The sequence below is a fragment of the Engystomops pustulosus genome, unplaced genomic scaffold (assembly GCF_040894005.1).
Source record: "Engystomops pustulosus unplaced genomic scaffold, aEngPut4.maternal MAT_SCAFFOLD_169, whole genome shotgun sequence".
NCBI classification, from domain to species: Eukaryota; Metazoa; Chordata; class Amphibia; order Anura; family Leptodactylidae; genus Engystomops; species Engystomops pustulosus.
This window is the reverse complement of record NW_027285049.1, coordinates 1-51797: the sequence shown is the minus strand read 5'-3', so window position 1 is coordinate 51797 and position 51797 is coordinate 1. Positions and strand designations below refer to the sequence as shown.

General features: G+C 46.5%; 1 protein-coding gene across 1 annotated transcript; it reads right to left on the bottom strand.

The window, feature by feature from the left end:
• Positions 1-6354: 6354 nt before the first annotated feature.
• On the bottom strand, positions 6355-36249 carry LOC140108669 (sodium- and chloride-dependent betaine transporter-like). Its single transcript, XM_072131891.1, has 15 exons — positions 36138-36249; positions 24255-24469; positions 16816-16950; positions 13624-13764; positions 13452-13533; positions 13222-13354; positions 12822-12956; positions 12531-12634; positions 12266-12390; positions 11469-11581; positions 11238-11375; positions 11047-11149; positions 10874-10974; positions 10592-10762; positions 6355-10512 (listed from the first exon to the last, which is right to left on the bottom strand). The coding sequence occupies exons 2-15, from the start codon at positions 24463-24465 to the stop codon at positions 10372-10374; spliced, it is 1833 nt and encodes a 610-aa protein (XP_071987992.1). The 5' UTR covers positions 24466-24469; positions 36138-36249; the 3' UTR covers positions 6355-10371.
• Positions 36250-51797: the final 15548 nt, after the last annotated feature.

The following is a 51797-nucleotide window of genomic DNA, read 5'->3' as shown; positions in this document are numbered from 1 at the left end:
CTGATTACACATCTCTCCAGGGACAATACATAACACTGGCTGCAGAGAGCACAGAGCACAGCAGTGTGAGGTCTGATTACACATCTCTCCAGGGACAGTACATAACACTGGCTGCAGAGAGCACAGAGCACAGCAGTGTGAGGTCTGATTACACATCTCTCCAGGGACAATACATAACACTGGCTGCAGAGAGCACAGAGCACAGCAGTGTGAGGTCTGATTACACATCTCTCCAGGGACAATACAGAACACTGGCTGCAGAGAGCACAGAACACAGCAGTGTGAGGTCTGATTACACATCTCTCCGGGGACAATACATAACACTGGCTGCAGAGAGCACAGAGCACAGCAGTGTGAGGTCTGATTACAAATCTCTCCAGGGACAATACATAACACTGGCTGCAGAGAGCACAGAGCACAGCAGTGTGAGGTCTGATTACACATCCCTCCAGGGATAATACATAACACTGGCTGCAGAGAGCACAGAGCACAGCAGTGTGAGGTCTGATTACACATCTCTCCAGGGACAATACATAACACTGGCTGCAGAGAGCACAGAGCACAGCAGTGTGAGGTCTGACTACACATCTCTCCAGGGACAATACAGAACACTGGCTGCAGAGAGCACAGAGCACAGCAGTGTGAGGTCTGATTACACATCTCTCCGGGGACAATACATAACACTGGCTGCAGAGAGCACAGAGCACAGCAGTGTGAGGTCTGATTACACATCTCTCCAGGGACAATACATAACACTGGCTGCAGAGAGCACAGAGCACAGAAGTGTGAGGTCTGATTACACATCTCTCCAGGGACAGTACATAACACTGGCTGCAGAGAGCACAGAGCACAGCAGTGTGAGGTCTGATTACACATCTCTCCAGGGACAATACAGAACACTGGCTGCAGAGAGCACAGAACACAGCAGTGTGAGGTCTGATTACACATCTCTCCAGGGACAATACAGAACACTGGCTGCAGAGAGCACAGAGCACAGCAGTGTGAGGTCTGATTACACATCTCTCCAGGGACAGTACATAACACTGGCTGCAGAGAGCACAGAGCACAGCAGTGTGAGGTCTGATTACACATCTCTCCAGGGACAATACATAGCACTGGCTGCAGAGAGCACAGAGCACAGCAGTGTGAGGTCTGATTACACATCTCTCCAGGGACAGTACATAACACTGGCTGCAGAGAGCACAGAGCACAGCAGTGTGAGGTCTGATTACACATCTCTCCAGGGACAATACATAACACTGGCTGCAGAGAGCACAGAGCACAGCAGTGTGAGGTCTGATTACACATCTCTCCAGGGACAATACATAACACTGGCAGCAGAGAGCACAGAGCACAGCAGTGTGAGGTCTGATTACACATCTCTCCAGGGCCAATACATAACACAGGCTGCATAGAGCACAGAGCACAGCAGTGTGAGGTCTGAATACACATCTCTCCAGGGACAATACATAACACTGGCTGCAGAGAGCACAGGGCACAGCAGTGTGAGGTCTGATTAAACATCTCTCCAGGGACAATACATAACACTGGCTGCAGAGAGCACAGAGCACAGCAGTGTGAGGTCTGATTACACATCTCTCCAGGGACAATACATAACACTGTCTGCAGAGAGCACAGAGCACAGCAGTGTGAGGTCTGATTACACATCTCTCCAGGGATAATACATAACACTGGCTGCAGAGAGCACAGAGCACAGCAGTGTGAGGTCTCATTACACATCTCTCCAGGGACAATACAGAACACTGGCTGCAGAGAGCACAGAGCACAGCAGTGTGAGGTCTGATTACACATCTCTCCAGGGACAATATATAACACTGGCTGCAGAGAGCACAGAGCACAGCAGTGTGAGGTCTGATTATACATCTCTCCAGAGACAATACATAACAATGGCTGCAGAGAGCACAGAGCACAGCAGTGTGAGGTCTGATTACACATCTCTCCAGGGACAATACATAACAATGGCTGCAGAGAGCACAGAGCACAGCAGTGTGAGGTCTGATTACACATCTCTCCAGGGACAATACATAACACTGGCTGCAGAGAGCACAGAGCACAGCAGTGTGAGGTCTGATTACACATCTCTCCAGGGACAATACATAACACTGCCTGCACAGAGCACAGCAGTGTGAGGTCTGATTACACATCTCTCCAGGGACAATACATAACACTGACTGCAGAGAGCACAGAGCACAGCAGTGTGAGGTCTGATTATACATCTCTCCAGAGACAATACATAACAATGGCTGCAGAGAGCAAAGAGCACAGCAGTGTGAGGTGTGATTACACATCTCTCCAGGGACAATACATAACACTGGCTACAGAGAGCACAGAGCACAGCAGTGTGAGGTCTGATTACACATCTCTCCAGGGACAATACATAACACTGGCTGCAGAGAGCACAGAGCACAGCAGTGTGAGGTCTGATTACACATCTCTCCAGGGACAGTACATAACACTGGCTGCAGAGAGCACAGAGCACAGCAGTGTGAGGTCTGATTACACATCTCTCCAGGGACAGTACATAACACTGGCTGCAGAGAGCACAGAGCACAGCAGTGTGAGGTGTGATTACACATCTCTCCAGGGACAATACATAACACTGGCTGCAGTCTATATAGTGGCACCTACTGACAGGGTGCCTATAAAATTAGAATATAAGTTTTCTTGGAGTCCCCACTAGGGGGAGCTCTCTGTGTGGATATAGACGCTCTCTGTTGCTCTCTCCTCTGCTGGTGACAGTCTCCACTGCTGTCCTGGCATTGTGTTCCTGAAGCTGTGAGCAGCTTGTGATGATGAGGTCTATGGGGGGAGACAGTAGAGCCCGGGGTCGGTCCTGGGGGTCCGCACTCTAATAGGAGGGAGCACTGACGCTTCTTTACAAGTGAAAAATGTGTGAGAGTAGGGGGGGGCAGCGCTGCCAATGTGTGACGTGGGCAGAGCTATTTATACCCCGCTCTCAGCCAAATCACCAGCAGGAATGAGACCGTAGTGTTCAGCGTGGGGGAGGGGTACAGCCCCCCAAATCATAGCACCCCCCCCCCCCACACACACACACACACACCCCCCCCCCAGCGTTACAGTTTATCAGCGCATCACCAGACTTCACAAAGACACCAGGACCAATGTAGTCCTGCAACTTCAAGATCTCTGCTTGCTGAAGAAGTGTTACAATGTATCAGCAGCAGGGAAGCCGACATGTCCAGTGGAGTGGATGTAACTGCAACAAACCCTCAGCTGTGGCAGCAAAATTAGGTCAAGGCACAATTTCATTTGCAGCCAGTGTTATGTACAGTCCCTGGAGAGATGTGTAATCAGACCTCACACTGCTGTGCTCTGTGCTCTCTGCAGCCAGTGTTATGTATTGTCCCTGGAGAGATGTGTAATCAGACCTCACACTGCTGTGCTCTGTGCTCTCTGCAGCCAGTGTTATGTATTATCCCTGGAGAGATGTGTAATCAGACCTCACACTGCTGTGCTCTGTGCTCTCTGCAGCCAGTGTTATGTATTGTCCCTGGAGAGATGTGTAATCAGACCTCACACTGCTGTGCTCTGTGCTCTCTGCAGCCAGTGTTATGTATTATCCCTGGAGAGATGTGTAATCAGACCTCACACTGCTGTGCTCTGTGCTCTCTGCAGCCAGTGTTATGTACTGTCCCTGGAGAGATGTGTAATCAGACCTCACACTGCTGTGCTCTGTGCTCTCTTCAGCCAGTGTTATGTATTGTCCCTGGAGAGATGTGTAATCAGACCTCACACTGCTGTGCTCTGTGCTCTCTTCAGCCAGTGTTATGTATTGTCCCTGGAGAGATGTGTAATCAGACCTCACACTGCTGTTCTCTGTGCTCTCTGCAGCCAGTGTTATGTATTGTCCCTGGAGAGATGTGTAATCAGACCTCACACTGCTGTGCTCTGTGCTCTCTGCAGCCAGTGTTATGTACTGTCCCTGGAGAGATGTGTAATCAGACCTCACACTGCTGTGCTCTGTGCTCTCTTCAGCCAGTGTTATGTATTGTCCCTGGAGAGATGTGTAATCAGACCTCACACTGCTGTGCTCTGTGCTCTCTTCAGCCAGTGTTATGTATTGTCCCTGGAGAGATGTGTAATCAGACCTCACACTGCTGTGCTCTGTGCTCTCTGCAGCCAGTGTTATGTACTGTCCCTGGAGAGATGTGTAATCAGACCTCACACTGCTGTGCTCTGTGCTCTCTGCAGCCAGTGTTATGTACTGTCCCTGGAGAGATGTGTAATCAGACCTCACACTGCTGTGCTCTGTGCTCTCTGCATTGTATTGTGTACCTTTTCTCCCTTGTAAGACGCTTCTAACTGAACATAGCAGGGAGCACAGCAGTGTGAGGACATGCATTAGGTACAATCCCTGGATGTTAAATATTTCACAGTTCTGCTTCTACTAAGAACAATAACAAATGTTCACACCTAAGTTGTAAGACACAAATAACACCCATTACAGAGACATGCAGCTAATGTGCAATGTAACTTTTTGAAGCGGAGTGTCCTGCTGTTAGGGCATGCTGGGAGTTGTAGTCCTGCAGCAGATTGCTCACCCATACAATTCTCACAATAATTACCTTATATCACAATAAAGAATTTCCTATCTACAAATGAAGAACTGAGAATTCCTGCAGATGAAGTGACTTTAGTCCATTATTACTGTGCAACAGCGACATCTAGAGGCAAAAAGTGGTACTGCAAAAAAACCAAACAATGTTCCCAGGGTCTATAGAGGAATAACCTACTATGTCTCTCATCATTACGTGTAATCAGACCTCACACTGCTGTGCTCTCTGCAGCCAATGTTATGTATTGTCCCTGGAGAGATGTGTAATCAGATCTCACACTGCTGTGCTCTGTGCTCTCTGCAGCCAGTGTTATGTATTGTCCCTGGAGAGATGTGTAATCAGACCTCACACTGCTGTGCTCTGTGCTCTCTGCAGCCAGTGTTATGTATTGTCCCTGGAGAGATGTGTAATCAGACCACACACTGCTGTGCTCTGTGCTCTCTGCAGCCAGTGTTATGTATTGTCCCTGGAGAGATGTGTAATCAGACCTCACACTGCTGTGCTCTGTGCTCTCTGCAGCCAGTGTTATGTATTGTCCCTGGAGAGATGTATAATCAGACCTCACACTGCTGTGCTCTGTGCTCTCTGTAGCCAGTGTTATGTAATGTCCCTGGAGAGGTGTGTAATCAGACCTCACACTGCTGTGCTCTGTGCTCTCAGCAGCCAGTGTTATGTATTGTCCCTGGAGAGATGTGTAATCAGACCTCACACTGCTGTGCTCTGTGCTCTCTGCAGCCAGTGTTATGTACTGTCCCTGGAGAGATGTGTAATCAGACCTCACACTGCTGTGCTCTGTGCTCTCTGCAGCCAGTGTTATGTATTGTGCCTGGAGAGATGTGCAATCAGACCTCACACTGCTGTGCTCTGTGCTCTCTGCAGCCAGTGTTATGTATTGTCCCTGGAGAGATGTGTAATCAGACCTCACACTGCTGTGCTCTGTGCTCTCTGCAGCCAGTGTTATGTATTGTGCCTGGAGAGATGTGCAATCAGACCTCACACTGCTGTGCTCTGTGCTCTCTGCAGCCAGTGTTATGTATTGTCCCTGGAGAGATGTGTAATCAGACCACACACTGCTGTGCTCTGTGCTCTCTGCAGCCAGTGTTATGTATTGTCCCTGGAGAGATGTGCAATCAGACCTCACACTGCTGTGCTCTGTGCTCTCTGCAGCCAGTGTTATGTATTGTCCCTGGAGAGATGTGTAATCAGACCTCACACTGCTGTGCTCTGTGCTCTCTGCAGCCAGTGTTATGTATTGTCCCTGGAGAGATGTGTAATCACACCTCACACTGCTGTGCTCTGTGCTCCCTGCTGCCAGGGTTACCTGTTGTCCCTGGAGTGATGTTCAATCAGACCTCACACTGCTGTGCACTCTGCAGCCCATGTTAGATATTGTCCTGTGTGATATGTGTGATCAGACCTTTGTGTATGTTGTTAGTATCAGCAGGACTGTGAAATATCGATTTATATTCCAGGATTTTATTGGGAGGCTGTGTCCTCACACTGCTGTGCTCTGTGCAGCCTCTGTTAGCTATTGTCTCTAGTGATATGTGTAATCAGACCTTTGTGTGTGTTGTTAGTAAAAGCAGGACTGTGGAATATGGATTTATATTCCAGCATTGTACTGGGTTGTGTCCTCACACTGCTGTGCTCGTTACACCTGCTGACAGGTTCCCTTTAAGTGAACCACATTTACCCCCTTCAGCCTATAAGCAAAGGACCCGCCCACACAATAGCCGCATCCTTAGTAGACAATTGCTTATTTTTCGACAACAGTTTTTAATAAAGAAACTGATAGAAGACTATTTTATTTTACATCTGTCATCAGTCCCCGAGGGGAAGGAACAAGCGTTCTGCACTACATTTTCGATTTTAACAAAATCCCTACTTCTCTTCTGAGCCTCGACATGTAGTCAGACAACATATGTAATAATGAGCTGGAAGAAGTTTCTCTTCTGATCTCAGCTGTGACTTCCTGCTGGGAGAGGGGAAGAGGGAGCTGCCCTTCAGCTTCACCCCTCATGATATACATGACATATGTTTATATATGATGGTACTGGCTGTGACTTCCTGCTGGGAGAGGGGAAGATGGAGCTGCCCTTCAGCTTCACCCCTCATTATATACATGACAGCATATGTTTATATATGATGGTAATGGCTGTGACTTCCTGCTGGGAGAGGGGAAGAGGGAGCTGCCCTTCAGCTTCACCCCTCATTATATACATGACAGCATATGTTTATATATGATGGTAATGGCTGTGACTTCTTGCTGGGAGAGGGGAAGAGGGAGCTGCCCTTCAACTTTACCCCTGATGATATACACGACATATGTTAATATATGATGGTAATGGCTGTGACTTCCTGCTGTAATAGGTGAAGAGGGAGCTGCCTTATATTTTCTCCTTTGACCATGTACATGTCACTAGACATCATGTGTACGCATGTTGGAAAGTTATAGCGAGTTAGAGGATGTTTCCATATTGATCAGTGCTGTGAGTTACCGCTGCTAGAGGAGGAGCGGGAACTGCCCTGTAACTTCCCCACATGTTGTCTGACAGTATAGGTTTATGTGCTGTATGAAGGAAAGTTATAGGGAGTCGGAAGATGTTTCCCTACTGATCAGTGCTGCGACTTACTTCTGTGAGAGAGGAGGAGGGAGCTGCCTTATAGCTTCCCTTCTATGCATGTGCATGTTGTCAGACAGTATCTGTTTATGAATGGTAATAATTACTGTGACTTCCTGCTGCAGGAAGGGAAAAGGGAGCTGCCTTATACAAGTACATATGTTTTGTATGATGGGAAGTGCTGTGAATTCCTGCTGTTAATGGAGGAGAAAGAGCTATTCTAGAGCTTACCCTCCCATGTACATGTCTTCTGACAGCATGTTAGGGGAAGTTGGAGGGAGTTGCCCTACTGTGTACTCAGATAGAATATGTGTATTATGGAAAGTTGTATTGAGCTGGAGGATATTTCCATACCGATCAGTGCTGTGACTTCCTGCTGTGAGAGAGGAAGGAGGAGCTGTCCTATAACTTTGCCTCTGAGTGTGGACTCAGATAGAATATGTGGATTATGGAAAGTTATATTGAGCTGGAGGATATTTCCATGCTGATCAGTGCTGTGACTTCCTGCTGTGAGAGGGGGAGAGAGAGTCGTCCTATAACTTGTAACCAGATAGTGTAGTCATATAGCATATGTGTGTTATAGGAAGTTATATATTGGGCTGGAGGAAGTTTCCATACTGATCAGTGCTGTGATATCCAGCTGTGAGAGGGGAAGGAGGAGCTGTCCTATAACTTTGCTTCTGAGCATGTACTCAGATAGAATATGTGGGTTATGAGAAGTTATATTGAGATGGAGGGAGTTTCCATATTGATCAGTACTGTTACTTCCTACTGTGCTAGGGGGAGAGAGAGCCGCCTTGCCATTTAATATGTCTGGTTGTATCGTCTGCACCACAGTATGTGATCAATAAAGAAGACGGTGAGTCCCGCTTATTCTTCTTTTTCCTATTTTCATCATTCCTCCATTGAGCAGAGCTCCACCGTGACCAAAGTTTACCCGCACCAGGAAGCTTTTTGTTTTTCTTCGATTTGATTATAAGAGGGGAAAGAAGTAGCACTGACTATGGGCTTGTGTTGGTTCCTTTTCATTTTTCTATTGCTAAGTTTCCATACTGATCAGTGCTGTGACTTCCTGCTGTGGGAGGTGGAGAGGGAGCTGTACTATGACTTCCCTGTGTAAGTGGAATAAGATAGAATATGTGTATTATGAGAAGTTCTAATGAGCTGGAGGAAGTGTCTATAGTGATCAGAGCTGTTACTTCCTGCTGAGATGGGAGGAAAAAGAGCTTTCCTAAAACTTGTAGTCAGATAGTGTAATCAGATAGCATATGCATATTATATGAAGTTATATTGAGCTGGAGGATGTTTCCATACTGATCAGTGCTGTGACCTCCTGCTGTGAGAGGTGGAGCGAGAGCTTTCCTAAAACTTGTAGTCAGATGGTGTAATGAGATAGCATATGTGTATTATATGAAGTTATATTGCACTGGAGGGAGTTTCCATGCTGATCAGTGCTGTGACTTCCTGCTGTGGGAGGTGGAGAGGGAGCTGTACTATGACTTCCCTGTGTAAGTGGAATAAGATAGAATATGTGTATTATGAGAAGTTGTAATGAGCTGGAGGAAGTGTCTATAGTGATTAGAGCTGTGACTTCCTGCTGCGAGAGGAGGAACAAGAGCTTTCCTAAAACTTGTAGTCAGATAGTGTAGTCATATAGCATATGTGTGTTATAGGAAGTTATATATTGGGCTGGAGGAAGTTTCCATACTGATCAGTGCTGTAACATCCAGCTGTGAGAGGGGAAGGAGGAGCTGTCCTATAACTTTGCTTCTGAGCGTGTAATCAGATAGCATATGCATATTATATGAAGTTATATTGAGCTGGAGGATGTTTCCATACTGATCAGTGCTGTGACCTCCTGCTGTGAGAGGTGGAGCGAGAGCTTTCCTAAAACTTGTAGTCAGATGGTGTAATGAGATAGCATATGTGTATTATATGAAGTTATATTGCACTGGAGGGAGTTTCCATACTGATAAGTGCTGTGACTTTCTGCTGTGTGAGGGGGAACGAGAGCTGTCCTATAACTTGGTAGTCATATTGCATATGTGTATTATATAAAGTTAGATTGAGGTGGAGGATGTTTCCATACAGATCAGTGCTGTGAGAGGGGGAGCGAGAGTTGTCCTATAATAATGTAGTCATATTGCATAGTGTATTATATAAATTTATATTGAGCTGGAGGATGATTCTGTACAGATCAGTGCTGTGGGAGGTGGAAAGGGAGCTGTCCTATAACTTTGCTGCTGAGTGTATATGTATACTGAGATAATATATGTGTATTATGAGAAGTTATATTCAGCTGGTGGGAGTTTCCATACTAATCAGTGCTGTGACTTCCTGCTGTGATAGGGGAAGAGAGAGCTGCCTTATTTACAGAACAGCTCCATTGACACATAAAAAAGAAAAGCCTAATATCTTTGTGATTACAATACCTCTAATACACCTACGTGGCTGCACGATCCTCACAGCATCAGCCCATGCACGTGTTACCAGTGACCCAAGGTCCAGGGCTGGACCTGTTCTCTCCATGTACTGGACTCTGCATGCGCTGAGGGGTCATGAGCCGCATTAATCTCCGCTTGTACTTTTTTTTATCACACTAGCGCCATCTACCTACGGCGTCACACTTTAGAAAAATAGAAGGTTTCCACGGATAGAAGGAAACCATGAGACGTGGTATCTAAAGTCACTACGAGAGTCACTAGGGTGTGCTGAAGGCTACCAGAGCAGCACCTAGGAATGGACACCACCCCCGATGGCAGATATCTGTCATTGCAATCCTTCATTGGCCCCTAAAAAATATGTTTGGGAGGGGGGTGGCGGCTGGGGCGAGGGGAGGTTCTGATGAGACATTTGGGGGAAGGAGATACGTTATGAGAAAAACCTAACTTTTCGAGGGGGTGAATAGACCCTGGACCTCTGACTCCATCCAAATTGGACGGCTTTAGGTACAAAGTTACCTGAAGAGGTGTGGCTTAGGACTATGGGGTGGGGTTAAGTGATATTGCCCGGGGTAGGGAGGTCCATATTTAAATGTTGGGTCAACTTTGGGGAAATTTGGCTAATTTGGACTGCTTGCATCTCAGTCACCCTCGCGACTGGTGGAGAAGACTTCTTGGCTGGACAAGTCCCTGTAACAAGTTATAGCTGCATCAGAACCGCGTCTCCGGTGACATTAGACCATCCTCCCCTTTCAAAACCAACGCTCCACTTTTCCGGGTTTCGGCAAGTTCTGAGAGATATTTCTTGGGTTGCGGAAGGTCGGAGTGAGGGGTGATGAGCTGCTTCAGCCTCTGGAAGGTTAGAAGTATATTCCTGAGTATACATTATACCCCAGGAGGAACTTCCACCTACACATAACCCAACGGTTACCTGGGTGAAGGGACCTTTAGTCCTCAGCGTGATGTAGGCAGCGTACACCGGTATGCAGATCATGGAGGAGATGGCCATAAGCCAGCCAATGGCGTAGCCCCATGGTGGATACACATAGCGGTTATTGTACTTCAGGGGAGTGTACTTGATGAGGGAGAAGAGGAACGTCCCCTGAGGAAGAGAAACCCTATGAGAACATCTAAAGACCCACCTAGGACATGGGCTCCAGGAGTTCAGAAGATACCTCCATAACCACATCTACTAAAGGTCAATACGACTCACCATACACACCGCAGGGGTGGCTATCAACCAACAGAACTTTACGATTGGCCATGGTCGGTAGCCAATCATGTCCTCTATGTTATCATAGAAACGATCGGCACCTGAAGAGGAAGGAGAATGATGTGAGTCTTTGGTAATTTGAACGCCAAGTATTGGTCTCTATGTGGACTCACCATAGACCCAACCAACGCAGACCACCTCGAAAATGGCCACGCAAAGCAAACAGGTCCCACTGGCTGCATAATAGTCAAAAAGCTGGAAGACGTACATCCCACCCTACGGAGAGGAAGAATAGGTGGTGTCAAGTGGTCAACTGTACACAAATCTTCAGTAACGTTCTGCCTATATGTATGGTCCTACACACCTCAGTCAGGAGGATCAGACCCAACAGATAGCAGATGATGGCGATGACCAAGATGAGGAGTTCTCTGCGGTACTTCTTCCGAAACACCTCAGGGAACATGTCCACGATGGCAGTAACAAGACTCTCCACACAGACGAACTGGGCAGAACAAAGTTTAGAAAAGTTCTTCTAGTATCAAAAATGACGTCTACACATGAAACCTGCCCGTAGGATAATTGTTTCCATAAATACCTGGCTATCGAGTCCTAAGAAGATGAGCATGAGGAAGAAGAGACACGACCAAAGAGGAGACACCGGCATCATGGTCACTGCTTTTGGATAGGCAATGAATGCTAGACCAGGACCTGTGAGAAGAAGATTATTCAATAAGGTTCCGGATTAGATAGCTACATGTTCCTGCAAGACAACTTCAGTGTAATATCAAGGATATCTTAACAAGAGGTCTACAAATTAGAACTTACAAAAGATTCTTCCACAAGAGTCAAGGGTCAAGAGTCAAGAGTCAACTTCAGTCAAGGTTTTCCAACAAAAATTCTACAATCAATTGCCCTTTACAAGAGTATAATAAAAGTTCTCATTTAAGGTCTACAGTGAAGCTTCTTTTGGAAGAGCTCCACCCTCAAGCTTCTTCTAGAAGAGGCCTTTAACAAATGTTCTTCAGGAAGAGATCAACAATCAAGCTTTTTTTCCAGAAGAGGTCTAAAATCAAGGTTTTCCTGGAGGAGGTCTACAATCAAGCTTCTACTAGAAGATCTCTAAATTGAAGGTTCTTCTGGAGGTGGTCTACAAGCAAAGCTTCTTCTAGAAGAGACCTTTAATAAATGTTCTTCTGGAATCAAGCTTATTCCAAAAGGGTTCAAGTTCTTCTAGAAGACTTCTACATCGATCTTCTTTGAGATGAAGTCTAGAATCAAGGTTCTACTAGCAGGTTCTTCTACAGGAGGTTCAATCAAAGTTCTACTACCAAGAGGTTCAGATTTTAAATTCAGATTCTTCTGTAAGAATTCTCCAATCAAGCTTCGACTTACCAGATTCGGCCACTTGGGAAATATGGACACCCTGCTCTCGCGCCATGAATCCCAAAACGGAAAAGATGGCAAATCCAGCCACAAAGCTGGTTATACTATTCAGGAAACAGAGAGCGATGCAGTCCCTGAAGATGAAAAGGAAAGACAATGCCCGGTCAGATTTGGGAACTTAGTCAAGAGGCAAAGCGAGTGGGATGGTGGTTCAGCATACAAATGGCTTCCCCCTTAGTCGGGGCTGAGCCTGGGCCTGTGAATGTCTGAATACCTATAGCAGTTGTTGTTGTATCTATTGTAGCTTCCCAGCGCCGTCAGGCAACCTTGACAGATGGCGTAGGAGAAGAAAATTTGGGTCCCGGCATCCATCCAGACCTGCAGTGGAGAAAAAGCACAATTACCATAACGGTAACAGTAGATCTGGGCTTTGTGATACAGTCTTAGCCAGGTATCTAAGCTCTTCATGTGTGATACTGTCAGCTGAGCTGTGTATCTCATTCTGTCTTGTTAATACTCCCCACCAAATAATTGTGCATTCGTTATTTCCCATGACCCACCTCACCTGAGGGTCCTGGAGTCTTGTGATGTCAGGCTTCAGATAAAACATGATTCCCTCGTATGCTCCGGGTAGAGTGACCCCTCGGATCAGCAGGACAATGAGCATCACATAGGGAAATGTGGCTGTGAAGTACACCACCTGACACAAGGGGGCGGTATTAAGAACACACTGTTACATATCATTCGAAATAGGTCATAGGGCTCCTGTTGTGACAGGGTCATGGAGTTTGGGTTCTTGGAGTGATGGGACATGATTTTCAGAAATTGGCCTCTTGTTTTACCCCATAGCGGTACCATCATATAATCAATAATCCATGAAGAAACCACTAGAATTAATAACGTCCCATCCGATGTCCCATCAGTCCATCCCCATATAACAATCAATGATAAGGTCCAGGGTTCACCTTTCCAGTAGACTTGACTCCTTTCCAGATGCAGAAGTAGCAGATGATCCAGGCCAGTAGCAGGCACAGGGCGAGCTCCCAGCGGACATTTCCCAGGTGCTCGATCCCGTCTGACAGGCCCAGTGCTCTACGTCTAGTAGTGAAGGTAATGATTATCACAGTATAAATCTATAGACATACAGAGGGATTGTGTGATACTATGTCATGCAGCACGGGCTTAGCCGACTTACTCCCAGAATTCCACAACAGGAGACGTAGCGTTGGCCGATGCTGTATAATTCTCGGAATATGCGATGTCGTCTACGCAATTTACTATATAAAAAGAGAAAGGCAGCTTAGTAACAAGGATATGTGTGATGTATCTGCTCATCACCCGTACCCTCATATCTCAGGACTTCTTACCTGTGTTCCAGGTGTTGTTGCAGTTGGCCCATGGAAGCTGAGATGTAAAGGAGCTGAAGAGATAAAACAGTGCCCAGGCCAGGATGACAATGTAGTAGATGTTCAGGTAGCTTTCAATCACCTGTGAGGCATAGCCAATACCTAATGGAAAGGAAATGATATATAGTATTTGGCATATATGTAAATTATGTGTAATGGGGGTAATTGTAGACCCCATTACTGTCCCCCTTCTGACAGATACTTTCATATATGTATTGCTTCACAGCTGCCTACACATCATGATGACAATGTAATAGGTGTGTAGTAGATTCTTTCAATCACCTGTGAGGCATAGCCAATACCTAATAAAAAGCAAATGATATATAGTATGTGGCATATATGTAAATTATGTATAATGCAGGTAATTGTAGACCCCATTACTGTCCCCCTCCTGCCAGATCCTTTCATATATCTATTGCTTCATAGCTGCCTACACATCATGATGACAATGTAATAGGTGTGTAGTAGATTCTTTCAATCACCTATGAGGCATAGCCAATACCTAATGGAAAGGAAATTATATATAGTGTGTGGCATATATGTAAATTATGTGTAATGCGGGTAATTGTAGACCCCATTATTATTCCCCTTCTGCCAGATCCTTTCATATATGTTTTGCCTAATAGCTGTCTACACATCATGATGACAATGTAATAGGTGTGTAGTAGATTCTTTCAATCACCTGTGAGGCATAGCCAATACCTAATGGAAAGGAAATGATATATAATATTTGGCATATATGTAAATTATGTGTAATGCGGGTAATTGTAGACCCCATTATTATCCCCCTCCTGCCAGATCCTTTCATATATGTATTGCTTCATAGCTGCCTACACATCATGATGACAATGTAATAGGTGTGTAGTAAGTTCTTTCAATCACCTGTACAGCCATTTTTAGTCTCTTAGGTAAAGAGCATTTGATTTATAAAAACTATGGTGCTAGCACAGATCCCATTGCTGTTCCTTTTTTGGCCACGTTCTATCTTTATATATGTAATGATATTATAAATCTACCCATATCTCAGGACAACCATCTAGTAGAGGTTGTGCAGACCCCATCACTGTCCCTCTTCTCCTTATCATATTATACATTCCTTTACCTCTGTCAAACACCCTAACATGACTACCTGTCTCTTCTCTCCTAACTATTATACATCGGGAAGACCAAGTAGAAGATGTCCAGGTAGCTTTCACCTAAGAGGCATGGCCAATACCTAGTAGAAAGGGAATTACGTTTAGTGGGGCACATGGTAACATAACTTATGTATGACTAGGGTTGTGCAGACCCTATTAATGTCTCTCTTCTGCTAAATCCTAACAATACATGACTATCCAATGTAATACTTTATACCTGTCTATACATCAGGATGAAGGTAATAGGCAAGTAGGTAGCTTTCAGTCACCTGCCAAAAGTGCCAAATCTATACTACACAGGGTACACCGTAACATAATTCATTTATAATGGCAGTGGGGTTGGTGTGGACCCCATTGCTTTCCTTTTTTTGGTGGATTACATTTGCATTTCTGCATTACTAGATGAGTAGAGGTTCAGTATGTACCTAAGGGAATGTTACTTAGCTCATAAATTACAAGTGTTCGTTATAGCCTTCAGGGGGGCGACACTCCATTAAGGTTACTTTCTGACACTAAGAATGTGCAATAGTCAGATGGTGAAGACGTCATTGCCTGTGGCCATTGAATATGTATCCTTCCGGTTCTCTTCTTTGCAGACAACCTGGTCTTTCCAGGAGTCGAGGTACAAGTCGGTATGGCCCCGGGACACAAGGACTGCCTATTTTAATCCCCTTAAACTGTGTTACAATGTGTCCTAAACTGTGATATTACTCAGGACATGCTCAGAGCTATAAAACATTAGAAGGACATTCAACCAATTGTGTGATGTAAGGTTCCCATATATGTAGGGTTAGTGCAGACCCCATTACTGTTCCTATTAAATATCAAATATGCAATAATGTTAGATGTCTGCCGATACCTCCGGATAACCATTTAGTATACATCCAGGTAGTAAGGGGTGAGTATTCACCTAAGGGAATACTACTTAGGACATATATTACAAGTGTTCTTTAAGGCCTTCGGGGGGGGGGGGGGTTACACTCCATTACGGTTACTTTCTGACAATAGTTAGAGGGTGAAGACGTCATTGTCTGTGACCATTATATATTATCCTTTCGGACTCTCCTCTATGCAGACAACCTGGTCTGTATTACCAGGTAAGTAATACCCAGGGACACAAGGGTTCCCCATGTCAATCCCCTTAAACTGGTAGAAGAATGTGTCCTAAAACTGTAATATTAATCAGGACAGGCTCAAAGTTATAAAACATTAGAAGGACTTGAACCACTTGTGTTATGTTAGGTAAATAGATGTTGGGGTTACTGCAGATCCCATTGCGGTTCCTTTTTCTTTTCTCTCTGCAAATATCCAATAGTATTCAATGTCTGCCCATACCTCAGGATAACCATGTAGTGGACATTCGGGCACCTTTCAGACGCTTTCGAGGCATAGCCAATACTTAATAGAAAGTGAGGGATGTGCACTACATATCATAAACTGGACTGCAATTAATGAAGATGGACAGGACAGCCCCTGGAGGTTGTTGTCATCAATGGCCTCTTATAGAAGATATATGAAAGGGGAAGCACCTCTCTTACCAAATGAGCCCCCCCCCCAAAAAAAAATAAAAAAAATTCAAAAACATTTCCTGTCTGTATTACCACCAAGTCCACTAGGTGGCGCTCTATGACAACGCAACTTCTCCTGAAGTCATAAAGAGCGTGAAGCGTAGAAAACAAAGTCAGTTTTCCAGGAGTGACGAATCCTTAGAATTTTATTGAATCTCCAGGGAATAATAAAAAACTTGTTATGAAGAATTCTGCCGGAATGTGATCCCAACGAATCTTCAGGGGAATAAAGGGGGGGGGGGGGGTAAATGGAGACAGGGGGGGTCCGCAATACTAATCAGCTGATAAAAGGTGAAGAATCTGTGTGCGGGATGAGGTCATAGCTCCGGCTGTGTGATGGATGCTGACCCGTGTTGCCAGCCGCAGCCGTTTCTATGGCTCTTTGCCCCGTCAGGTCGTGTGAAAGTGGGTGAGGGATCGGCATGAAGAATGGGGCACACAATACTAACCTTCAAAGAGGGGGCAGATCTTCCTCCAGGCTGTCACCCCTCCCTGGCTGGTGTACTGGCCCAGCGCCGTCTCCAGGAAAAACACCGGAATACCGCAGGTGAAGAGGAAGATGAGGTACGGGATGAAGAAGGCTCCTGCCGACACAATGATACATAGATTTCAGGACTTTGTGCTGGGGGTTTGTTACAATGTATCAGTTTGGAGTTCGGGATGGTTTAGCTTGAAGAAACTCCGAATTTCGGATGCAATTGTAACAAATTGTATAAAGTTAGGCAGGGGGATACAGGGGACATGGGGCCGTATGTGATATTTCAGCTCTATAATATGGTAACATTGGGGGGTGTAATATAAGGTAATGTGCCCTGTATATAGGGTATTGGGTATGGGTACTTTACGCCTGCGTGATAATGGACACAAGGGGGGAGTAATATACAGATATATATACAGGGGGTCATATAAGGGTATGGGCACTGTATAGGGGGTACTTGTGCACTATAGGGTAATAGCAGGGGGTCATATAATGTATGGGCACTGTATAGGGGGTACTTGTGCACTATAGGGTAATTACAGGGGGTCATATAAGGGTATGGGCACTGTATAGGGGGAATTTGTACACTATATGGTAATGGCCAGGGTTCATATAAGGGTATGAGCACTGTATATGGGGTACTTGTGCACTATAGGGTAATAGCAGGGGGTCATATAAGGGTATGGGCACTGTATAGGGGGTACTTGTGCACTATAGGGTAATTACAGGGGGTCATATAATGGTATGGGCACTGTATAGGGGGTACTTGTGCACTATAGGGTAATAGCAGGGGGTCATATAATGTATGGGCACTGTATAGGGGGTACTTGTGCACTATAGGGTAATTACAGGGGGTCATATAAGGGTATGGGCACTGTATAGGGGGAATTTGTACACTATATGGTAATGGCCAGGGTTCATATAAGGGTATGAGCACTGTATATGGGGTACTTGTGCACTATAGGGTAATAGCAGGGGGTCATATAAGGGTATGGGCACTGTATAGGGGGTACTTGTGCACTATAGGGTAATTACAGGGGGTCATATAAGGGTATGGGCACTGTATAGGGGGAATTTGTACACTATATGGTAATGGCCAGGGTTCATATAAGGGTATGAGCACTGTATATGGGGTACTTGTGCAATATAGGGTAATAGCAGGGGGTCATATAAGGGTATGAGCACTGTATAGGGGGTACTTGTGCACTATAGGGTAATTACAGGGGGTCATATAAGGGTATGGGCACTGTATAGGGGGAATTTGTACACTATAGGGTAATAGCAGGGGGTCATATAAGGGTATGGGCACTGTAAAGGGGGTACTTGTGCACTATAGGGTAATAACAGGGGGTCATATAAGGGTATGGGGACTGTATAGGGGGTACTTGTGCACTATAGGGTAATAGCAGGGGGTCATATAAGGGTATGGGCACTGTATAGGGGGTACTTGTGCACTATAGGGTAATTACAGGGGGTCATATAATGGTATGGGCACTGTATAGGGGGTACTTGTGCACTATAGGGTAATAGCAGGGGGTCATATAAGGGTATGAGCACTGTATAGGGGGTACTTGTGCACTATAGGGTAATTACAGGGGGTCATATAAGGGTATGGGCACTGTATAGGGGGAATTTGTACACTATATGGTAATGGCCAGGGTTCATATAAGGGTATGAGCACTGTATATGGGGTACTTGTGCACTATAGGGTAATAGCAGGGGGTCATATAAGGGTATGGGCACTGTATAGGGGGTACTTGTGCACTATAGGGTAATAGCAGGGGGTCATATAAGGGTATGGGCACTGTATAGGGGGTACTTGTGCACTATAGGGTAATAGCAGGGGGTCATATAAGGGAATGGGCACTGTATAGGGGGTACTTGTGCACTATAGGGTAATTACAGGGGGTCATATAAGGGTATGGGTACTGTATAGGGGGTACTTGTACACTATAGGGTAAGAGCAGGGGGTCATATAAGGGTATGGGCACTGTATAGGGGGTACTTGTGCACTATAGGGTAATTACAGGGGGTCATATAAGGGTATGGGCACTGTATAGGGGGGACTTGTACACTATAGGGTAATAGCAGGGGGTAATATAAGGGTATGGGCACTGTATATGGGGTACTTGTGCACTATAGGGTAATAGCAGGGGGTCGTATAAGGGTATGGGTACTGTATAGGGGGTACTTGTGCACTATGGGGTAATAGCAGGGGGTCATATAAGGGTATGAGCACTGTATAGGGGGTACTTGTGCACTATAGGGTAATTACAGGGGGTCATATAAGGGTATGGGCACTGTATAGGGGGAATTTGTACACTATAGGGTAATAGCAGGGGGTCATATAAGGGTATGGGCACTGTAAAGGGGGTACTTGTGCACTATAGGGTAATAACAGGGGGTCATATAAGGGTATGGGGACTGTATAGGGGGTACTTGTGCACTATAGGGTAATAGCAGGGGGTCATATAAGGGTATGGGCACTGTATAGGGGGTACTTGTGCACTATAGGGTAATTACAGGGGGTCATATAATGGTATGGGCACTGTATAGGGGGTACTTGTGCACTATAGGGTAATAGCAGGGGGTCATATAAGGGTATGAGCACTGTATAGGGGGTACTTGTGCACTATAGGGTAATTACAGGGGGTCATATAAGGGTATGGGCACTGTATAGGGGGAATTTGTACACTATATGGTAATGGCCAGGGTTCATATAAGGGTATGAGCACTGTATATGGGGTACTTGTGCACTATAGGGTAATAGCAGGGGGTCATATAAGGGTATGGGCACTGTATAGGGGGTACTTGTGCACTATAGGGTAATAGCAGGGGGTCATATAAGGGTATGGGCACTGTATAGGGGGTACTTGTGCACTATAGGGTAATTACAGGGGGTCATATAAGGGTATGGGCACTGTATAGGGGGTACTTGTGCACTATAGGGTAATTACAGGGGGTCATATAAGGGTATGGGTACTGTATAGGGGGTACTTGTACACTATAGGGTAAGAGCAGGGGGTCATATAAGGGTATGGGCACTGTAAAGGGGGGACTTGTGCACTATAGGGTAATTACAGGGGGTCATATAAGGGTATGGGTACTGTATAGGGGGGACTTGTGCACTATAGGGTAATAGCAGGGGGTCATATAAGGGTATGGGCACTGTATAGGGGGTACTTGTGCACTATAGGGTAATAGCAGGGAGTCATATAAGGGTATGGGCACTGTATAGGGGGAATTTGTACACTATATGGTAATGGCCAGGGTTCATATAAGGGTATGAGCACTGTATAGGGGGGACTTGTGCACTATAGGGTAATAACAGGGGGTCATATAAGGGTATGGGTACTGTATAGGGGGGACTTGTGCACTATAGGGTAATAGCAGGGGGTAATATAAGGGTATGGGCACTGTATAGGGGGGACTTGTACACTATAGGGTAATAGCAGGGGGTCATATAAGGGTATGGGTACTGTATAGGGGGTACTTGTGCACTAGAGGGTAATAGCAGGGGGTCATATAAGGGTATGGGCACTGTATAGGGGGTACGTGTACACTATAGGGTAATAGCAGGGGGTCATATAAGGGTATGGGCACTGTATAGGGGGTACTTGTGCACTATAGGGTAATAGCAGGGGGTCATATAAGGGTATGGGCACTGTATAGGGGGGACTTGTACACTATAGGGTAATAGCAGGGGGTCATATAAGGGTATGGGGACTGTATAGGGGGTACTTGTGCACTATAGGGTAATAGCAGGGGGTCATATAAGGGTATGAGCACTGTATAGGGGGTACTTGTGCACTATAGGGTAATAGCAGGGGGTCACATAAGGGTATGGGCACTGTATAGGGGGGACTTGTACACTATAGGGTAATAGCAGGGGGTCATATAAGGGTATGGGTACTGTATAGGGGGTACTTGTACACTATAGGGTAAGAGCAGGGGGTCATATAAGGGTATGGGTACTGTATAGGGGGGACTTGTGCACTATAGGGTAATAGCAGGGGGTCATATAAGGGTATGGGCACTGTATAGGGGGTACTTGTACACTATAGGGTAATAGCAGGGGGTCGTATAAGGGTATGGGCACTGTATAGGGGGTACTTGTGCACTATAGGGTAATAGCAGGGGGTCATATAAGGGTATGGGCACTGTATAGGGGGTACTTGTGCACTATAGGGTAATAGCAGGGGGTCGTATAAGGGTATGGGTACTGTATAGGGGGTACTTGTGCACTATAGGGTAATAGCAGGGGGTCATATAAGGGTATGGCTACTGTATAGGGGGTACTTGTGCACTATAGGGTAATAGCAGGGGGTCATATAAGGGTATGGGCACTGTATAGGGGGTACTTGTGCACTATAGGGTAATAGCAGGGGGTCATATAAGGGTATGGGCACTGTATAGGGGGTACTTGTGCACTATAGGGTAATAGCAGGGGGTCGTATAAGGGTATGGGTACTGTATAGGGGGTACTTGTGCACTATAGGGTAATAGCAGGGGGTCATATAAGGGTATGGCTACTGTATAGGGGGTACTTGTGCACTATAGGGTAATAGCAGGGGGTCATATAAGGGTATGGGCACTGTATAGGGGGTACTTGTGCACTATAGGGTAATAGCAGGGGGTCATATAAGGGTATGGGTACTGTATAGGGGGTACTTGTGCACTATAGGGTAATAGCAGGGGGTCATATAAGGGTATGGCTACTGTATAGGGGGTACTTGTACACTATAGGGTAATAGCAGGGGGTCATATAATGGTATGGGCACTGTATAGGGGGTACTTGTGCACTATAGGGTAATAGCAGGGGGTAATATAAGGGTATGGGTACTGTATAGGGGGTACTTGTACACTATAGGGTAATAGCAGGGGGTCATATAAGGGTATGGGTACTGTATAGGGGGTACTTGTGCACTATAGGGTTATAGCAGGGGGTCATATAAGGGTATGGGCACTGTATAGGGGGGACTTGTACACTATAGGGTAATAGCAGGGGGTCATATAAGGGTATGGGCACTGTATAGGGGGTACTTGTGCACTATAGGGTAATAGCAGGGGGTCATATAAGGGTATGGGTACTGTATAGGGGGGCTTGTACACTATAGGGTAATAGCAGGGGGTCATATAAGGGTATGGGCACTGTATAGGGGGTACTTGTGCACTATAGGGTAATAGCAGGGGGTCATATAAGGGTATGGGCACTGTGTAGGGGGTACTTGTGCACTATAGGGTAATAGCAGGGGGTCATATAAGGGTATGGGCACTGTATAGGGGGTACTTGTGCACTATATGGTAATAGCAGGGGGTCATATAAGGGTATGGGCACTGTATAGGGGGGACTTGTGCACTATAGGGTAATAGCAGGGGGTCATATAAGGGTATGGGTACTGTATAGGGGGTACTTGTGCACTATAGGGTATTTACAGGGGGCCATATAAGGGTATGGGCACTGTATAGGGGGTACTTGTGCACTATAGGGTAATAGCAGGGGGTCATATAAGGGTATGGGCACTGTATAGGGGGTACTTGTGCACTATATGGTAATAGCAGGGGGTCATATAAGGGTATGGGCACTGTATAGGGGGGACTTGTGCACTATAGGGTAATAGCAGGGGGTCATATAAGGGTATGGGCACTGTATAGGGGGGACTTGTACACTATAGGGTAATAACAGGGGGTCATATAAGGGTATGGGTACTGTCTAGGGGGTACTTGTGCACTATAGGGTAATAGCAGGGGGTCATATAAGGGTATGGGCACTGTATAGGGGGTACTTGTGCACTATAGGGTAATAGCAGGGGGTCATATAAGGGTATGGGCACTGTATATGGGGTACTTGTACACTATAGGGTAATAGCAGGGGGTCATATAAGGGTATGGGTACTGTATAGGGGGTACTTGTGCACTATAGGGTAATAGCAGGGGGTCATATAAGGGTATGGGCACTGTATAGGGGGGACTTGTGCACTATAGGGTAATAGCAGGGGGTCATATAAGGGTATGGGCACTGTATAGGGGGGACTTGTACACTATAGGGTAATAACAGGGGGTCATATAAGGGTATGGGTACTGTATAGGGGGTACTTGTACACTATAGGGTAATAGCAGGGGGTCATATAAGGGTATGGGCACTGTCTAGGGGGTACTTGTGCACTATAGGGTAATAGCAGGGGGTCATATAAGGGTATGGGCACTGTATAGGGGGTACTTGTACACTATAGGGTAATAGCAGGGGGTCATATAAGGGTATGGGTACTGTATAGGGGGTACTTGTGCACTATAGGGTAATAGCAGGGGGTCATATAAGGGTATGGGCACTGTATGGTGAATAAAAGGAGGTCATTTAGGGACATGAAATGTTGAGGCAATACTCGGGCATATTCCCAACCACCACTAGGGGGAGCTCACTGTATACAGACCTGAGCTCCCCCTAGTGGTGGCAGCAAGGTGATCATTTATAGCAGCGCAATTATCCCGGATCCAAATTCCTCATCTTCAGGAAGAGGTCTAGGCCCTGGCAGCCCGTTATAGGGGTAGCCCAGGTCTGTGGGTGGGGGCAGCTCCTCTATAATATCCCATAGTCCTTGGCCCCATGCTGTTCCCTGAATCATACGTCATACGGAGCAGCGTGTAATGTGTGGGGGGCGCAATGTTCATAAACAAGATGTCTTATTCCTCCAGCATTAACCCCATCAGTGCCAGGAAGATGCCGCCAGCCCCGTATGTAAGCAGGTTCTACAGCAGGGAAATAGTTAAAGAAACCCCCCATCTCTACTCTCTTAGCCCCTCCACTTCACCCCCCCAAAAAAAGAACAATCTTGAAAGCAGCGGAAACTGGGAACAAAACAGTCTGTGAAGTGATCCGGAGATCCATTCTTCTACCTAACGAAGTGTGAAGCGAAGCCGCGGACCCCCCGCCGACACACAAAGGGTCAAACCGACTCACTCCCACCACTGGCATAGAGCCACAGAGCAAGGGGTTAATTCATTATGTATCACGCTGTCTAACGATGGCTGATTAATAGGCCCCTATAACACAGCGGTGCAGCCCGGGGGCCGCCGACCTACGACCCCTGCCGTGACTTCAATGGATGACAAATGCTGGGAAATCTCCGAATAACACAGGTTTCTTCCAGATTTTCGGCCATTATCTGCTGAACCGGACCACCCCGGGGTGCGAAAAACACAAATAATACCGTAATTCCGCGTCTGGGGGCTCTTAAAGGGGCGGTATACAAACTGCGCGGCCCCGAGTTACCCAAGACCCTGAATTTGGAGGATATTTGGATCCGGTGTCAGTGTTCACTGCTCCCTGGCCTTCCATTCATGAATGGATGAAGGATAGAGGACCTTGGAGGGGTCCTTGATGGTGTCCTACATGTGGCGCTTTCCACTCACCGCCTCCGTTCTTGTAACAAAGATAAGGAAACCTCCAGACGTTCCCAAGTCCGATGATTTCCCCGGCCACGGACAGAACAAACTCAATCTTGTTGCTCCATTGCCCCCTGTCCTCCATTACGGCCTCTGGCTGGGGACCTTCTGTCGGGGCGCACAGGACCTCGGACTTCTCGGCCCCGTTCCAGGCTTCCTGGCAGTTCTTGCGACCCATGATCCTGCGGGCAGAGGAGAGGGTGTGATCCGGAGTCAGCTGCTGCCCGCCATGACATGAGGGACAGTAGGGAGTGAATCGAGTCATTCATCACCAACAAAGATGCAAAACATTCCTCAAGAGGCTGATACCAGAGAGCAAGTGCTGCAAGCAGCGAGGAGGGCAAACTAATGCTCATCAATAACAGACCCCCTAACTAATATCACACCCCCTAACTAATATCACACCCCCTAACTAATATCACACCCCCTAACTAATATCAGACCCCCTAAATAATATCACACCCCCTAACTAATATCACACCCCCTAACTAATATCAGACCCCCCTAACTAATATCAGACCCCCAACTAATATCACACCCCCTAACTAATATCACACCCCCTAACTAATATCAGACCCCTTAACTAATATCACAACCCTTAACCAATATCAGACCCCCTAAATAATATCAAACCCCCTAACTAATATCACACCCCCTAACTAATATCACACCCCCTAAATATTCTCAGACCCCCCTAACTAATATCAGACCCCCTAACTAATATCACACCCCCTAACCAATATCACAACCCTTAACCAATATCAGACCCCCTAAATAATATCAAACCCCCTAACTAATATCACACCCCCTAACTAATATCACACCCCCTAAATAATATCAGACCCCTAAATAATATCAGACCCCCTAACTAATATCAGACCCCCTAACTAATATCACACCCCCTAACTAATATCACACCCCCTAACTAATATCAGACCCCCAGGCCAGACTTCTATATTATTATCAGACTCCAGGTCTGGTCTGGGTCTGATAATAATATAGAGGTCTGGTCTGGGGTCTGATAATAATATAGAGGTCTGGTCTGAGGTCTGATAATAATATAGAGGTCTGGCCTGGGGTCTAATGATAATATAGAGGTCTGGTCTGGGGTCTAATAATAATATAGAGGTCTGGTCTGAGGTCTGATAATAATATAGAGGTCTGGGGTCTGATAATAATATAGAGGTCTGGGGTCTGATAATAATATAGAGGTCTGGTTTGGGGTCTGATAATAATATAGAGGTCTGGCCTGGGGTCTGATAATAATATAGAGGTCTGGTCTGGGGGTCTAATAATAATATAGAGGTTTTATCTGGGGTCTGATAATAACATAGAGGTCTGGTCTGGGGTCTGATAATAATATAGAGGTCTGGTCTGGGTTCTGATAATAATATAGAGGTCTGGTCTGAGGTCTGATAATAATATACAGGTCTGGGGTCTGATAATAATATAGAGGTCTGGTCTGAGGTCTGATAATAATATAGAGGTCTGGGGTCTGATGATAATATAGAGGTCTGGTCTGGGGTCTGATAATAATATAGAGGTCTGGTCTGGGTTCTGATAATAATATAGAGGTCTGGTCTGGGGTCTGATAATAATATAGAGGTCTGGGGTCTGATAATAATATAGAGGTCTGGTCTGAGGTCTGATAATAATATAGAGGTCTGGTCTGGGGTCTAATAATAATATAGAGGTCTGGTCTGGGGTCTGATAATAATATAGAGGTCTGGTCTGGGGTCTAATAATAATATAGAGGTCTGGTCTGGGGTCTGATAATAATATAGAGGTCTGGGGGACCTGGAGAGAAGTCTGTGTGACATGGGAAGAAGTCTGTGTGACCTGGAGAGAAGTCTGTGTGACATGGGGAGAAGTCTGTGTGACCTGGAGAGACGTCTGTGTGACCTGGAGAGACGTCTGTGTGACCTGGAGAGACGTCTGTGTGACCTGGAGAGAAGTCTGTGTGACCTGGAGAGACGTCTGTGTGACCTGGAGAGACGTCTGTGATATTATTATCAAACCCCAGACCAGATCTCTATATTAATAGCAGATCTCAGACCAGACTATTATCATAGCTTTGCAAAGGGGCTTACTAAAACCTGCCGCTGACCCTGTCACACAGACGTCTCTCCAGGTCACACAGACGTCTCTCCAGGTCACACAGACGTCTCTCCATGTCACACAGACGTCTCTCCAGGTCACACAGACGTCTCTCCAGGTCACACAGGCTTCTTCCCATGTCACACAGACTTCTCTCCATGTCACACAGACTTCTCTCCAGGTCACACAGACTTCTGTCAATGTCACACAGACTTCTCTCCAGGTCACACAGACGTCTCTCCAGGTCACACAGACTTCTCTCCAGGTCACACAGACTTCTCCCCAGGTCACACAGACTTCTCTGCATGTCACACAGACTTCTCTGCATGTCACACAGACATCTCCCCATGTCACACAGACTTCTCTCCATGTCACACAGACGTCTCTCTCCATGTCACACAGACTTCTCTCCAGGTCACGCAGTCGTCTCTCCAGGTCACGCAGTCGTCTCTCCAGGTCACGCAGACTTCTCTCCAGGTCACACAGTCGTCTCTCCAGGTCACAGTCGTCTCTCCAGGTCACACAGACGTCTCTCCAGGTCACACAGATGTCTCTCCAGGTCACACAGACTTCTCTCCATGTCACACAGGCGTCTCTCCATGTCACACAGACTTCTCTCCAGGTCACACAGACTTCTCTCCATGTCACACAGACTTCTCCCCATGTCACACAGACGTCTCTCCAGGTCACACAGACGTCTCTCCATGTCACACAGACTTTTCTCCGGGTCACACAGACCTCTCCCTATGTCACACAGACTTCTCTCCAGGTCACACAGACTTCTCTCCAGGTCACACAGACTTCTCTCCATGTCACACAGACTTCTCCCCATGTCACACAGACGTCTCTCCAGGACACACAGACGTCTCTCCAGGTCACACAGACTTCTCTCCAGGTCACACAGACTTCTCCCCATGTCACACAGACGTCTCTCCAGGTCACACAGACGTCTCTCCATGTCACACAGACTTTTCTCCGGGTCACACAGACCTCTCCCTATGTCACACAGACTTCTCTCCATCTCACACAGACTTCTCTCCAGGTCACACAGACTTCTCTCCAGGTCACACAGACGTCTCTCCAGGTCACACAGACTTCTCTCCAGGTCACACAGACTTCTCCCCAGGTCACACAGACTTCTCTGCATGTCACACAGACTTCTCTGCATGTCACACAGACATCTCCCCATGTCACACAGACTTCTCTCCATGTCACACAGACGTCTCTCTCCATGTCACACAGACTTCTCTCCAGGTCACGCAGTCGTCTCTCCAGGTCACGCAGTCGTCTCTCCAGGTCACGCAGACTTCTCTCCAGGTCACACAGTCGTCTCTCCAGGTCACAGTCGTCTCTCCAGGTCACACAGACGTCTCTCCAGGTCACACAGACTTCTCTCCAGGTCACACAGGCGTCTCTCCATGTCACACAGACGTCTCTCCATGTCACACAGACTTCTCTCCATCTCACACAGACTTCTCTCCAGGTCACACAGACTTCTCTCCAGGTCACACAGACTTCTCTCCATCTCACACAGACTTCTCTCCATGTCACACAGGCGTCTCTCCATGTCACACAGACTTCTCTCCAGGTCACACAGACTTCTCCCCATGTCACACAGACGTCTCTCCAGGTCACACAGACGTCTCTCCATGTCACACAGACTTTTCTCCGGGTCACACAGACCTCTCCCTATGTCACACAGACTTCTCTCCAGGTCACACAGACTTCTCTCCAGGTCACACAGACTTCTCCCCATGTCACACAGACGTCTCTCCAGGTCACACAGACGTCTCTCCATGTCACACAGACTTTTCTCCGGGTCACACAGACCTCTCCCTATGTCACACAGACTTCTCTCCATCTCACACAGACTTCTCTCCAGGTCACACAGACTTCTCTCCAGGTCACACAGACGTCTCTCCAGGTCACACAGATTTCTCTCCATGTCACACAGTCTTCTCTCCAGGTCACACAGACTTCTCTCCAGGTCACACAGACTTCTCTCCATGTCACACAGGCGTCTCTCCATGTCACACAGACTTCTCTCCAGGTCACACAGACTTCTCTCCATGTCACACAGACTTCTCTCCATGTCTCACAGACTTCTCTCCATGTCACACAGACGTCTCTCCATGTCACACAGACTTCTCTCCAGGTCACACAGACTTCTCTCGAGGTCACACAGACTTCTCTCCAGGTCACACAGACTTCTCTCCAGGTCACACAGACGTCAATCTCCTATCTATCTATCTATCTATCTCCTATCTATCTATCTATCTATCTATCTATCTATCTATCTATCTATCTATCTATCTCATATCTATCTATCTATCTATCTATCTATCTATCTATCTCCCATCTATCTATCTATCTATCTCATATCTATCTATCTATCTCATATCTATCTATCTATCTATCTATCTATCTCCTATCTATCTATCTATCTATCTCCTATCTATCTATCTCCTATCTATCTATCTCATATATATCTACCTACTGTATCTCTCTATCTCCTATCTATCTACCTAATCTTATATATATCTCATATTTTTCTCTCCTGTCTATCTCCACCTCACCCCCCCACCCCCGCCTCAGTGTTGGGGTCCCCTGTGAGCACCCCCCCCCCCCCCCCCCGGTGTCAGACACCCCCCCCCCCCCCCTTGTATCCTGCTGGAGGGAGGTGTCTCCAGGCACAAGGAGCTGTTTCAGTATATCATGAAGGTTATAACTTTCCAGAAGTTCACAGAAATACCTGGAATACCACAGGGAGGTTTCCTCTACCCCCAGTCCTGCCCCTTCCCCTGCAGAAGATACTGTCATAAAAATGAAGTGTCCCTTTAACTCAGCTCTGGGGGAGTGATCAGTGTCCAACCAGATCCAGAGAGGCCAACATCTGGAGGAAGTGCGGGAACACCAGGAAGTCATCCCCTACACACAGGAAGGGATTAGATACACCATTCAGCAGGGAGTATCACACAGGATAGGATTAGATACACCGCTCAGCAAGCTGTATCACACAGGAAGGGATTAGATACACAGCTCAGCAGGGAGTATCACACAGGAAGGGATTAGATACACAGCTCAGCAGGGAGTATCACTCAGGATAGGATTAGATACACTGCTCAGCAAGGAGTATCATACAGGATAGGATTAGATACACAGCTCAGCAGTCAGTATCACACAGTATAGGATTAGATACACAGCTCTGCAGGCAGTATCACACAGGATGGGATTAGATACACAGCTCAGCACACAGTATCACAAAGGACGTGATTAGATACAAGGCTCAGCAGGCAGTATCACACAGGAGGGGGTTAGATACACAGCTCTGCAGACAGTATCACACAGGAAGGGATTAGATACACAGCTCAGCAGTCAGTATCGCACAGGATATGATTAGATACACAGCTCAGCAGACAGTATCGCACAGGATATGATTAGATACACAGCTCAGCAGACTATAGCACAAATGATGGGATTAGATACACAGCTCAGCAGACTGTAGCACAAATGATGGGATTAGATGCACAGCTCAGCAGACAGTATCACACAGGATATGATTAGATACACAGCTCAGCAGACTATAGCACAAATGATGGGATTAGATACACAGCTCAGCAGACTGTAGCACAAATGATGGGATTAGATGCACAGCTCAGCAGGCAGTATCACACTTGATAGATTTAGATACACAGGTGGGAGTAACCTGAGAGCAGCACTGATAGAGTTAAGCAGTTATGGAGGGTGCGGGTGTTGGTTCCTCTGATGTGGTTTGGTGGTGGAGCCTTTGATGGGGTCAGGATCCTATAATGTGGAGCTCATGTGCTGCTGTACTTTGGGTGGATGTTACTGGATCACTTACCTCCTTTGTGACGTGGGGAGAAGTCTGTGTGACCTGGAGAGAAGTCTGTGTGACCTGGGGAGAGGTCTGTGTGACCCGGGGAGAAGTCTGTGTGACATGGGGAGAAGTCTGTGTGACCTGGAGAGACGTCTGTGTGACCTGGGGAGACGTCTGTGTGACCTGGAGAGACGTCTGTGTGACCTGGGGAGACGTCTGTGTGACCTGGGGAGAAGTCTGTGTGACCTGGAGAGACGTCTGTGTGACCTGGAGAGAAGTCTGTGTGACCTGGGGAGAGGTCTGTGTGACCCGGGGAGACGTCTGTGTGACCTGGAGAGACGTCTGTGTGACCTGGAGAGACGTCTGTGAGACATGGAGAGAAGTCTGTGTGACATGGGGAGAAGTCTGTGTGACCTGGAGAGAAGTCTGTGTGACCTGGAGAGAACTCTGTGTGATATGGAGAGAACTCTGTGTGATATGGAGAGAAGTCTGTGTGACCTGGAGAGAAGTCTGTGAGACATGGAGAGAAGTCTGTGTGACCTGGAGAGAAGTCTGTGTGACATGGGGAGAAGTCTGTGTGACATGGGGAGAAGTCTGTGTGACCTGGAGAGAAGTCTGTGTGACCTGGAGAGAAGTCTGTGTGACCTGGAGAGACGTCTCTGTGACCTGGAGAGATGTCTGTGTGACCTGGAGAGGAGTCTGTGAGACATGGGGAGACGTCTGTGAGATATGGGGAGAAGTCTCTGTGATATGGAGAGAAGTCTGTGTGATATGGAGAGAAGTCTGTGTGACCTAGAGAGAAGTCTGTGTGACCTAGAGAGAAGTCTGTGTGACATGGAGAGACGTCTGTGTGAGAAGAAGAGACGTCTGTGTGAGATGGAGAGAAGTCTATGTGGCCTGGAGAGAAGTCTGTGTGACCTGGAGAGAAGTCTGTGTGACCTGGGGAGAAGTCTGTGTGACCTGGAGAGAAGTCTGTGTGACCTGGAGAGAAGTCTGTGTGACCTGGAGAGAAGTCTGTGTGACCTGGGGAGAAGTCTGTGTGACCTAGAGAGAAGTCTGTGTGACATGGAGAGACGTCTGTGTGAGAAGAAGAGACGTCTGTGTGAGATGGAGAGAAGTCTATGTGGCCTGGAGAGAAGTCTGTGTGACCTGGAGAGAAGTCTGTGTGACCTGGGGAGAAGTCTTTGTGACCTGGAGAGAAGTCTGTGTGACCTGGAGAGAAGTCTGTGTGACCTGGAGAGAAGTCTGTGTGACCTGGGGAGAAGTCTGTGTGACCTGGGGAGAAGTCTGTGTGACCCGGGGAGAAGTCTGTGTGACATGGGGAGAAGTCTGTGTGACCTGGAGAGAAGTCTGTGTGACCTGGAGAGAAGTCTGTGTGACATGGGGAGAAGTCTGTGTGACCTGGGGAGAAGTCTGTGTGACCTGGAGAGACGTCTGTGTGACCTGGAGAGAAGTCTGTGTGACCTGGAGAGACGACTGTGTGACATGGAGAGAAGTCTGTGTGACCTGGAGAGAAGTCTTTGTGACCTGGAGAGAAGTCTTTGTGACCTGGAGAGAAGTCTGTGAGACATGGAGAGAAGTCTGTGTGACATGGAGAGAAGTCTGTGTGACATGGAGAGAAGTCTGTGTGACATGGGAAGAAGCCTGTGTGACCTGGAGAGAAGTCTGTGACCTGGAGAGAAGTCTGTGACCTGGAGAGAAGTCTGTGACCTGGAGAGAAGTCTGTGTGATATGGGGAGGTCTGTGTGAGATGGAGAGAAGTCTGTGTGACATGGAGAGAAGTCTGTGTGACATGGGGAGAAGTCTGTGTGACATGGGGAGAAGTCTGTGTGACATGGGGAGAAGTCTGTGTGACATGGGGAGAAATCTGTGTGACCTGGAGAGAAGTCTGTGTGACCTAGAGAGAAATCTGTGTGACCTGGAAAAAAGTCTGTGTGACATGGAGAGAAGTCTGTGTGACATGGGGAGACGTCTGTGTGACATGGGAAGAAGCCTGTGTGACCTGGAGTGAGTGGGAGCTGCAGACAGGACAGAGAAGTGTCCCCTGTGTAGCAGGATAGAAGAGAAGTGAGTGGGAGTTGTAGACAGGACAGAGAAGTGTCCCGTGTAGCAGGATAGAAGAGAAGTGAGTGGGAGCTGCAGACAGGACAGAGAAGTGTCCCCTGTGTAGCAGGATAGAAGAGAAATGAGTAGGAGCTGCAGACAGGACAGAGAAGTGTCCCCTGTGTAGCAGGATAGAAGAGAAGTGAGTCGGAGCTGCAGACAGGACAGAGAAGTGTCCCCTGTGTAGCAGGATAGAAGAGAAGTGAGTGGGAGCTGCAGACAGGACAGAGAAGTGTCCCGAGTAGCAGGATAGTAGAGAAGTGAGTGGGAGCTGCAGACAGGACAGAGAATTGTCTCCGTGTAGCAGGATAGAAGAGAAGTGAGTGGGAGCTGCAGACAGGACAGAGACGTGTCCCGTGTAGCAGTATAGAAGAGAAGTGAGTGGGAGCTGCAGACAGTACAGAGAAGTGTCCCCTGTGAAGCAGAATAGAAGAGAAGTGAGTGGGAGCTGCAGACAGGACAGAGAAGTGTCCCCTGTGTAGCAGGATAGAAGAGAAGTGAGTGGGAGCTGCAGACAGGACAGAGAAGTGTCCCGTGTAGCAGGATAGTAGAGAAGTGAGTGGGAGCTGCAGACAGTACAGAGAATTGTCTCCGTGTAGCAGGATAGAAGAGAAGTGAGTGGGAGCTGCAGACAGGACAGAGAAGTGTCCTGTGTAGCAGTATAGAAGAGAAGTGAGTGGGAGCTGCAGACAGTACAGAGAAGTGTCCTCTGTGTAGCAGGATAGAAGAGAAGTGAGTGGGAGCTGCAGACAGGACAGAGAAGTGTCCCCTGTGTAGCAGGATAGAAGAGAAGTGAGTGGGAGCTGCAGACAGGACAGAGAAGTGTCCCGTGTAGCAGGATAGTAGAGAAGTGAGTGGGAGCTGCAGACAGGACAGAGAAGTGCCCCGTGTAGCAGGATAGAAGAGAAGTGAGTGGGGGCTGCAGACAGTACAGAGAAGTGTCCCCTGTGTAGCAGGATAGAAGAGAAGTGAGTGGGAGCTGCAGACAGGACAGAGAAGTGTCCCGTGTAGCAGGATAGTAGAGAAGTGAGTGGGAGCTGCAGACAGAACAGAGAAGTTTCCCATGTAGCAGGATAGTAGAGAAGTGAGTGGGAGCTGCAGACAGGACAGAGAAGTGTCCCGTGTAGTAGGATAGAAGAGAAGTGAGTGGGAGCTGCAGACAGTACAGAGAAGTGTCCCCGTGTAGCAGGATAGAAGAGAATTGAGTGGGAGCTGCAGACAGGACAGAGAAGTGTCCCCGTGTAGCAGGATAGAAGAGAAGTGAGTGGGAGCTGCAGACAGGACAGAGAAGTGTCCCGTGTAGCAGTATAGAAGAGAAGTGAGTGGGGGCTGCAGACAGGATAGAGAAGTGCCCTGTGTATCAGGATAGTAGAGAAGTGAGTGGGAGCTGCAGACAGGACAGAGAATTGTCCCCGTGTAGCAGGATAGAAGAGAAGTGAGTGGGAGCTGCAGACAGGACAGAGAAGTGTCCCGTGTAGCAGGATAGTAGAGAAGTGAGTGGGAGCTGCAGACAGGACAGAGAAGTGTCCCGTGTAGCAGGATAGAAGAGAAGTGAGTGGGAGCTGCAGACAGGACAGAGAAGTGTCCCGTGTAGCAGGATAGTAGAGAAGTGAGTGGGAGCTGCAGACAGGACAGAGAAGTGCCCCGTGTAGCAGGATAGAAGAGAAGTGAGTGGGGGCTGCAGACAGTACAGAGAATTGTCTCTGTGTAGCAGATAGAAGAGAATTGAGTGGGAGCTGCAGACAGGACAGAGAAGTGCCCCGTGTAGCAGGATAGAAGAGAAGTGAGTGGGAGCTGCAGACAGTACAGAGAAGTGTCCCCTGTGTAGCAGTATAGAAGAGAATTGAGTGGGAGCTGCAGACAGGACAGAGAAGTGTCCCATGTAGCAGGATGACCACACTGGTGTCTAAGGGGGATACTGTGCAGAATTATAGGGGGGCAGCAGGAGACCAGCACTGGGGGATGCCCTCCAGGGGAAGCCCCTACTGGGGAGATCACTGGGTGCAGGATGTCACACACCTGGGTGCTGCTGTGGGGGTCATTCTCATACTGGGGTGCGGGAGAGGAGCAGAGAGTAGCTTGTAGGAGGATCACAGGTAACCGCCCAAATCTAACATAAACTGCACCAAATGTAACGTGATTAATAAGAGGCAGGAACTCATCATCACAGAAGGCTGGAACTGGTGATAATGGAGTATATACATGATGCTACATAGATATGATGGATGTGATTGGTCCGTGCACACTATGGCGCTATATTATAAGTATGTGATTGGTCCGTGCACACTATGGCGGTATATTATAAGTATGTGATTGGTCAGTGCACACTATGGCGGTATATTATAAGTATGTGATTGGTCCGTGCACACTATGGCGGTATATTATAAGTATGTGATTGGTCCGTGCACACTATGGCGGTATATTATACGTATGTGATTGGTCCGTGCACACTATGGCGGTATATTATAAGTATGTGATTGGTCCGTGCACACTATGGCGGTATATTATAAGTATGTGATTGGTCCGTGCACACTATGGCGGTATATTATACGTATGTGATTGGTCCGTGCACACTATGGCGGTATATTATAAGTATGTGATTGGTCCGTGCACACTATGGCGGTATATTATAAGTATGTGATTGGTCCGTGCACACTATGGCGGTATGTTATACGTATGTGATTGGCCCGTGCACACTATGGCTGTATATTATAAGTATGTGATTGGTCCGTGCACACTATGGCGGTATATTATAAGTATGTGATTGGTCAGTGCACACTATGGCGGTATGTTATAAGTATGTGATTGGTCCGTGCACACTATGGCGGTATATTATAAGTATGTGATTGGTCCGTGCACACTATGGCGGTATATTATAAGTATGTGATTGGTCCGTGCACACTATGGCGGTATATTATAAGTATGTGATTGGTCCGTGCACACTATGGCGGTATATTATACGTATGTGATTGGTCCGTGCACACTATGGCGGTATATTATACGTATGTGATTGGTCCGTGCACACTATGGCGGTATATTATAAGTATGTGATTGGTCCGTGCACACTATGGCGGTATGTTATACGTATATGATTGGCCCGTGCACACTATGGCGGTATATTATAAGTATTTATGGCGTCTCTGTGAGTTTCTCTGTATCCATGTTATCATCTTGTGGAGATCAAGGTGCAGCGCGGGTGACTGAGCGCTTCTCCGGTTATTCACCCCTCCCCATACACACTGGTATCTGTGCCTGGGAAAGCTGGGTGACAGCATACAGCAGCCTCATGATATCTTACATGTCACACAGATGGAGCGTAGAGTTAGGGACCATTTTAGTTGCAGTACCACGAGCAGCCTGTAGCAGAGCTGTCGCTGCTGCTCATATAGAGTATTACAATTACACACAGCACCCCCGCAGGATGAGCCCGGTATTACAGTCTATGACCCAATACAATATAATAACTCTTACTCCCAGCCTTAAAGGGCAAATATGTCGCATTGAATAGAGGGAAGATACCAGCAGGGCTGATAACAGAGAGCAATAGACTGCACTGCAATCTCAAAGAGGAGGATGCACAGTAGGCGTAGCGCCCCTTTAATTGCAAGTCAAAGGTCAAGCCGGCAGCAGGGCTCGGGAGCAGTTCATAGGTCAGCAGTGATAATAACCTTGGCTGATAGCAGAGAACAAAAGAGCGCATTCGCATTAAAATAACATGAGTGGCGGCTTTAGTGCCCCTTTAAGAAAGCGTGAAACTTACTTTAACACAAGACCCGGGGGAAGAAGGGGCAATTCCAAAAAAATCTACACACCTCAGCAGAAGAGAGGACCCTCACAGCAGCACAGGAGAGTGTCAGCGATCCAGCAGTGATGAGCCGTGTACACAGGATCCGGCCACTGCCATAGTCTGACTATAAGACAGGGGAGAGGGGCGGGGCAGGGGAGGGAGGGGGCGGGGCCTCCAATACAGAGGTAATAGCAGGATGGACCCGCTCCAGGATATCCCAAACTACTGGAACACTGCAACAAACACACATGCACGACACAGCGGAGAACAAAACAGACACAACTTTCTATCCTCTACAGCCTGTATTATACCCCAGAGCTGCACTCACTATTCTGCTGCTGGTGCAGTCACTGTGTACATACATGACATTACTTATCCTGTACTGATCCTGAGTTACATCCTGTATTATACCCCAGAGCTGCACTCACTATTCTGCTGCTGGTGCAGTCACTGTGTACATACATGACATTACTTATCCTGTACTGATCCTGAGTTACATCCTGTATTATACTCCAGAGCTGCACTCACTATTCTGCTGCTGGTGCAGTCACTGTGTACATACATGACATTACTTATCCTGTACTGATCCTGAGTTACATCCTGTATTATACTCCAGAGCTGCACTCACTATTCTGCTGCTGGTGCAGTCACTGTGTACATACATGGCATTACTTATCCTGTACTGATCCTGAGTTACATCCTGTATTATACCCCAGAGCTGCACTCACTATTCTGCTGCTGGTGCAGTCACTGTGTACATACATGACATTACTTATCCTGTACTGATCCTGAGTTACATCCTGTATTATACCCCAGAGCTGCACTCACTATTCTGCTGCTGGTGCAGTCACTGTGTACATACATGACATTACTTATCCTGTACTGATCCTGAGTTACATCCTGTATTACACTCCAGAGCTGCACTCACTATTCTGTTGCTGGTGCAGTCACTGTGTACATACATGACATTACTTATCCTGTACTGATCCTGAGTTACATCCTGTATTATACTCCAGAGCTGCACTCACTATTCTGCTGCTGGTGCAGTCACTGTGTACATACATGACATTACTTATCCTGTACTGATCCTGAGTTACATCCTGTATTATACCCCAGAGCTGCACTCACTATTCTGCTGCTGGTGCAGTCACTGTGTACATACATGACATTACTTATCCTGTACTGATCCTGAGTTACATCCTGTATTATACCCCAGAGCTGCACTCACTATTCTGCTGCTGGTGCAGTCACTGTGCACATACATGACATTACTTATCCTGTACTGATCCTGAGTTACATCCTGTATTATACTCCAGAGCTGCACTCACTATTCTGCTGCTGGTGCAGTCACTGTACATACATGACATTACATATCCTGCACTGATCCTGAGTTACATCCTGCATTATACCCCAGAGCTGCACTCACTATTCTGCTGCTGGTGCAGTCACTGTGTACATACATGACATTACTTATCCTGTACTGATCCTGAGTTACATCCTGTATTATACTCCAGAGCTGCACTCACTATTCTGCTGCTGGTGCAGTCACTGTGCACATACATGACATTACTTATCCTGTACTGATCCTGAGTTACATCCTGTATTATACTCCAGAGCTGCACTCACTATTCTGCTGCTGGTGCAGTCACTGTACATACATGACATTACATATCCTGCACTGATCCTGAGTTACATCCTGCATTATACCCCAGAGCTGCACTCACTATTCTGCTGCTGGTGCAGTCACTGTGTACATACATGACATTACTTATCCTGTACTGATCCTGAGTTACATCCTATATTATACTCCAGAGCTGCACTCACTATTCTGCTGCTGGTGCAGTCACTGTGTACATACATGACATTACTTATCCTGTACTGATCCTGAGTTACATCCTGTATTATACCCCAGAGCTGCACTCACTATTCTGCTGCTAGTGCAGTCACTGTGTACATACATGACATTACTTATCCTGTACTGATCCTGAGTTACATCCTGTATTATACCCCAGAGCTGCACTCACTATTCTGCTGCTGGTGCAGTCACTGTGTACATACATGACACTACTTATCCTGTACTGATCCTGAGTTACATCCTGTATTATACTCCAGAGCTGCACTCACTATTCTGCTGCTGGTGCAGTCACTGTGTACATACATGACATTACTTATCCTGTACTGATCCTGAGTTACATCCTGTATTATACCCCAGAGCTGCACTCACTATTCTGCTGCTGGTGCAGTCACTGTGTACATACATGGCATTACTTATCCTGTACTGATCCTGAGTTACATCCTGTATTATACCCCAGAGCTGCACTCACTATTCTGCTGCTGGTGCACTCACTGTGTACATACATGGCATTACTTATCCTGTACTGATCCTGAGTTACATCCTGTATTATACCCCAGAGCTGCACTCACTATTCTGCTGCTGGTGCACTCACTGTGTACATACATGACATTACTTATCCTGTACTGATCCTGAGTTACATCCTGTATTATACTCCAGAGCTGCACTCACTATTCTGCTGCTGGTGCAGTCACTGTGTACATACATGACATTACTTATCCTGTACTGATCCTGAGTTACATCCTGTATTATACTCCAGAGCTGCACTCACTATTCTGCTGCTGGTGCAGTCACTGTGTACATACATGACATTACTTATCCTGTACTGATCCTGAGTTACATCCTGTATTATACCCCAGAGCTGCACTCACTATTCTGCTGCTGGTGCAGTCACTGTGTACATACATGACATTACTTATCCTGTACTGATCCTGAGTTACATCCTGTATTATACCCCAGAGCTGCACTCACTATTCTGCTGCTGGTGCAGTCACTGTGTACATACATGACATTACTTATCCTGTACTGATCCTGAGTTACATCCTGTATTATACCCCAGAGATGCACTCACTATTCTGCTACTGGTGCAGTCACTGTGTACATACATGACATTACTTATCCTGTACTGATCCTGAGTTACATCCTGTATTATACCCCAGAGCTGCACTCACTATTCTGCTGCTGGTGCAGTCACTGTGTACATACATGACATTACTTATCCTGTACTGATCCTGAGTTACATCCTGTATTATACTCCAGAGCTGCACTCACTATTCTGCTGCTGGTGAAGTCACTGTGTACATACATGACATTACTTATCCTGTACTGATCCTGAGTTACATCCTGTATTATACCCCAGAGCTGCACTCACTATTCTGCTGCTGGTGCAGTCACTGTGTACATACATGACACTGGCAGTGAAGGGGTTGCAGATTATTCTGCCCTTGGACCCTGCGCTCTCTGTATGACATAGATACTGTATTACATCACAGTTCATGGATCGATCAGTCTGGCTGAACACCAACACTTTATGAACTTCCCCTGTGCCTCAGTGTGTATTACGTCCTGTACATCCCCTTTAACCAGGGGTATTCTGTGGAGTGTGTGTGCCCCCTGCTGGCTAATTATCTGAGGCACAATTATTAATAATGAGGCAGCGCGATCTTCATGAATCTGCCGCATGCGCCGGACGCCCCTTTAGTTGCCCGGTATTGCGCTGCGGCGTGGATAGTGACACAATACGGGCGGAAACACTTGATAAATACTTGTACCATCCGCCCCAGGACACGACCGCGGGATAAATATGGGACAAGATGTTGCAATAAATTTCTCGTTTTAATATATTCAGAACTGAGATCACACAGGTTCATCCTTAGAGCCACGACCCCGCACGACCCCCGCGTCCCGGCAGTGAAGCTTCGCTCATGGTTTATCTAGTGGGTACATTCTGATACATTTATTACACGTCCAAACAAGTGACATGACGAAATATCAGCCATGTCCCGAACCTGTGCACGGAAAATAATCACAAAACCCATCAAAACAAACAGATAGAAATAATCCGGAATTAATGAAATATCGCAATACATTAGCGGAATGTATCACAGATTGTGAGAATCCGAGTAGGGAGCGGAGGGAGGAGATCCAACAAGTTATTATTACCCCAATAGATGAAAAGATCAGTCATTTCACAACCTCAAACCCCCAAAATAAATCCAAAAATGTTATCTATAGGAAGGATCATCTTATGGATGTTACAGACTACAAAAATGTTTACGATTCTCTAAACATCTTACTAATTGCTTAAGATTAAGAAAAATGAGAAAAAGATTGAATTATAAAAATGAATTACACTCAAAATTCGTTCCTATAAAGATCCCCCACTGACAGGAGAGCCCTGAGACTAAATCCTCTTCTTTACCTACTTGCCTTATCTACTCTAAGTGGTAGGAAACAACTGGTCGACAGTCCCTGCTTTCACTAAAGTGCAAACACAATATAAATCAAGAAGATGAGTCGGCAAATGCCACATACAGAAACAAGAGTACGGTGTGTTATGTCCCGCTGGATGGGTCATTACTCAATTTAGCTCCAGTTTGTCTCCTGGTTTGGCCAGCAGGCAAGGAGCATTGATCCGCCATAATATTTAATGAGAAGTCATGCCCCAGGTTCAGGAGGAGATGAGATAATTTCTTGGGCAGCAGTGAGAGTGAAGAGAGATTATGTCCATTGCAGCAGATAAACTGGCAGTAAACAAGAGCAAAGTTCACAGGAGACAGACAGGACAGAATATAACAAACTGACAGTATCAGCACAACGTCAGCCATAATCCAGGCACAGAAGATGATGCAGACACAGATTTTACACCGATTGCATGACTTATATGACGGTGGAGCCTCTCCGATGACTCGCTTCTGGATTTCTCCTTTTCTTCTGATCTCGTCACTCTCATTACTACTTGTAATATTCCAGTGATGTCTTATTCTGATTTATTACGGCTTCTGCCTTTCTGTTTGTCCCGACAAGTTTTTTTTTTAACGAAATTGACATTAAGGTTCAGCACCTCGCAGATATTTCTCATCTTGTTACAACGTGTTATAAATCACCCGGAATTTATCCACTAGATAAACAATGAACGAGACCAAGTCACTCAGGGTCCTGATCAAGTGATAAAGATCCTGTATCTTATACCCTGCTCCTTATCCTCCTGTATCTTATACCCTGCTCCTTATCCCCCTGTATCTTATACCCTGCTCCTTATCCCCCTGTATCTTATACCCTGCTCCTTATCCTCCTGTATCTTATACCCTGCTCCTTATCCTCCTGTATCTTATACCCTGCTCCTTATTCTCCTGTATCTTATACCCTGCTCCTTATCCTGTATCTTATACCCTGCTCCTTATCCTCCTGTATCTTATACCCTGCTCCTTATCCTCCTGTATCTTATACCCTGCTCCTTATTCTCCTGTATCTTATACCCTGCTCCTTATCCTCCTGTATCTTATACCCTGCTCCTTATCCTCCTGTATCTTATACCCTGCTCCTTATCCTCCTGTATCTTATACCCTGCTCCTTATCCCCCTGTATCTTATACCCTGCTCCTTATCCCCCTGTATCTTATACCCTGCTCCTTATCCCCCTGTATCTTATACCCTGCTCCTTATCCTCCTGTATCTTATACCCTGCTCCTTATCCCCCTGTATCTTATACCCTGCTCCTTATCCTCCTGTATCTTATACCCTGCTCCTTATCCTCCTGTATCTTATACCCTGCTCCTTATCCTCCTGTATCTTATACCCTGCTCCTTATCCTCCTGTATCTTATACCCTGCTCCTTATCCCCCTGTATCTTATACCCTGCTCCTTATCCTCCTGTATCTTATACCCTGCTCCTTATCCTCCTGTATCTTATACCCTGCTCCTTATCCTGTATCTTATACCCTGCTCCTTATCCTCCTGTATCTTATACCCTGCTCCTTATCCTCCTGTATCTTATACCCTGCTCCTTATCCCCCTGTATCTTATACCCTGCTCCTTATCCCCCTGTATCTTATACCCTGCTCCTTATCCCCCTGTATCTTATACCCTGCTCCTTATCCTCCTGTATCTTATACCCTGCTCCTTATCCTCCTGTATCTTATACCCTGCTCCTTATCCTCCTGTATCTTATACCCTGCTCCTTATCCTCCTGTATCTTATACCCTGCTCCTTATCCCCCTGTATCTTATACCCTGCTCCTTATCCTCCTGTATCTTATACCCTGCTCCTTATCCTCCTGTATCTTATACCCTGCTCCTTATCCCCCTGTATCTTATACCCTGCTCCTTATCCCCCTGTATCTTATACCCTGCTCCTTATCCTCCTGTATCTTATACCCTGCTCCTTATCCTCCTGTATCTTATACCCTGCTCCTTATCCCCCTGTATCTTATACCCTGCTCCTTATCCCCCTGTATCTTATACCCTGCTCCTTATCCTCCTGTATCTTATACCCTGCTCCTTATCCTCCTGTATCTTATACCCTGCTCCTTATCCTCCTGTATCTTATACCCTGCTCCTTATCCCTCTGTATCTTATACCCTGCTCCTTATCCTCCTGTATCTTATACCCTGCTCCTTATCCTCCTGTATCTTATACCCTGCTCCTTATCCCCCTGTATCTTATACCCTGCTCCTTATCCTCCTGTATCTTATACTCTGCTCCTTATCCTCCTGTATCTTATACCCTGCTCCTTATCCTCCTGTATCTTATACCCTGCTCCTTATCCTCCTGTATCTTATACCCTGCTCCTTATCCCCCTGTATCTTATACCCTGCTCCTTATCCCCCTGTATCTTATACCTTGCTCCTTATCCTCCTGTATCTTATACCCTGCTCCTTATCCTCCTGTATCTTATACCCTGCTCCTTATCCTCCTGTATCTTATACCCTGCTCCTTATCCTGTATCTTATACCCTGCTCCTTATCCTCCTGTATCTTATACTCTGCTCCTTATCCTCCTGTATCTTATACCCTGCTCCTTATCCCCCTGTATCTTATACCCTGCTCCTTATCCTCCTGTATCTTATACCCTGCTCCTTATCCCTCTGTATCTTATACCCTGCTCCTTATCCTCCTGTATCTTATACCCTGCTCCTTATCCTCCTGTATCTTATACCCTGCTCCTTATCCCCCTGTATCTTATACCCTGCTCCTTATCCTCCTGTATCTTATACTCTGCTCCTTATCCTCCTGTATCTTATACCCTGCTCCTTATCCTCCTGTATCTTATACCCTGCTCCTTATCCTCCTGTATCTTATACTCTGCTCCTTATCCTCCTGTATCTTATACCCTGCTCCTTATCCTCCTGTATCTTATACTCTGCTCCTTATCCTCCTGTATCTTATACCCTGCTCCTTATCCCCCTGTATCTTATACCCTGCTCCTTATCCTCCTGTATCTTATACTCTGCTCCTTATCCTCCTGTATCTTATACCTGCTCCTTATCCTCCTGTATCTTATACCCTGCTCCTTATCCTCCTGTATCTTATACCCTGCTCCTTATCCTCCTGTATCTTATACCCTGCTCCTTATCCTCCTGTATCTTATACCCTGCTCCTTATCCTCCTGTATCTTATACCCTGCTCCTTATCCTCCTGTATCTTATACCCTGCTCCTTATCCTCCTGTATCTTCTACCCTGCTCCTTATCCTCCTGTATCTTATACCCTGCTCCTTATCCTCCTGTATCTTATACCCTGCTCCTTATCCCCCTGTATCTTATACCCTGCTCCTTATCCTCCTGTATCTTATACCCTGCTCCTTATCCCCCTGTATCTTATACCCTGCTCCTTATCCCCCTGTATCTTATACCCTGCTCCTTATCCTCCTGTATCTTATACCCTGCTCCTTATCCCCCTGTATCTTATACCCTGCTCCTTATCCCCCTGTATCTTATACCCTGCTCCTTATCCCCCTGTATCTTATACCCTGCTCCTTATCCTCCTGTATCTTATACCCTGCTCCTTATCCTCCTGTATCTTATACCCTGCTCCTTATCCTCCTGTATCTTATACCCTGCTCCTTATCCTCCTGTATCTTATACCCTGCTCCTTATCCTCCTGTATCTTATACCCTGCTCCTTATCCTCCTGTATCTTATACCCTGCTCCTTATCCTCCTGTATCTTATACCCTGCTCCTTATCCTCCTGTATCTTATACCCTGCTCCTTATCCTCCTGTATTTTATACCCTGCTCCTTATTCTCCTGTATCTTATACCCTGCTCCTTATCCTCCTGTATCTTATACCCTGCTCCTTATCCTGTATCTTATACCCTGCTCCTTATCCTCCTGTATCTTATACCCTGCTCCTTATCCCACTGTATCTTATACCCTGCTCCTTATCCACTGTATCTTATACCCTGCTCCTTATCCCCCTGTATCTTATACCCTGCTCCTTATCCTCCTGTATCTTATACCCTGCTCCTTATCCTCCTGTATCTTATACCCTGCTCCTTATCCTCCTGTATCGTATCCCCTGCTCCTTATCCCCCTGTATCTTATACCCTGCTCCTTATCCTCCTGTATCTTATACCCTGCTCCTTATCCCCCTCTATCTTATACCCTGCTCCTTATCCTCCTGTATCTTATACCCGGCTCCTTATCCTCCTGTATCTTATACCCTGCTCCTTATCCTCCTGTATCTTATACCCTGCTCCTTATCCTCCTGTATCTTATACCCTGCTCCTTATCCCCCTGTATCTTATACCCTGCTCCTTATCCCCCTGTATCTTATACCCTGCTCCTTATCCTCCTGTATCTTATACCCTGCTCCTTATCCTCCTGTATCTTATACCCTGCTCCTTATCCTCCTGTATCTTATACCCTGCTCCTTATCCCCCTGTATCTTATACCCTGCTCCTTATCCTCCTGTATCTTATACCCTGCTCCTTATCCCCCTGTATCTTATACCCTGCTCCTTATCCTCCTGTATCTTATACCCTGCTCCTTATCCTCCTGTATCTTATACCCGGCTCCTTATCCTCCTGTATCTTATACCCTGCTCCTTATCCTCCTGTATCTTATACCCTGCTCCTTATCCTCCTGTATCTTATACCCTGCTCCTTATCCTCCTGTATCTTATACCCTGCTCCTTATCCTCCTGTATCTTATACCCTGCTCCTTATCCCCCTGTATCTTATACCCTGCTCCTTATCCTCCTGTATCTTATACCCTGCTCCTTATCCTCCTGTATCTTATACCCTGCTCCTTATCCCCCTGTATCTTATACCCTGCTCCTTATCCCCCTGTATCTTATACCCTGCTCCTTATCCCCCTGTATCTTATACCCTGCTCCTTATCCTCCTGTATCTTATACCCTGCTCCTTATCCCCCTGTATCTTATACCCTGCTCCTTATCCTCCTGTATCTTATACCCTGCTCCTTATCCTCCTGTATCTTATACCCTGCTCCTTATCCCCCTGTATCTTATACCCTGCTCCTTATCCCCCTGTATCTTATACCCTGCTCCTTATCCTCCTGTATCTTATACCCTGCTCCTTATTCTCCTGTATCTTATACCCTGCTCCTTATCCTCCTGTATCTTATACCCTGCTCCTTATCCCCCTGTATCTTATACCCTGCTCCTTATCCTCCTGTATCTTATACCCTGCTCCTTATTCTCCTGTATCTTATACCCTGCTCCTTATCCTCCTGTATCTTATACCCTGCTCCTTATCCTCCTGTATCTTATACCCTGCTCCTTATCCTCCTGTATCTTATACCCTGCTCCTTATCCCCCTGTATCTTATACCCTGCTCCTTATCCCCCTGTATCTTATACCCTGCTCCTTATCCTCCTGTATCTTATACCCTGCTCCTTATCCTCCTGTATCTTATACCCTGCTCCTTATCCTCCTGTATCTTATACCCTGCTCCTTATCCTCCTGTATCTTATACCCTGCTCCTTATCCTCCTGTATCTTATACCCTGCTCCTTATCCCCCTGTATCTTATACCCTGCTCCTTATCCTCCTGTATCTTATACCCTGCTCCTTATCCCCCTGTATCTTATACCCTGCTCCTTATCCTCCTGTATCTTATACCCTGCTCCTTATCCTCCTGTATCTTATACCCTGCTCCTTATCCTCCTGTATCTTATACCCTGCTCCTTATCCTCCTGTATCTTATACCCTGCTCCTTATCCTCCTGTATCTTATACCCTGCTCCTTATCCCCCTGTATCTTATACCCTGCTCCTTATCCCCCTGTATCTTATACCCTGCTCCTTATCCTCCTGTATCTTATACCCTGCTCCTTATCCTCCTGTATCTTATACCCTGCTCCTTATCCTCCTGTATCTTATACCCTGCTCCTTATCCCCCTGTATCTTATACCCTGCTCCTTATCCTCCTGTATCTTATACCCTGCTCCTTATCCCCCTGTATCTTATACCCTGCTCCTTATCCTCCTGTATCTTATACCCTGCTCCTTATCCTCCTGTATCTTATACCCTGCTCCTTATCCCCCTGTATCTTATACCCTGCTCCTTATCCTCCTGTATCTTATACCCTGCTCCTTATCCTCCTGTATCTTATACCCTGCTCCTTATCCTCCTGTATCTTATACCCTGCTCCTTATTCCCCCTGTATCTTATACCCTGCTCCTTATCCTCCTGTATCTTATACCCTGCTCCTTATCCCCCTGTATCTTATACCCTGCTCCTTATCCTCCTGTATCTTATACCCTGCTCCTTATCCTCCTGTATCTTATACCCTGCTCCTTATCCTCCTGTATCTTATACCCTGCTCCTTATCCTCCTGTATCTTATACCCTGCTCCTTATCCTCCTGTATCTTATACCCTGCTCCTTATCCTCCTGTATCTTATACCCTGCTCCTTATCCTCCTGTATCTTATACCCTGCTCCTTATCCCCCTGTATCTTATACCCTGCTCCTTATCCCCCTGTATCTTATACCCTGCTCCTTATCCCCCTGTATCTTATACCCTGCTCCTTATCCTCCTGTATCTTATACCCTGCTCCTTATCCTCCTGTATCTTATACCCTGCTCCTTATCCTCCTGTATCTTATACCCTGCTCCTTATCCTCCTGTATCTTATACCCTGCTCCTTATCCTCCTGTATCTTATACCCTGCTCCTTATCCTCCTGTATCTTATACCCTGCTCCTTATCCTCCTGTATCTTATACCCTGCTCCTTATCCTCCTGTATCTTATACCCTGCTCCTTATCCCCCTGTATCTTATACCCTGCTCCTTATCCTTCCTGTATCTTATACCCTGCTCCTTATCCTGTATCTTATACCCTGCTCCTTATCCTCCTGTATCTTATACCCTGCATCCTTATCTCCTGTATCTTATACCCTGCTCCTTATCCTCCTGTATCTTATACCCTGCTCCTTATCCTCCTGTATCTTATACCCTGCTCCTTATCCTCCTGTATCTTATACCCTGCTCCTTATCCTCCTGTATCTTATACCCTGCTCCTTATCCCCTGTATCTTATACCCTGCTCCTTATCCCCCTGTATCTTATACCCTGCTCCTTATCCTCCTGTATCTTATACCCTGCTCCTTATCCTCCTGTATCTTATACCCTGCTCCTTATCCTCCTGTATCTTATACCCTGCTCCTTATCCTCCTGTATCTTATACCCTGCTCCTTATCCTCCTGTATCTTATACCCTGCTCCTTATCCTCCTGTATCTTATACCCTGCTCCTTATCCCCCTGTATCTTATACCCTGCTCCTTATCCTCCTGTATCTTATACCCTGCTCCTTATCCCCTGTATCTTATACCCTGCTCCTTATCCTCCTGTATCTTATACCCTGCTCCTTATCCCCCTGTATCTTATACCCTGCTCCTTATCCTCCTGTATCTTATACCCTGCTCCTTATCCTCCTGTATCTTATACCCTGCTCCTTATCCTCCTGTATCTTATACCCTGCTCCTTATCCTCCTGTATCTTATACCCTGCTCCTTATCCTCCTGTATCTTATACCCTGCTCCTTATCCCCCTGTATCTTATACCCTGCTCCTTATCCCCCTGTATCTTATACTCTGCTCCTTATCCTCCTGTATCTTATACCCTGCTCCTTATCCTCCTGTATCTTATACCCTGCTCCTTATCCTCCTGTATCTTATACCCTGCTCCTTATCCTCCTGTATCTTATACCCTGCTCCTTATCCCCCTGTATCTTATACCCTGCTCCTTATCCCCCTGTATCTTATACCCGGCCTCTTTTCCTCTTCCCCTGTATCTTATACCCTGCTCCTTATCCTCCTGTATCTTATACCCTGCTCCTTATCCTCCTGTATCTTATACCCTGCTCCTTATCCTCCTGTATCTTATACCCTGCTCCTTATCCCCCTGTATCTTATACCCTGCTCCTTATCCCCCTGTATCTTATACTCTGCTCCTTATCCTCCTGTATCTTATACCCTGCTCCTTATCCTCCTGTATCTTATACCCTGCTCCTTATCCTCCTGTATCTTATACCCTGCTCCTTATCCCCCTGCATCTTATACCCTGCTCCTTATCCTCCTGTATCTTATACCCTGCTCCTTATCCCCCTGTATCTTATACCCTGCTCCTTATCCCCCTGCATCTTATACCCTGCTCCTTATCCCCCTGCATCTTATACCCTGCTCCTTATCCTCCTGTATCTTATACCCTGCTCCTTATCCTCCTGTATCTTATACCCTGCTCCTTATCCTTCTGTATCTTATACCCTGCTCCTTATCCTCCTGTATCTTATACCCTGCTCCTTATCCCCCTGCATCTTATACCCTGCTCCTTATCCCCTGTATCTTATACCCTGCTCCTTATCCTCCTGTATCTTATACCCTGCTCCTTATCCTCCTGTATCTTATACCCTGCTCCTTATCCTCCTGTATCTTATACCCTGCTCCTTATCCTCCTGTATCTTATACCCTGCTCCTTATCCTCCTGTATCTTATACCCTGCTCCTTATCCCCCGTATCTTATACCCTGCTCCTTATTCCTCCTGTATCTTATACCCTGCTCCTTATCCTCCTGTATCTTATACCCTGCTCCTTATCCTCCTGTATCTTATACCCTGCTCCTTATCCCCCTGTATCTTATACCCTGCTCCTTATCCTCCTGTATCTTATACCCTGCTCCTTATCCTCCTGTATCTTATACCCTGCTCCTTATCCTCCTGTATCTTATACCCTGCTCCTTATCCCCCTGTATCTTATACCCTGCTCCTTATCTCCCTGTATCTTATACCCTGCTCCTTATCCCCCTGTATCTTATACCCTGCTCCTTATCCCCCTGTATCTTATACCCTGCTCCTTATCCTCCTGTATCTTATACCCTGCTCCTTATCCCCCTGTATCTTATACCCTGCTCCTTATCCTCCTGTATCTTATACCCTGCTCCTTATCCCCCTGTATCTTATACCCTGCTCCTTATCCCCCTGTATCTTATACCCTGCTCCTTATCCTCCTGTATCTTATACCCTGCTCCTTATCCTCCTGTATCTTATACCCTGCTCCTTATCCCCCTGTATCTTATACCCTGCTCCTTATCCTCCTGTATCTTATACCCTGCTCCTTATCCCCCTGTATCTTATACCCTGCTCCTTATCCTCCTGTATCTTATACCCTGCTCCTTATCCTCCTGTATCTTATACCCTGCTCCTTATCCTCCTGTATCTTATACCCTGCTCCTTATCCTCCTGTATCTTATACCCTGCTCCTTATCCTCCTGTATCTTATACCCTGCTCCTTATCCTCCTGTATCTTATACCCTGCTCCTTATCCTCCTGTATCTTATACCCTGCTCCTTATCCTCCTGTATCTTATACCCTGCTCCTTATCCTCCTGTATCTTATACCCTGCTCCTTATCCTCCTGTATCTTATACCCTGCTCCTTATCCTCCTGTATCTTATACCCTGCTCCTTATCCTCCTGTATCTTATACCCTGCTCCTTATCCTCCTGTATCTTATACCCTGCTCCTTATCCTCCTGTATCTTATACCCTGCTCCTTATCCTCCTGTATCTTATACCCTGCTCCTTATCCTCCTGTATCTTATACCCTGCTCCTTATCCTCCTGTATCTTATACCCTGCTCCTTATCCTCCTGTATCTTATACCCTGCTCCTTATCCTCCTGTATCTTATACCCTGCTCCTTATCCTCCTGTATCTTATACCCTGCTCCTTATCCCCCTGTATCTTATACCCTGCTCCTTATCCTCCTGTATCTTATACCCTGCTCCTTATCCTCCTGTATCTTATACCCTGCTCCTTATCCCCCTGTATCTTATACCCTGCTCCTTATCCCCCTGTATCTTATACCCTGCTCCTTATCCTCCTGTATCTTATACCCTGCTCCTTATCCTCCTGTATCTTATACCCTGCTCCTTATCCTCCTGTATCTTATACCCTGCTCCTTATCCCCCTGTATCTTATACCCTGCTCCTTATCCTCCTGTATCTTATACCCTGCTCCTTATCCTCCTGTATCTTATACCCTGCTCCTTATCCCCCTGTATCTTATACCCTGCTCCTTATCCTCCTGTATCTTATACCCTGCTCCTTATCCTCCTGTATCTTATACCCTGCTCCTTATCCTCCTGTATCTTATACCCTGCTCCTTATCCCCTGTATCTTATACCCTGCTCCTTATCCTCCTGTATCTTATACCCTGCTCCTTATCCTCCTGTATCTTATACCCTGCTCCTTATCCTCCTGTATCTTATACCCTGCTCCTTATCCTCCTGTATCTTATACCCTGCTCCTTATCCTCCTGTATCTTATACCCTGCTCCTTATCCTCCTGTATCTTATACCCTGCTCCTTATCCTCCTGTATCTTATACCCTGCTCCTTATCCTCCTGTATCTTATACCCTGCTCCTTATCCTCCTGTATCTTATACCCTGCTCCTTATCCTCCTGTATCTTATACCCTGCTCCTTATCCTCCTGTATCTTATACCCTGCTCCTTATCCTCCCTGTACCTTATACCCTGCTCCTTATCCTCCTGTATCTTATACCCTGCTCCTTATCCTCCTGTATCTTATACCCTGCTCCTTATCCCCCTGTATCTTATACCCTGCTCCTTATCCTCCTGTATCTTATACCCTGCTCCTTATCCTCCTGTATCTTATACCCTGCTCCTTATCCTCCTGTATCTTATACCCTGCTCCTTATCCCCCTGTATCTTATACCCTGCTCCTTATCCTCCTGTATCTTATACCCTGCTCCTTATCCTCCTGTATCTTATACCCTGCTCCTTATCCCCCTGTATCTTATACCCTGCTCCTTATCCTCCTGTATCTTATACCCTGCTCCTTATCCTCCTGTATCTTATACCCTGCTCCTTATCCCCCTGTATCTTATACCCTGCTCCTTATCCCCCTGTATCTTATACCCTGCTCCTTATCCTCCTGTATCTTATACCCTGCTCCTTATCCTCCTGTATCTTATACCCTGCTCCTTATCCTCCTGCATCTTATACCCTGCTCCTTATCCTCCTGTATCTTATACCCTGCTCCTTATCCTCCTGTATCTTATACCCTGCTCCTTATCCCCTGTATCTTATACCCTGCTCCTTATCCTCCTGTATCTTATACCCTGCTCCTTATCCTCCTGTATCTTATACCCTGCTCCTTATCCTCCTGTATCTTATACAATATCACACCTGAGTCTCCTTATCCTCCTGTATCTTATACCCTGCTCCTTATCCTCCTGTATCTTATACCCTGCTCCTTATCCTCCTGTATCTTATACCCTGCTCCTTATCCCCCTGTATCTTATACCCTGCTCCTTATCCTCCTGTATCTTATACCCTGCTCCTTATCCCCCTCTATCTTATAC

Excerpts from the sequence above, each read along its gene's own strand:
- LOC140108669 (XM_072131891.1), bottom strand. The coding sequence starts at position 24,465 with ATGGGTCGCAAGAACTGCCAGGAAGCCTGGAACGGGGCCGAGAAGTCC. Across the intron at positions 11,582-12,265 it reads TTCCCAAGTGGCCGAATCTG|GTCCTGGTCTAGCATTCATT; the intron begins GTAAGTCGAAGC and ends TTCTTCTCACAG. Across the intron at positions 10,513-10,591 it reads CTAAAGGTCCCTTCACCCAG|AGGCTGAAGCAGCTCATCAC; the intron begins GTAACCGTTGGG and ends CTAACCTTCCAG.